Below are 72,089 nucleotides of genomic sequence, written 5' to 3' on the forward strand. Positions count from 1 at the left end.
ACTCTTTAGGCTTCTCACCTTCTTCCCTCGATTTTAGGGGTTTTTCTCGATTTTTCTTCAGTTTCATTTCCGATCTTCGGGTTTCTTCTTTTATTGGAAGTTCTTTCTTCCTCTTCTTGCTTGTTTTTCTATCAATTCTTCATTATGGTAAACAGAATTGATGAATCTAGCCCCTTCTTCATTCACTCAAGTGAAAATCCCTCTCTTATTCTTGTCAATCCACCACTATCTGGAACCAACGACTACCATTCATGGAGCCAGAATATGAAGATGGCGTTACTATCCAAAAACAAGCTGGACTTTGTCGACGGCACGATTGAGGCGTCGGCGAGCAGCTCGTCTCAATTCATCAGCTGGAAAAGGTGCAACAATCTGGTTCTTTCATGGATCGTTAGGTCATTATCTGCTTCAATTGCTCAAAGCGTGTTATGGATGGGAGATGCAAAAAGAGTCTGGGTCAATCTCAAAGAAATATTTGCACAGTCAGACATCTTTCGTCTAGCGGCACTTCAAGGAGAGATCTATACATTAAAGCAGGGCAATAAATCGGTTTCAGATTATTTCACGCGATTACAGATGCTTTGGGATGAGTATATCTCAATTAGAGATATTCCGGATTGTGTTTGTGAAGGATGCGTGTGTAATGCACTAAATACGGTTAGGAGTAATAGAGATGCAGATCAAGTGGTTTGTTTCTTGAAGGGGCTCAACGACACTTTCGCTACTGTCCGATCTCAAATAATGGTCACCGATCCCATTCCTAACATCAACAAGGTGTTCTCCCTGATAATTCAACATGAATGTCAAAACCAAACTCTCGATGCGGCCAATATTGGTCAAGATTTGCTCGCTCTAGTTCAGAACCCCAAAGGTCAGACTCAAGATCTTCAAGAACTCATAGCTCTTATACAGAACTCCAAGGGAAACAAGAAATTCGGGTCGAATGGTAAAAAATGCACTCATTGTGGCTTCAAGAATCACACCGTGGATAGTTGCTATAAGAAACACGGTTATCCAACGGGGTACAAATTCAAGAACAGAACTAACAGAGTTAATTTTGTCAGTGCGAAAGATCAAACAGAAATCAATGAGAGTGGTATTTTGGGAGCAGCTCCAGTTAGTGCAACCGCACATCAGCTTTCAAATGAACAAGTTCAACAGCTGTTGAAGCTCCTTCCATCGACAAGCAATACATCACACATTAACTGCGCCACCGCGTCCATTTTCCCCGTGACTAATGTCACTGAAGGTATGTCACATACATCTTGTTGGTCCCTTATTTAGTTGCAAGTATAGTTCCAAGGGGGGGTTAGGAACTATTTAAACTTTTTCGCAATTTTGGCAGACTTCTTTTACTAAAGAAAAGGTTTGAACAGCGGCGCTGAGTAAACAGCAAGATACTGGCTTAGTCAACAGGTGACTAGGTCAGTTTCTTAGCTTGAGTCAGGAGATAGCACTTAGAGTCTATTCCTGAGCTCTTACGTTTTAATGCGCACAACTCAACTTGACCTCTTGACTTGGTCAGTTTTGATTGTTTAAGAAAGCAATATAAATAAGGAGTCAAAGGTTTAGAAATACTTCACTCGGCAGATTTATCCAGGTACGGCTTCTTCTAAGCCTACGTCCTGTCCCCAGAACACGTCCAAGATTTCGAATCCTCTACTAAGCTCTTTAAAGGTAGAGCCTCAAACCTTTTACAATATCAGCAATTGAGTATGACAAGATTACCTTCCTCTATACTTCTACTCAATCCTAATCTCTCCGCTGAGTACTTAAAACCGAGTACTCAGCCTCTCCTTTCTATCTCTAGAAATGATAAGTGTTTTTGTCCTAATACAAAGATGTGCTAAGACACTTTAGACGTTTTACAATCACTCTAGACTTTTACACAGATATGAAAATGTAGTGTAAGAATTTTGCTTTGCTTCTTGCTTGTAGAACTTGTAGAGATTTGGTCAGCGTAATGGCTTGATCAAGTTCTGTGTCTTGTGAAGCTTGTGATGACACTATTTATAGAGACGTCTGGTCATTCGATCATTTCGAATTTCGAAATAACCGTTGGAGGGAAACAACTATGTGTCGTTGTCATCCTGACTTGCATAGAGCTCTCGGCCAATCACAATCGTGTATCTTCTGTCCTCGGTCAGCACAGCAGATGGTCTCTCCTTTTATGGTAAAGTCAACTGGACAGCATACTGTGTCGTCTGAACTTTGCCAAAAGAGGAAACACTTTGTCTGGAAGTTTTCCTTTGCCAGCTGCTGTCTTGTACGCTTTGTCGAGACTACTCAGCAGCTTCATTGTGAAGTTGTTCCTGAAGGTCTTCTAGATCCTTCCGATTGCTGAGTTGCGTTTTTGTTCAAAATGGAAACGTCTTGACATACGCGGGCCGAGTGTACTGAGTTGTTTGACTTGGGCCTTGGCTTCCGTATTGGGCTTGGGCCTTCCAATCCTTATGACTTATAACATTTATACTCAACATTGAACAAACACATTAGTAGAATAAATCAAAGCATTTAAACTTAGTGTGTTTAGAATATGTATTTTAATTTATACTTAAACAATTTTGTCAAATCAAAATTATGTAGAAAGGTGTTTCAACAAACTCCCCCATTTTGATGTTGGCAAAACTGTTCAGCAAGGAACTCAGTATGAGCTCCCCCATGATAGTTGACCTAGTATAATTAAGCAAACTCCCCCGTAAGGTCAGTTTTCAGATATAGGTCAGCTATATCACATATTCTATTTACTCAGTGTTAGGCGGAAGTTTTTAGACATATAGAGCGCGCTGAGTAATTTGTTGTTCAATGAGTTCTTATCAGAATATTTCATAAGTGTATAGGTTCATGTCAAACATGTTATCAGCATATCATTTAGTCAAATATTATAAGTGTTAAACAAAGCTGATATAAATGAAGATACATAATAACTCAGTACTTATTAGCATATATCATAACTCAGTATTTGAATAAGAAAAGTAAGTATGATATATAAGTTGAAAGAAGTCAGCAGTTACACATCAAAAGAAATAAACATAGCACATAGATTACAAATGTTAAGACCTAGCCTATCTATTTCTTTTTCTTGCCCTGTGACTGACTTCGCTCGTACTGACATCACTCATGCTGAGCTCTGGTAGCTTGCGCTTTCTCCCCTGTTTTGTCAACTTCAGGGAGCTTGAACGCATCGGTTAAGACAACACGAGAAAGTTCTTGTGAAAGCTCTTTTAGTTTGTCAGCACTTTCGTTTACGCCATAAAAAATGGCAACTCCATCAGCTGATACTTCTACTGGTATATGAAGATCAGCAGCACTGAGCATATTGACACTGAAAGCTTGAGCTTTGGCTTGCCAGATGAGAGCTTCAGAGAGGCCAGCAAAGACTTGGTGGAAAGTTTTCAAGAGAGCTGAGTCATAATGATAGCAACTCATTCTGTTTCAATGCGTCAGTATCCATCTCTTGTTTGTTGAGGTTAAGTAGCCTGATGGCCTCACCGATTTGCTCAACTGAGCACTGACTATAGGACACCATTTTCTCATTTGTCTTAAGTTGCTCAGTATGAAGCTGAGCAAAAAGCATCTTGAGTTCTGAGGAAGTGGCGTAGTCAGTGTTCACAGCAGATAACTTCTGAACTTGCTGATGGAGAGAGTTCAGATGTTGAATTGTTGACAGCTGTATCTCTGCCAACTTGGCAAGTGAATCCTGCTTAGCTTGCTGGGCTTGGAATGACAAGACTACATTCAGCAGATCCTTGAGTCCCCTGACTTCGTTGAGAAGTAGAGTGACCTGGGAGAGCTGAGTTGTCTCAGGAATTGAAGATCCAGTAGCAGGCGAAGTGGAGTGTTGAAAATCGTGGATGAGTGCTTGTACTGAGTCAATGAGCTTTTTGCCGGACTCAGTGGCATCCCGATGTACATCAGTATGACCAGAAGAAAGTGGAGTGAAAGGAGTACCCTGGTCAGTGACTGGATGACTTGGCTCAATCTGCACTTGAGTTGAAGGTAAGGTTGATTGATCAGCAGAGAGGTTGGTGATGGAAGTCATAACCCGAACACTGTCTGTGCTGACGGCAGAAGGATGAGGAGTCAGCACCATGCTTGAGGAAACAGCATGGACAGTGCTTGGTTCAACCTGACTTGTTGAAGTGGTGGAAGTGGTATGCTCGGCATGTTCCTGTTGAGAAGAAACAGAGGCTTGTTTTTCCAACGGCATTGTAGTAGAGGAAGTTGAGGGCCGTTTGAAAAATTTTAATTTTACGGTAGAAGGATCCTTTGTTGTCTTGGAGAGGACAAGTTCAGGAATAGATGGTGATTGCACAGGAGGTTCACTGACCATTTTCTCACTGGCCTTAACCAGCTTTCGCCTTCTACGCGGTGGAGTGGTATGATGAGCAGGTTCTTCTGAGTGAGTAGGAGAAGGTTCCTTATGCTCAGTATGGGTCTGGTCAGCATGCTCAACTTGCTCAACTTGCTCAACTCCAGCAGCTAACTCGGTGTCAGTTTGCACAGCTCCACATTCTAACCCAGTGTTAGCATTTTCAACCTCGATTTCGCTGTCATACTCTTCAGACTCCTCAGCGTCATCCTGACCGCTGGCTTCAGCTTCTTCTTCAGCAGTGCTGTCTCCATCAAGTTTTTCCTCAACTTGGGAGATGAAGTGGTCATCTAACTGGACCTCAGTTTCCTCAGCATCAGTACCCTGGCATTGAGTGAAATGAGAATCACTCGGTACAATAAAGTCGGTTGGTATAACATCCAGAGGTGCCAGTGTTGAAGTCTTTTGCTTTTTCTGAGGTAGTTCAGCAGCTTCCTCAGTTCCAGGCTCATCTTGCCTGGTTCTCTTTTCAGCTGACTTTCCAGCTGACCTCTGCCTCTTTGCAGGAGACTCAACATTTGGTGAAGGAGTCTCAGCAGACTTTCTCTTGCGAGAAGCTGGGGCCTTAGATCGTCGCCCTTTCTGAGGCACAGCAGTGGATTCCTCAGCTTGGTCAGTTTGACCAGCAGCAGCAACTTTTCCCTTCTTCAAGGGTTGTCCAAATTTAAGTGCCCTCAGCGAGGCAGCTGTGATTTCGGTTCCTCTGAAAGATTCCTCACCTTCGAGGTCAATCTTGTGGTCGATGAGGATCCTGGTGATGATTGATCCCAACCTCATTGTACCCGTGCTGCGTAGGAACCCAGCAACTAAGAAAACCGGCATGTTGATGGGGGTGTACGTCAGCATGTGCCATATGAAGCACTATTCAAAGTTGGTTGCTGATGTAGTGCAGTTGATCTTTGGGTAAATGAAGTAGCTCAGCAGGTAGTCAGCCATCTTCTGATGCTGTCCCATTGAAGATGCTGAGATCTCTCCTGAGTGACCCTCAGGTTTGCAGAAGGTATGGACGTAGTCGATTTTGTCCTGATCTCCTGACTTCCTCAGCCTTACTCCCTCAGTTTTGAGCTGGAGGAGATTTCCTATGTACAGAGGGTTGATGAAGATGGTTTTCCCTTTTACTTCAGTGCTTAGGTAGTCGGCGGAGTCACTGGCAACCTTGAGGTTGTGGTAAAATTCTCTTACTAGGTCAGGATAGGTCTCATCCCTGACCGAGAACAGCCCAGTCCATTCGTTCTTTGCTATCCATTCGGCAAATGGCTGTTCGTTCTGTACAAAGTGCTCCGAAACCCATCTGGAGGGTTCTACCTTCCATTCAGATATATTGTCGAAGACCTTGGAGTAGGTCCTGATCTTAACAGCTTTCTCTTTGCCAGAAGTTTGGCCAGTTTTACCCTTGCTCGGTGTAGAAGGGTTTTGTGAAGGTTCATCGGAGTTGGACTTTTGGTGGCCGGCACCGGAGACTTTGAAAGATAACTTAGTCATTCTTCGAAGATGGAGGAATTAGAGGAATTTGAGAGAAAATAAGTTCTAAGTGATTTCTTTGCCTTAAGAATTGATTAAGCGTAAAGAGTAAAAGATGGGGAAATACCCATAATTTATAGACGAATTGAACGGTGTGGATCTTAATCGAATCCATGTGTCAGTTTTACCTTGGGATCATGTACCGACAACGATCCTGGCATTTATGACACATTACGGCGAATACGTCATCCTAGGCTATACGCGTGCTTTGCATTTATGCTAACGGATTAATCACTCAGGATTTAGAATGTCAAGCGTTTGATATTCTGAGTGGTCAATGCAGTATTTAAGGATGATTTTAAGTTCAAGTTCTAAACTAATTTACTCAGTATGCAAGTTTTACTCAGTTATTGTATATTCAGACAGTTCCGATGAGTAACTCAGCAAACAATAAATCATTCAGTATGTAATTCACTCAGCATTCATATTCATTTAGCATAGGAATTCACTAAAGAGGATTAAACATACCAATTGCTTCTCTCAGTATGCTGAACTGCTCACGAGCCAGTGGCTTCGTGAAGATATCCGCAAGCTGTTCGTCCGTTGGGACAAAGGTCAGCTTGATCTCACCCTTGAGTACATGGTCTCTAATGAAGTGATGTCTGATGCTGACATGCTTCATTCTGCTGTGTTGAATTGGGTTCTTGGACAGATCAATTGCACTTTTGTTGTCACATTTGACCTCAATTGTCTTCGTTTGAACACCATAATCTTCAAGTTGTTGCTTGATCCATAGGACTTGAGCAACACAATGACCAGCAGCAATGTACTCAGCTTCAGTGGTGGACAAGGCTACTGACGCCTGCTTTTTGCTGAACCAGGATACAAGACAGCTTCCTAAGAAGTGGCATCCTCTAGAGGTGCTTTTACGTTCCAGCTTATCTCGTCCATAGTCAGCGTTAGTGTATCCGATAAGTGTAAAATCATGAGTATTTGGATACCACAAACCTGCGTTCACTGAGCTTTGCAAATATCTAAGGATTCTTTTTACAGCAATGTAATGAGATTCCTTAGGGTTAGATTGATATCTAGCACAGTAGCATACTGAAAACTGAATGTCCGGTCTACTGGCTGTTAAGTAAAGTAGAGAGCCTATCATACCTCGATATAACTTGCTGTCTACTGACTTACCATTCTCATCAGCGCAGAGGACAGTGTCAGTGCCCATAGGAGTGGATATTGGCTTGCAATTTTCCAAGTCATATTTCTTTAAGATCTCCTTGGCATATTTGGCTTGACTGATGAAGATCCCATTCTTTCCTTGTTTAATTTGAAGACCGAGGAAGAAGTTGAGTTCTCCCATCATAGACATTTCAAACTCAGTCTGCATTTGTTTGCTAAACTCCTTGCACATTGATTCGTTAGTTGCACCAAATATTATATCATCAACATAAATTTGGGCCACTAGGGTATCTTTACCCTTTTTCTTAATGAATAAGGTTGTATCAGCTTTGCCCCTGACGTAATTTCTAGTCAGCAGGAAACTGGTTAGCCTCTCATACCAAGCACGTGGTGCTTGTTTGAGGCCGTACAGAGCCTTTTTGAGTTTGTAAACATGGTTTGGGAACTTAGGGTCCTCAAAACCTGGAGGTTGATTTACATAAACCTCCTCATTTATAACTCCATTAAGAAATGCACTTTTGACATCCATTTGGAATAATTTAAAATTCATGTAAGATGCATATGCACATAATATTCTAATTGCTTCTAGCCTTGCCACTGGGGCAAAGGTCTCACCGTAGTCTATACCTTCTTGCTGACTGTAGCCCTGAGCTACAAGCCTTGCTTTGTTCCTGACTACGTTTCCTTGTTCGTCCATCTTGTTCCTGAAGACCCATCTTGTTCCGATGGTCTTTTGACTCTTTGGATGAGGCACTAACTCCCATACATCATTTCTTCGAAATTGATCGAGCTCCTCTTGCATTGCGTTCATCCAGAATTCATCGTACTCAGCTTCAGCGAAATTCTTCGGTTCTTGTACTGAGACGAAAGCAACATTGCTGAGGTACTTCCTGAGTTGATCCCTCGTCATCAGGGTATTCCCAGCAGAATCAAGGATTGCACTTTCGGAGTGCCCTCTTGGAATCCTTATTTCTTTGGATAAATTCATGTCTTGTGCTGTTCCTGTTTCAACAATCTCTGCAGAAGTAGATGGGTCAGTAAAAGTAATCTTAGGTTCACACTTACTCTTGGTCAGCCTTTTCGTGAATGACTCAGTAGCTGGTTCTGAGTCAGCGATGGTTACTGAGTTTGGATCATCTTCGGTCAGCGGCTGGTATCTACCTGCAGGGTCAGTTTCATCGAACTCTACATGTATTGACTCTTCTAAAACTTGAGTTCGCTTATTAAAGACTCTGTATGCTTTGCTGTTTGTTGAGTAGCCCAGAAAGATAGCTTCATCAGCTTTTGAATCAAACTTTGCTAAGCTATCTTTGGTATTTAAAATAAAACATCTACAGCCAAAGGCACGAAAGTATCCAATATTGGGCTTTCGTCCTTTCCAAAGTTCATAGGGGGTTTTCTTGAGTATAGGTCTAACTAGAGCCCTATTAAGAATGTAGCATGCTGTGTTAACAGCCTCTCCCCAAAAATACTTTGGAAGCCTATGCTCATCCAGTATTGTCCTGGCTATTTCAACTAGAGTTCTGTTCTTCCTTTCTACAACCCCATTTTGCTGAGGTGTTCTAGGAGCAGAAAAATTGTGGTCAATGCCGCTGGCTTCACAGAATTCAACAAACTTTTGGTTTTTGAATTCTCCACCGTTATCACTACGGATATGAGCTAATTTTAGGTCTTTTTCATTTTCAATTTTTCTAACCAAATTTGAAAATGTCTCAAAGGTCTCATCCTTGCTGGTCAGCAAGATAACCCACGTATACCGAGAGAAATCATCTACAATGACCAAGGAAAATCTTCTTCCACCCAGACTCAGCGGCTGGACTGGACCAAAGAGATCCAAGTGTAGTAATTCTAACGGACGTTTAGTTGAGACAGTGTTTTTACTGTGAAAAGATTGTTTGGTTTGTTTTCCAGCTTGGCAAGCGTGGCATAATTGATCTTTTTGAAATTTAAGTTCAGGCAGTCCCTCAACCAATTGCTTTCTTGCTAGTTTGGCCAGGAGGTCCATGCTTACATGGCCAAGTCTCCTGTGCCATAGCCAGGAATTTTCTTCCTTTGTTACTAAGCACACAGTTTTTGAAAACTTTTTCTCTAAGTCTAGCATGAAGACATTATCTATCCAAGGGGCAGTTAAAATTAACTCATTAGTTTTACCCTCGTATATTTTACATCCAGTAGCATCAAATATAACTTTTCTCCCATTGTCACATAGCTGAGCTACGCTGAGTAAGTTATATTTGAGTCCGCTGACTAGGGAGACAGATTCAATAGTAGGATTACCTCCGATGGTTCCTGAGCCTACTATCTTACCCTTCTTGTTGTCTCCAAAACTTACACTCCCTCCTCGTTTACTTTTAAACGTGATGAACTGAGTTTCATCACCCGTCATATGCCTTGAGCATGCGCTGTCAATATACCACATCTTTGACTTCTCGGCACATCTCAGGCTTACCTGCATTGTAACTAGTTACTTTTAGGTACCCAATTCTTTTTAGGTCCTGACTTGTTAGGTGCAACAGGTATAACATCATATTTTATTTTACGGCGACATACATGGATAGTATGGCCATTCTTTCCACAGAAGTCACAACTGACCTTCTGTTTAGGATTTTTTACTGACTTGTCAGCACCCCAGTGCTGAGCGTGCCAGCACACTTTAGTAGTGTGTCCTAACTTCCCACAAAAGTCACACTGGACTTTTCACTGGGGATTCCATCTCTGCTGAGTACCTTGGTACTGAGTTCTCAAAGGAATGTTATTTTTCTTAGGAACCTTTAGTTGGTTCTGGATGGTTGTGACGTCCTTCCTCAGTTCTTTGAAACTGACTGGACTTCAGACACATACTCATGCATGATCTTCATGTTATCATGCAGAGTCGAATTGTCCTGAAGAAGGTATCTGAGGTCACTCAGTTTGACCTCTTCCACTTCATCACAGCGCCTGCTGAGTGCTCTAACCTTTTTATTACACTTCTTAACAAGTGTATAGAGATCACTCAGGGCATTAACCATATCGTTTCTGAGCTGGGGAAGAGAAATTACCTCATTTGATTGCTCTTCATCATCTGATGCGATGGATGGGTCAGCATGCTCAGAGACGCATGGCTCAGCAAGTTCGTCAGCCATAAAGCATATCTTCGCTGACTCGGTGGCCTCAGTTTCTGTTGATGAAGATTCATCACTGTCACTCCAAGTAGCCACCATTGCCTTCTTCCCACTCTTCTTGTCTTTCCTCAGCGTGGGGCAGTTTGACTTAATATGGCCAGCTTGATGGCACTCAAAGCATATAATGGGCTTTGAGCTGTCCTTTCTGTATTTGCTGTCGCTTGAGTCAGCCTTATACTTATCAAACTTTTTGTAAGGCTTTTTAGAATATTTATCGTTCTTCCTGAACAGCCTCTTCATCTTTCTTGTGAACATGGCCATCTCCTCATCATCAGTTGAACTCCCGTCAGTGGAGTCAGCCTTCATGACAAGTGACTTCTGCTTCTTGTCTTCAGATTTTTCCTTCACCTCAAAGTTTTTCATGGATATCTCATGGGTCAGCAATGAACCGATGAGTTCGTCATATTTGTAGGTGGTTAAATCCTGAGCTTCCTCAACTGTTGTCTTCTTTGCTTGCCAGTCTTTTGGAAGACTCCTAAGTATCTTTTTGACTTGTTCTTCCTCGGTGAAGATTTTCCCAAGTCTCTTGAGCTCATTAATGATGTTGGTGAACCTTGCGTTCATGTCTGAAATTCCCTCATCATTGTTCATCTCGAACAGCTCGTATAGTCTCATTTGCTGATTCACCTTGGATTCTTTTACTTTGTTTGTTCCCTCGTAGGTAACTTCCAGCTTCTTCCAGATCTCTTGTGCCGACTCACAACCTGAGATTTTGTTATATTCTACAGCATCGAGCGCACAGTGAAGCATATTGATAGCCGAAGCATGGTTTTGAAGCTTCTTAAGATCATCCTCTGTCCATTTGGCCTCAGCTTTTATAACTGTTTGACCAGCCACAACCTCAACAGGTACAAACGGCCCTTGGACTATAGATAGCCAGGCACTCATGTTTGTAGCCTGAATGAAGTTTTTCATCCTATTCTTCCAGAAGGTATAGTTTGACCCGAAGAATAGGGGATGCCTAGTAATGGACAGCCCCTCAGGCAATATTTGAGTTGTTTGGTTTCCAGGGAGAAACCGAGTGCTGTTTTCGCCCATGGTAGGGATCAGCTCAAGGTTGTTAGACCTTTTACAGTGAGCTTTTAAGCTCTGATACCACTTGTTGGTCCCTTATTTAGTTGCAAGTATAGTTCCAAGGGGGGGGTTAGGAACTATTTAAACTTTTTCGCAATTTAGGCAGACTTCTTTTACTAAAGAAAAGGTTTGAACAGCGGCGCTGAGTAAACAACAAGATACTGGCTTAGTCAACAGGTGACTAGGTCAGTTTCTTAGCTTGAGTCAGGAGATAGCACTTAGAGTCTATTCCTGAGCTCTTACGTTTTAATGCGCACAACTCAACTTGACCTCTTGACTTGGTCAGTTTTGATTGTTTAAGCAAGCAATATAAATAAGGAGTCAAAGGTTTAGAAATACTTCACTCAGCAGATTTATCCAGGTTCGGCTTCTTCTAAGCCTACATCCTGTCCCCGGAACACGTCCGAGATTTTGAATCCTCTACTGAGCTCTTTAAAGGTAGAGCCTCAAACCTTTTACAATATCAACAATTGAGTATGACAAGAGTACCTTCCTCTATACTTCTACTCAATCCTAATCTCTCCGCTGAGTACTTAAAACCGAGTACTCAGCCTCTCCTTTCTATCTCTAGAAATGATAAGTGTTTTTGTCCTAATACAAAGATGTGCTAAGACACTTTAGACGATTTACAATCACTCTAGACTTTTACACAGATATGAAAATGTAGTGTAAGAATTTTGCTTTGCTTTTTGATTGCAGAACTTGTAGAGATTTGGTCAGCGTAATGGCTTGATCAAGTTCTGTGTCTTGTGAAGCTTGTGATGGCACTATTTATAGAGACGTCTGGTCATTCGGTCATTTTGAATTTCGAAATAACCGTTGGAGGGAAACGGCTATGTGTCGTTGTCATCCTTACTTGCACAGAGCTCTCGGCCAATCACCGTCGTGTATCTTCTGTCCTCGGTCAGCACAGCAGATGGTCTCTCCTTTTATGGTAAAGTCAACTGGACAGCATACTGTGTCGTCTGAACTTTGCCAAAAGAGGAAACACTTTGTCTGGAAGTTTTCCTTTGCCAGCTGCTGTCTTGTACGCTTTGTCGAGACTACTCAGCAGCTTCATTGTGAAGTTGTTCCTGAAGGTCTTCTAGATCCTTCCGATTGCTGAGTTGCGTTTTTGTTCAAAATGGAAACGTCTTGACATACGCGGGCCGAGTGTACTGAGTTGTTTGACTTGGGCCTTGGCTTCCGTATTGGGCTTGGGCCTTCCAATCCTTATGACTTATAACATTTATACTCAACATTGAACAAACACATTAGTAGAATAAATCAAAGCATTTAAACTTAGTGTGTTTAGAATATGTATTTTAATTTATACTTAAACAATTTTGTCAAATCAAAATTATGTAGAAAGGTGTTTCAACACATCTCTTATTGCAAGAACTCAGAAAATCTCTTGGATAGTTGATACGGGGGCGAGTTGCCACATATCAAGTATTAAAGAGATGTTTTCTGAACTAAGACCTGTAAATAATTGGAAGGTTCTTTTGCCTAATAAAACTGAAATTTATGCATCACACATAGGCACAATTAGATTCACTAAAGACTTCATTCTACATGACACTCTGTTTGTTCCTAATTTTGCCTATAATCTCATTTCAGTTTCTAAACTTACAAGCACCTTGAATTGTGAAGTTAAATTCACTGATAGTGACTGCTTTATATAGCATACACAGACGAGGAAGACGATTGGTATAGCTAAATCCAATGATGGGCTTTATCAATTGCACCGACCATGCCTGAATGCTGATATTTTCTTTAATAAGCATGTTATAAATAATGTGAGTGTTGTGAACAATGGTTCTGTTGATCAATTGTATGATGGTTCCTTGAGTAGTTGTGATAATAATAGCAATACTTTGATGTGGCATAATCGTCTTGGACATATAGGACAATCTAGTTTTGCACACATTAACAAGCATATTGGAAATTTGAGCATTGCGAATTTTGTTTGTGATGTATGTCATCTAGCTAGACAAAAGAAGCCTGCATTTCCTGTCAGTAATTCCAAAACTAGCAGTTGTTTTGATATGGTTCATATGGATATATGGGGTCCGACTAATACCAGTGTTAATAGAAATAAATACTTCCTTACTGTGGTAGATGATTACTCTAGGCACACTTGGGTTTTCTTTGTTCAGGTTAAGTCTGTTATATCCGTTTTGGTTCAACGGTTTATATCCATGGTAGAAACTCAGTTTAGCAAGACAGTAAAAATTGTTAGGACTGACAATGGCCCTGAATTCAGACTAGATAGTTTTTATGCCGACAAAGGCATTATACATCAGACCAGTTGCGTTGAAACTCCGCAACAAAACGGTCTTGTACAAAGAAAACACCAGCACATTCTAAATGTTGCCAGAGCGTTGCAATTTCAGAGTAAATTACCCATCACTTATTGGACCTATTTTATATCTCATGCTGTATTCATAATTAATAGGCTGCCGTCCAAGGTTATTAACTTTGCTTCGCCTTATGAGCTGTTTAACAACTCTATTCTTGATTATAATGATCTAAGATCATTTGGCTGTCTTTGTTACACTTCCACTCTGCATAGAGATAGGAAAAAGTTCGATGCCAGGGCTGAGAAATGTGTGTTCCTAGGATATCACTCAGGCACCAAGCGATACAGAGTCCTCAATTTAGAGTCTTACAAGATCTCTGTCACTAGAAATGTATTTTTTTATGAAAATATCTTTCTGTACCAAGAATTGACTGATAGAGATACTGATAACTATGTTGTCCCCATCTCTCAAGAGACTCTCAATAGGGATGTTGAGGTTTCCCCTGCCAATGTCTCCCTTAATCCTAGAACTAGGAGGTCGAACATGACTTTTAAGTAGCCTGAATACTTAAGGGATTACCATTGTGCTGTTGCTCAGGGTCATTCTACCACGCCTATTGAGAGTGCTATTTACCATCCGTTGTCCAAAGTTATTTCATATGATAAACTCTCTCGATCGCAAAAGAACTACTCCGTAGCTCTTATGATTGACCAGGAACCTAAGACTTACAAGCAGGCTGCTGGTCATCCTGAATGGCAGCAAGCTATGCAGGAAGAACTAGACGCCTTAAGTAACAATAAGACTTGGGTGATATGTTCTAAAACTGAGGATAAAAGGGAGGTGGATTGTAAGTGGACTTTTAGAATAAAAAGGAGTGATGGGACAATAGATAGCTATAAAGCTAGGTTAGTAGCCAAGGGCTTTACTCAGCAGGAGGGAGTGGATTTTCTTGATACATTTTCCCCTGTTGCGAAGTTAACCACTGTAAGAGTTCTTGTTGCTTGTGCTTCCATCAAAGGGTGGCACTTAGAACAACTTGATGTTAACAACGTGTTTTTGCACATGGACTTTGAGGAGGAAATTTATATGAAATTACCCCCTGGTGTAAGTACTGATGTCCCCAATCCTAGTTGTAGGCTGACCAGGTCCTTATATGGGCTTAAACAAGCCAGTAGGCAATGGAACATTAAACTTGCCACTGCTTTGCAATCCATAGGTTTTACCAAATCCTTAGCTGATCATTCTCTTTTTATTAGAAAGAAAAATAATAGGTTCATTGCTATCACTGTCTATGTAGATGATTTAATCCTTGCTAGTGATAGTCATGATGACATAAAAGAGGTGAAAGCATTCTTAAACAGGAAATTTACTATTAAAGACCTAGGAAAGCTCAAGTACATTTTAGGAATTGAGGTATCTAGGAATTCTAATGGGATACATTTGTGTCAAAGGAAGTATGTTCTTGACATGCTTGCAGAGTTTGGATTTTTAGAATGCAAATCATGTTCTACGCCCATGTCAATGACTAGAATTGATTATACTAGTTCAGATTTACTAGAGGACATTACTTCGTACAGGAGATTAGTAGGCAAGTTATTGTATCTCACTAATACCAGACCTGATCTTAGTTATGCTGTCCAACAGCTTTCTCAAAATCTGGATAAACCAACTGAGTTACATCTTGCCGCTGCACATAAAGTTCTTAGATACTTAAAAGGCAACCCTGCATAAGGCATTATGCTTTATGCCAATTCTGATATTCATATCAAAGCATATACTGATTTTGACTGGGCCAATTGCACGGAAACCAGGAAATCAATCACGGGTTTCTGCACGTTTATAGGACAGTCACTTATATCCCGAAAATCCAAAAAGCAACAAACTATTAGCAAGTCTTCTTCGGAAGCCGAATACAGGGCTATGTCCCTCACTTGTGGCGAAGTCCAATGGCTTCAATACTTACTTAACGACCTGCATATGATAGAATCGCATCCTCCGACTCTATACTGTGACAATATTTCTGCTATTCACATTGCTAAAAATAGCGTGTTCCATGAGAGAACGAAACACATTGAACTGGACTGCCACTACGTTAGACAACAGGTTCAAGCTGGAAAGGTTCACTTGCTTCCAGTTAGATCTAATGAACAACTAGCTGACTTCTTTACCAAACCGCTTCATACACCTGCTTTTAAATTTCAGTTACAAAGGTTAGGGGTTATTAATGTTTACCTTCCAGCTTGAGGGGGGATGTTAACATACATGATTAATTGTTGATTAATTATAGTCTTGTGATAATTTTCTCCCATGTACTTACTATATATATTTTGGTTTAATTGGTTGTAACTGATTCTACATTTGTGTTTATGAGTACAATAGTGTAGGGACTTTATTGTAAAAAGCTATGTACACAGCCCACTTGCAATGTAAGGGCTCTTAGTATAAATAGGTAAGTATAGGTTAGTTTTAATTACTTTTTCTCTTCTCTCTGTATTCGAGAAACTAGATGAAGAACTCAAGAGTCTTAATCTCTTTCCTTTTCTTCCTCTAACACTTCTTCAAGATTTATATCAATGAAATGATTCATTTTCCTTTCATATAAGTGTTAAGAACTTACCCCTCAAACTTGTCCAATTATAAAACATAGCCCCTCAAATTTGTCCAATTGTAAAACATAATCCAAAATTGGGATTTTTTTACCCCGTACTTAAAGCAACTGTAAAAACGTTTCCCCGGATTCGTATCACGCTATGAAATCTTCAATTGAGCTATTTCTCCACATAAACACCTTTTCACCCCGTAATATCCCAAAACTCTGAATCAAGAAATCACTAAAAAACAAATAGGAATAACAAAAAGAAGAAGAAGAAGAATGGAGGATTTCTGATTTACCGTTAGGTTGAAGAATAAGTTGAAGAATCAGGGATTTGGTTACTTAAATACTGATTTTTTGGGTCCAAAGATCTGATTATCACATTCCACGAGCGTTGCAGCTTTTGTATTTCACGTGTTTCTTCAATTGCAGTCCATGTTAGCAATTTGAGGTTCTGTTTTACAATTGGACAAGTTTGAGGGGTTATGTTTTACAATATGACAAGTTTGAGGGGTAAGTTATTACAATTGATAGTTGAGGGAGGCAGTTGCAACATCTGGACAAGTTCTGGGGGTTATTTGTGTATTAGACCTTTTTTAATTGGATTAATTATAAAATTGGCAAGATGGATAAATTTATTTACATTTTAAGACTCATTGCAACACATACTACTAAATTAGACATTTTCATTGTCTATTTTTTCGAAATACCTTTAGTATATTATCACTTAACATCACTTATAATAGTGAGATAGTGACCTTACACCATTCAGGGACCTCCATTCATGACACTCACTTTATCCACATTCAAATCAAAACCCACCAGGTAAAACCCAAACCCAAGGCACGTTAGAGCCATTGAACCCATAGGTCTCCATAATTCAGTAATCTTTGTCTCCAAGGCAATAAACCCAACATTACGTCTTAAAATTTTGATAATCAAAGCATCTTTCCACGACACATGAAGTTTATTAATATAATCCGGAGTAAAAGAGAGTTTAGGGTACAAGGAATTACCATTTGAGAATCCAACCTTTGCTAGACCTAGAGCAATATGAGATCATTTGAAGCGGCATCACGATAAGAGTTGGGGGGGAAGGGGGGGATGGGTGTGAGATCTGATTATCCGGCGGCTCAGGCGATCGAAAAGAGGACGACGACATTAGAAATCAGAAGTCAGACCTAATCATTAAAATCACATGTTATTGTTGTTTGCTGTTACGATTTACTGTTGGAAAAATCTGTTTTTTTCAAAATTGGTATATAATTTATAAATATTTTAATAACACAGTAAATATTTTAGGTCTTTTACGTTATCAACTTATACCTAACAGACTTAAAAATTAACGCTTTGATAAATTATTTATAACTATATTAAAACGGAATAAATATTTTAGATATAAGTGATATTTGGAAGATTTAATGTGAAAGTTAAATAATAAAATCACATAACGCTACATATATTTTTTTTTTAAATTTTGTATTCAGTAAAAATAAAATAATCTTTTTAAAAACATTTGGAGTAAATCTGTAATTTTGTTCGATTGTGGCAAATTTAACTTATCCCATATAAATATGGAAAACGACAATAAACAAAATTGAAATTCGATGAAATCGTTACAACAGTTTATATCTTAAAATTGTAAAACAATATTAACAATCCCCTTTTTTTCTACATTAAATTTGTTTTGTTGTCACATAACAAATTTTTTCGTTTGTCTGCTCTTCAACAAAAAATCAAATGGGAAAAAAACAGTTCAACCTCCAAACTTTGACCCCTCTCTCTGTTTCTGTTCTTTGTTACGCAGCCGCCCCTCCCAAACCCCAACCCCGGCCAACATCAAAAGTCAAACTAATGCATCTTTTTTTTATTCAAAATTAAAACATGAAGAGGAGGAGGAGGAGATAAGCAGCAGAAGCAGCGACGTCGTTTCCACGATTATATTATTATTATTATGAATATATTCCATTGTGGTCATCGGACGAAGCATTCAAATGATAGAAACTTCAACGCGGACATCTCCAATTATTATTATTTCTCGACAGTGATAGCCATAGCCCCCCAATGGCCTCTCCCAGATTTTTCCTACAAATTCCTCTAACTTCCTCCTCCATTTTTTACAATTTCAATCCCTAACCAAAACTATGAAATTCTTTCATCTTCTTTCATTCTTTCTTCTACTAATTTCTATTTCAATTCCTTCAACATCAGCTCGATTTTTCCCCAATATATCGTCAATTCCGCCGGGTTTTATCCCCAATGGTACCCAATCTGCTTGGGACGGTTTCAAGAAATTTGCCGGCTGCCAGACCGGTCAAAAGCAAGACGGTTTATCCAAGCTCAAGCAGTATTTCAATCACTTCGGCTACATTCCCTCTTCTCTTTCTAATTTCACCGATGATTTTGACGATGTGCTTGAAACAGCTCTCAAGACCTATCAACGGAACTTCAATCTTAATGTCACGGGTGAGCTTGATCAACAAACGCTTGACCAGCTCGTACGGCCTAGATGCGGTAACGCCGATATAGTTAACGGAACCACCACGATGAACTCCGGCAAGTGGACTACCTCCCCGCACTTCCATTCTGTTGGTCATTATACTTTCTTTCCTGGGAATCCCAAGTGGCCGGAGGATCAAAGAGATTTGACTTACGCGTTTTGGCCTGGTAACGGATTGACCGCTGAGGACAAAAGCGTGTTTTCACGCGCCTTTGCTCGGTGGGCAGCTGTCATACCCATGACTTTCACGGAGACGAATTCTTACATCGGCGCGGATATTAAGATCGGATTTTTCAGCGGCGACCATGGCGACGGAGAGTCTTTTGACGGCGTGTTGGGGACTTTGGCACACGCATTCTCGCCGCCGAGTGGACGATTCCATTTGGACGCAGATGAGAATTGGATAGTGTCCGGAGATATAAGCACCTCGAGTTTACCGTCGGCGGTAGATCTAGAGTCGGTGACGGTGCATGAAATAGGGCATTTGCTGGGATTAGGGCATTCGTCGGTGGAGGATGCCATTATGTATCCGACGATATCTTCAAGGACTAAAAAGGTAGAATTAGCCTCCGACGATGTTGATGGGATTCAGGAGTTGTACGGAAGAAACCCCAACTATAACGGGACAACAATATCAACGCCGTCCGTTCAGGAAAGAGAGACCAGTGGGTCCTCTCATGTAAACTCAAGGTCGGCCCCACTTGCTTTGATGACCGTCGGATTGGCTTTTCTTCCTTTTCTATAAATTATTTTCCAGTTTTTCTTAGTTTTATTTTTATTTTTATTTTTTTTAATGTTATCATGAGATTTAATTGATAGATTAGAGCTTGGTACATAAAAATATAAGATGCTTAGTTTCAGGATTACACATTTTTCTTTTTATGTAAATTAGTACTACAGTACTTATTATTTATTTATCTTTATATTTGTTTATGTTTATGTTTATTTTATAATTTATTTTTTGGTTGGTCGATACAAGTAATATTCATGTTCCAGTGTTGTTTTTATTTGAATCGTGCAAGTAATACACTAAAGACTTTCTTGGCTGTCCATGATGAAAAAGTCAAGCTAGAATAGAAATATAGTTTTCATCTAGATGGAATTTGTAGTTAGTTTTTATTGAATTATGTCAAATTCATTGTTTTAATTAGTCCAGAAATTTCAAAAAGGACGAAAAATATGTTAACTAATTAGGATACGCGGAACAGTGATCCGAGCTCTCTTCGAGGGGGTGCTCGTGTTCCTCGAGGGTCGTCTCTGTGCGGGGAGCGGTCCCTGGGAACACTCCGACGATCAAGATAGTTAGTTGCTCGAGAGTATTGATAATCTATTCAAAATGAGTTAGAGAGTATGTTACCCGATCTCTCTTTCTTGGTTGCCTCCTCTTTATTTATAGTGAGTCCCCTTGGGCCTTTGAGGTCTTTCGCCCCTTAGCCTTTGGGCCCGCTGGGCCTATGGGCCTCAGATTACATTCCGAATCAGGTAGTCCCCCCCGGTCACGCATACCGAGTATTACATGCGAGGTGTAGTTTGGAAACTGGTAGCCTTTTGTTCGCCTAGTGAGCGGGGGGTAATCTTTGAAAACGCTGCTCGCCTTGCTAGATAAAAAGACCCTTCCAATTTCAGCATGCGCTTCTAGTTTTTAACGCAAAATTAACTGCTTCTACATTAATGCTTCTGCACGCGCCGTAAAGTATCGTTGGATACCGTGTTCTGCCGGCGCCCCCGTTTGAGATATAAATATAGGAAAGAAGGTATTATTTCCATTTGCAAAGTCTCACTTGGTGTGTATTCTTCGTCTACTTCTTTCTTTGGATTCCTTGTTTCCTTACCGGTATTGTGGTCTGCGTTCCGTTCCTTGTCAGAATCTGCTGAGCGCCGGGTTTGTCTGCTCGTGGCGGTCGTTTGAGGGCAGTTTCTCCTTGTTGTCATGACGTCGTTTGAGGTCAGTCGTGCCTCTTTTTCATCTTTTCCCTTTCGTTGTTTATTTCGTTTGTTTATCTTGGGAGGGAGAGTATGTCAGAGGGTTCTTCGCGGGGAGCCTTAAAACGACTGCCGCCAGTGACACCGGGTGACTTTACGCTTCGTGACGCCTCTCGAACGCGATCTGCGAAACGAAAAAGGTGAGTAGGGACGGAAGGGGAGAGTGGTGTTGCTGTTGGAAAGAAAAGGAAAACCGCCGTGGTGCATGCGCTACCCAGTGTGGAGCGGCCGTTAGGAGGAGTTGCCGCCGGCGTTCTTGAAGTGACTGTGGTTGTACCGGAGGGTGTGATTACCGAAGATCGACCCTTAGCCTTGATTTACGAAGAGATGCGTGAGAGAGTGTGGACGCGATCGTCGGGTGTGACTAGTGTTGATGGTAAACGCTATGAGGGGAGGCAACGCCCGAAGAGACCAGAGTCCTTTTCGGTGGATGATGCGTATAGTATCATAGTGTCTGCGGACTTAGCCGCCATCTCTGCAGTAGGGCAGCCATACGAGTTGGTTGCGCTTGAAGAAGATGATCGTGCTTATCATACGGGTGGGGAAAATGAGCTAGTTGTGTACGAGGAGCAGTTGGAGTCAGGGATGCGTCTACCTCTTCTTCCCTTTTTTGTGGAGGTATTGAAGGAGTATGACTTGTGTCCTGGTCAGATTCATCCAAACGGGTGGAGGATGATGGTGGCGTTCTACTCGCTATGCCGGTCGACTGGATATCGAGCTACCGGGCTAGTGTTTCGTGAGTTCTTTCGCCCGAGTAAGGGACCTCGATCACAACATGTGACCTTCTCGCACCAAAAGTTCAAGGTTCTTGGTGGGTTGAAGGATAAGGTTCCCGAGTATAGGCATCGCTACTTCCTAGTGCAGAAGGTGGATGGCGATTTCCCTTTCCGGGTGTCATGGAATGGGGATCCCATGGATTCTAGTCGGTGGCTAAAACCGCGCTAGATGTTGCCATCGGAAGAGCATCTCGTGAAGTACCTAAAGGGGTTGCCGACGGATAAAGAACGTAAGAAGGATGTGGATGAGCTCGTTGGTCATTTTCTTGCCGCAGGGTATTACATCTGGAACCAGTGGCGAATGGCTCAGTTATCTGGGTGGTCGCTGGAGGATTTCGAGAAGTGGAAATGTGGGTACAACTTTTCAGCCGGAGAGCTAGCGGAGTTGGAGGCGATAACCGTGAATGTTGTTATCGTAGGTGAGGGGTCCGGGTTGTGGATTTTACTTTGCATGTGTTACGTGTGTTTGTTTGAAATATACTGATCGTGTTGCTACTTATGCAGGTCCAGGTGATCCTCGCGTGAGTATGGACTTTGACCCGAATGAGTTTGGTGTTGGCCTGGAGACTGCGGAGGAAGCATTTACCGGTGCATCAAGTTCCTTGGCCTCCTTCTCTTCGCTTGAGGATGCGAACCAAGTGGTTCAGAGCATGGGCGGGGTGCTTGCTACGCACGAGGATACTGATGTGACTGGTAACATACCGCAAGGTATGCCCGTGCTAGAAAGTGAGGCGAAGGAAGCTGCGGAGGTGATAGCTGCTGAACCGGAACAGGTCGAGAACCAGATTCAGGGAGTGCTTACTCGGAAGCGTAAGAAAGAGAAAGGCAAGTCAGTTGCTGGACTTGAAGGTGAAAAAGTATGCGCTAGTGATGATACTGTTGGGGCAAGCGATGGCTCTAAGCGAGCGTGTACTGATGGCGGGGCCGATCTTTCAGCGGAGATGATGGACCGGGTAGGTGATCACCCAGAGATGGTGAAAAGAATGGACACAAAGATTGCCAAGTTTCTGGAATATGTTATGGGTTTGTCGGTGCACTCTGACATGGCAACGTCGGACCTTGCGCGGGCGATGGCTCGTGTTGCTAAGGTGCCCGGAGAAGTTCACCGAATGGACGGTGTGTCCAAAATGAACCTTGGTGTGGAAACTTTGTCGGCGCTTGGTGTGGTAAGTTCTCTTGATATGCTCATTCAGGTTTGTTTCTAATGACCGTGTCCTTAGTTGTGCAACTTTATGTAGGCCATTCAAAATGCTAACACGGTATTTGACATGTGTGTGAATGATGAGAATTTGTTTCGGGATATGGAGCAAGGTTTGCGGAATGCTGTGAAGGAGCTGGAAGCGGCGAATGGGAAGTTAGCCACCGCCGGAGAGTTGTTGGAGCGCCGTGAGGGCGAGATCGCAGTGCTGACCGAGCAGCTTAAAGTGGAGACATGAGGCCGAGTGGAGCTGTCGAAGAGGTTGGAACATGATGCTGAGGAGCTCCGTTCCTACAAGGTTTTGCTTAAGGTGGCCATCTTATGGACTCGTCGAGTGAAGGAGAAGGTCGACGAGAGAGTTAGGTGAGCAGTTTCGTTGTCCGATGAGAATGAGAGACTCAAGCGAGAACTTGAGGTGGCTCGGAAAGAGGCTAACAATTTGCGTGCCTTCGCGGGACAGCGCGAGGAGAAGCTGATCAAAATGGATCGCATGATGCTTATTGCTGCTGCTCACTCTGCCGGGTATGAGGTTCCTCCGGAGGTCATATTCTCTCCGAATGTGTATGATAAAGCTGCCCAGGCGAAAGCCGTAGAGTTTTGTGGCCGTTTTAAGAAGAAATAGTTGTAGATGGAGATAGCCTGCTCCTTTTATTTCTTTGATTCAAAGATGTAATAATTTTTTTTGTACGGTTTGAATCTTTGGTGATCTTTTGGCAGCTAAGTTTGAACATCATTTGGCATGTTGATTTGATTTGAGGTTTTGTGATGTGTTTATCATGTCTTGTCTACTCTTGCTATAAATAGGAGTTGGTTTTTGTTTGTGTTCTTCGTTCATGGGATGTCCTTGCTTCGTTCGTTTGTATTTCTTAGGCGTTTGTTTATCCCTATTTTCGTGTGATGTCGCTTCGGGATATCGTGGATTCCGCTAAGGTACTTGAGGTGCAAAAAGCGATCTCGGCGATGCCTCACCCTTATGTGTATTGTCCGCCAAGGGAGGATCATGATCTTGACAGAAAGGTGCGATATGCCTCCCCGGTGTGGATGAATCGGGGTGCTTCGCGAAGAAGCCGAAACGGGGAGAGCGAGAGTTCCACTCCCTATACTGGGTCTGCGACAGATTCGTGCGACGTGGTTGTCAGCGCCTTATCTTCAACTGAGAAGAAGGCTTGGTCGCAGGATGGGATTGGTTTTCTGAACCCTGACGAGACGGTCGTGCCCGTAACGAATCCACATCCTGCATGGTTGAGGAGGCTTCTTACCGATGAGCTCGATAGAGTGATGAATCTTCCTCTTGAAACGGAAAACCGACGTGTTGGACGCCATGCTTCGCCGACTCGTCCCTATGGACCGACGTTCGTTGATCCTTTGAAGCCCCGTAGTGTGGTCTTTCTTGAATTTTCTAGGCAGGGCTTTCTGGGGCCTATTCCGGCGGATCCGGCGCATCGAGTGATGCACGTTGGGAAAGCCTATCTGTATCATAGGCAGAATGGGCACAATACTAATGAATGTACTGATTGGCGGACAGTGCACCAGGCTTTAATGGATGCTGAGGCCATTCCCAATCCTGATCGTGCCAATGTATCGTTGTAGGAGATTAGACTTTTTTTTGCATTTTGTTTCTGTGCTTTTGCGTAATCTTTTAAGTTGCGTTGTACTAGCGATTTCCTTTTAATTTATTTCCAATCTTATGTACTTTTGCTGTCTTCAATGAAAAACTGCAAATTCGGTTTCCTTTGTTATTACTGCGACCAAAGCCGCCAAAGGGTTCATATCGAGTCCTTTTGGCCTGCCCAGCTGATTTTCGGGGCGCGTGAGAAATTTTGACATGTTTCTGGATTTTGTCCAGAAAATCCGATTGAGGATTGTATTTGATAGCTCATTGCTTCCTTACGGATACGTAGCAAACTCGCTAAAGTGTGTGAGATGTTGTTTTAGTTGTGCGATTGCTGAGGCTTTCGAGATGCTCGAGAAGCCTTAGTATAACATTCGATGTGTTTTGAGCGTAGACCGCATATGGTATCGCGCTTCGTAGTTAATCGGTAACAATATGGGTTTGTTTGCGCGATTTGCTAAGAGGAGTTTTGAGATGATCGAGAAGCCTGGGAATAAAGTTTTGAGTTATTCAGTGCGAGGACCGTTTCGGGTAGATCGCTTCTTGGTTAATCGATAACAACATGGGGTTGTTTGCGCGATTTAAGAGGCGTTTCGAGATGATCGTGAAGCCTGGGAATAATGTTTTGAGTTATGCAGTGCGAGGACCGTATCGGGTAGCTCACTTCTTGGTTAATCGGTAACAACATGGGGTTGTTTGCGCGATTTAAGAGGCGTTTCGAGATGATCGAGAAGCCTGAGAATAACATTTTGAGTCATTCAGTGCGAGGACCGTATCGGGTAGCTCGCTTCTTGGTTAATCGGTAACAACATGGGGTTGTTTGCGCGATTTAAGAGACGTTTTGAGATGATCGAGAAGCCTGGGAATAACATTTTAAGTTATTTGTAAACATGTATTCTTATTCATGATTCAGATTACAGGAGCTTATTGATAATACTTCTTCAGTGTTTGGATGTTCCAGCTATTGTCAAAGACCACCCCGTCCAAGGAGGCGATTTTGTAGGCTCCGTTGTGGAGGACAGTATCGATCTTGTATGGCCCTTCCCATGATTGTCTGAGCTTGCCTTTAGCTAGCGGAGATTGAGCGGCAACGACATCTCAGAGCACAAGGTCCCCGACTTGGAAAGTGCGGGGCCGGACCCGTCTATTGTGGTATCGAGCTATGCTTTGTTTATGGGCCGTGATGTGAAGTATGTTGGGGTTTAGTGTCCTATAGACAATTGTTCTAGGATATAAACCTAATGTAAATGAATTGTTCTTTATAATATTTGTTTTAATAAGATATGGTTTCATAACTGTATAAAGGCAACCTCTTTTAAAGAACTAAATAAGTCTAATAAAAGGAAATCCCTAAGTTTATTTAAAGTGATTATAAAGTGTTTATACAAGCATGAAGTGAGATGAAACATTATAATAAACTAATAAACTTAAAACCACCCCAAGTCAAGTAATATGTTTTGAATAAGGGATTGACATATCACTGTTGAGACTTGCATGTAACAATGTCTTCTGTCGAGACAGAGAGCTGATCTCACAAGCTTCAGATATGCAGATATCTGGACAGTTACATGGATCCAATGAAAGGGGTTCATTAGGATTGGGGACCCGACTTGAGACAATAGGATGGGTAGATTTATCCTTGTCACCTGTTCATCTCATTGGTATTAATAGGTATAAGTAATCCTAAGACTCAAAGGAATGTTAATTAGTGATTATGGATTATGGAATGTGATGCTTTGATCCTATTGTAACACGATCCATAACAGAGATGACTCTGGGGTGTGAACGGCAAACGTTGGGTATCACAGGAAGTAATTACAGGATAGTTATACATTGGATTGAGCATTTGTCACTCCTGATAACTGGGAGATACGTCCAAGGATCACTTGTGGAAGACTTAACTCTAAATCCTTGCAAGGTGATAGCTTAAGACTTAAAATGCAGATTTCACTTAACCTATCTAATTGGAGTTAACTCGGTCTGTACAAGTAAAACGGACGTCTCGCTATATATGACTTGACATTGCCCATAGTCATAAGATTCTGTTCAAGGATGTCGTTGATGAAGGATCGAATTATACTGTAACTAATACGGAAAGGTCAACGACGGAATCAACCTGTCTTCTTATAGCTCTTTGGGAATGTTTCGGATCTGCCAATCACAGTTCGCGTACTCATTCCGTTATGCAAAGATTAAATATAATTCTAAGGAATTAATTTAATAGTTGTATATGGCTAGAAGCAATAAGAACCTAATGGGTCATACATAAGACTTGAAGCCCAAAAGAGAAACAAATATTAATTAATTGATGGAAGCCCAACTGAGTCCACCAAGGCACAGTAACACAAGGGGGGGGGGGGCGATTTTATATAGATAAAACATAAAGGAATTAATTTAATTTTGCAACAATTATAATTAGATTATGATTGCGAATTAAATTAATTATAGGATAAATAAGTTAGGAGGTTTAATGAGATTAAATTGCTTCTATTAATATCCTATCAATAAGTTATTATTATCTTTATATTTAGATATAATTATAGATAATAATAACAAGAGTATTATTCCAAATATAACTCTTATTAAGTAACGTAATTCTATCTAACTGGGGTTTAGATACAAGAGGTTATTTATACCCCTCCCATTAGCAAAATTTCGGCTAACCCTAGTCTCTCCCGCAGACTGAGAATTTCGACCACTATAGTAGAGGACGAAATTCCACCGATTGCTTCCGAATCAATTGATTTCATCTCTTTCTTTTTCTCCTTGATCTTGTGTTGATTAATTAGAGGCAATCTATCTTGATTGCTATTACTTGGTTGAATTCTAATCGTTTACTTATATGTCTTGTTATGTTCATGAATGTAGAAAAGACATACAAAAGGAGAAATTCGTTTTGCTTCTCCTACATCAGGTCAGTTCACGATTTCACGGATTCCTGGAGATTGAACCGTCAGATCGTCGCGATTTTTGGACAGGAGCTTCTAGACATATACTTCCACTTTTCCACCGTTGGGATTGTCATTCGGAGGTCTGAAAGATATTTTCGGATAGGGGCAGATTGGTAGACAGTTTCCATCTCTTTTGAAGTTGTGGGCACTTCGTTTGCAACAGTAGATTGATCGTCATAAAGGTATTTATGTTCAATCCCTCCTTACATGAAATAACAATTAACGGATCTTGGGAATAGAAAATAGGTAAAAATTTTATATTTCCGTTGCCAAACGTTTGTCTATTAACCTTCAGTGGTATCAGAGCCTGCGTTAAATCCGTTATTTCATATATGAAAATAAAAGGGTTTTCAATCAGATTGAATAGATTTATTGTTAGGTTAATTAATCAATTTGATTCGGTTAATTAATCTAAAGATAAATGGTTAAGATGAGATTAAGATATACGTGTTTTGTGGATTAAGGGTTTAACCGTTTGAATCGTGAAAAGAGTTAATTCGATTATTCTTTGAAAAATTTGATTTTATTAATGATTTAAACGAAACGGTTAGAATCGATTAATTAGATATATATTTGAAAAAGGTTATATAAATATAAACTGAGTTTTATATATATATATATATTCGAAATTAAAATTTAAGTTTTTAATTAAAAGAGTTTTGATTTAAAACAGAGTTTTAGTTTATATAAAACAGAATCTATCAAAAGTTTTGATATTTATTTGATTTAAAAATTAAATAAAGTTTTTTAAAAAAAATATGGATATATGTAATTCGCACATAGTGCGAATTACATATATCAGAGTTGGACTCCAACTCTTAATGGTTGGACGGCTATTGCTGCCCTTTTGGCAGCAATGCCGTCCAACGTTGCGGATATGATCCGCAACGGGGACGAACCAGTCTTCGTCCCCGTAATGTGTATTTTCTGTTTTAATTTTCTAATTGTTTTGGTTTTTCAGAAAACTAAAATTAAAATATATATAGAATTAATTGATCTACATGATTTAATCGTTGTCTATTTTAAATTGTATAGATTGAATTCAGTTGTCTAATTAAGATGTTTTAATACGGTTAATTAGATAAACTATTTCATTGATACAAAATTAAAATTTAGAAACAACGAATCAGCCCATATAAATTTGTTAATCGTTATAATTAATAAAAGGATATGGTAATGGTTTGTGTTTTAATTTGATTTTGCAAACCGTAAATATACTTGATATATTAGTTAATCACTTTAAACGGTTTTGGTAAAATGATTAAACACAATGATGTATAATCTCTCGTCTTAAAAGTTTTGTGTTTTGGAATTGATTTTACAAAGTTTAATCATTTGTATTTGATACGGTTGAATTAAACACGTTAAATAATCTTGGTAAAATAATTGAACACAACTAATTAATAAAGTTTTGTATAGTTGTATTAATCTAATAGGTTAATATAGAAGATACGAAACTGATAGAATTAAAATTGGATGAAAGTTAATTTGATGAGTTAATGTGATTAACCTAAATATTACATAAGTATTTTATGTAATCAACCAATTAAATTTATTTAATTGAGTCTATGTATGTTTGGAGTTGTGGACATATTTGGACCCTCTATTTAGTCTTTTGGTATTTTTGAAATAGGGCCTGCGAGTCCTGTCTATCTACTATCTATTGTAATTTCTCCTCTCATCTAATTCCCTTCAAGTTAATTGAAGTTTTCTTTAGTAGTATAGAAATTAATATGTAATTTCAAGGCGCCATGGAGAAGACGGAGGACCTAAAGAGAAATATGTCATAGTTAGTATTTCCCTAGGTTTGGCCTTTTATTCCGTCTCTGGCTCGACAGAATAATTTATATAATATGTCCATAACACCAATGTATGTGTCTGATGTATGCTAAAGCAAATCAAGACTAAGTTAGATTATGAGACTTAAAATAAAATCCCTCACTAATTAAAAGTTAAGTAAATAAGCAAGTTATTAAAATCGGTTGCCCCTCCCTAATATTATAATTCAGCCGACAGTACTGGGGGCCTTTAGGTTGTTGAGCAAACTCAAGCTCGGGGTCTTATGGTAACATCTGAATTATCGAAAATCGTTCTTTCATGAATATAGGGTAATACTTAAATTAGATTATGATAATTGGATAGGCAAACCCATGTTATCATAAACTAATGGGCAATATGGTTGGGATTAATATGAATAGCATATTAGTTACTAATGTGGTTAGTAACCCAATAATCTAGGAATCACATTAAAGATGTGATTGATTACATGAATCTACCTAACGAATGAGACTAGCTTGTTGAGCAAACTCAAGGTGAATATCTCAGGAGTTAGGATCCTAGCTCACTAAAGGATTTGTGAAATTCTTCGAATTAATATGGAGGGCTATTAATTTGGCAAAATAGTGGGAGCAATTTAAAATGAATTAAAAGACCTATAATTTTAAATTGATATACTTTAAAGCAAATGAATAAACATACGTCACTCTATCTCACTCTCAAGTTAAAGTAAATACTCTGAATCATCATATCTAAAATGGATCTTGATGGCGTGCCGTCTAGTATAGTGTTTTCTGAATGTATTGTGATATGAATATGCTATGGGTGTGGATGTGATCTTCTAAAGGTTCTATGTTTACTAGACGTCACTACTTAGGGGCAAGTGTACCCCGTCGTATCAAGTAATAATCCGGTTAAGACCGGGTATCGAATCCACGGGATTTATAATTGCAAGTATTAAACGACTCAGTTTTATACGTTATTTAAGCGGTGAATACTTTGAGTTGGTTCGGGGAACAACTACAAACTACTCCTAGCTACGGGTGAGGCAAATTTATATAACGAACCTCTTATGGAATGATACGGATGGCGATAAGTTATAAATATGACAAATAATGACTCCTAATGCATATACGGTTGATGTTTTGCTCTTGCAAAGATGACTACGTGTAGTGTAACCGACCCGTGAAGTACTTAGACTGCGTGGTTCCTAGTCAAGGCGTGTCTAATGCTTGGGACCAGAAATTAGGGCCAGTAAGTTCCGTGGATTTTTAATTCCTACAGTTTCCGGAGCGTCGCTTCCGGTAGGGCAACACCTATATGAATCCCTAAAGATAGCCCGAATGGCGTCGGAAATCACGTTCTCCTACACAATAATCAATTACGAGTATCAAAACAAGCAACAAACATCAACACATATATAGAAAAAGAGATTATGAATCATAAATTATAAATATGGAGAATGTAAATATGAATTACAACCAAGCCTAGTACATAGGATGAGTACAAGCTAATTAGCAAGTGTAAAGGGAAGAGTCCACCCTCGGAACTAGCTAACCGGACTAAAAGCCGTCTCTTAGGACTTGGAGGTGGAGCTTTCGAGCTTGGTGAACGGAGGAAGAACGGAACTTTGACGGGATGCCGGAATCAACGAACAAGCTCTCAAGATGAAAGAGTCTAGCTACACAAAGCCTAAAACAAAATCTAAAATGACAAGAGTTTGCCTATGCTATAAGTAATATATAAAGTGTGTGTTCAAATGAGTGCTAGTCACTCTTATTTATACATATCAAGCTAAGGGTAAATTTGTAATTTTACAAGGTGCAAGCATGCAGGAACATGATTTTGTGCAGAAATCCCATGATACGCCTCACGTATGGTGGTATACGCCCTGCGTGTTTGCCCATTCCGTCAGAAATCTCCTGCATGTGGACCAAATCCAGATCTTGTTGTCTCAACCACGCCCCGCGTAGACTGGGATGCGCCTCGCGTGGTTGAGTCTCTGACTTTTTATTGCTTGAATTGGTCCTTTTACGCCGCGCGTAGCTGAAGCACGCCTCGCGTAAATGAGTCTCTGATTCTTTTAGGTTGAAGAATTCCCTCACACGCCCCGCGTGTAAGGTGGGACGCCCCGCGTATGGATAGTTGACTCAGGGAGACCATGCAGTCTGACTTTCAAGATTAGGCTAATCATTTATGACATATGTCGTACGCCTCGCGTAGGGTGGTATATGCCTCGCGTATGCTGAGTAGATCCCACGTGGTGTCTGTGGATAGGACAATTATTTCTGACTTGGTGTTTCACGCCCCGCGTAAGGAATGAGACGCCCCGCGTATTATCGTGGATTTTCACTCCTTGTTTGTACCTAAAATACAATTCTCGAGAGTCGAATTAGCTTGACGTTTTATTTCCTAAATTAATCAAAAACAAGGGAAAATTAACCGAAAGTATGGAATTTATTTTTATTTTGTTATTTTATTAAAACACTCTATTTTTGTAATTAAACTTATTTATTTCATCCAAAATTAACCCGTAAATCACGCTAAAAGATAGGGGTAAAATACCCCTATCAAACCTCCTCGGACTTTAAAGTTTTACTTGTCCTCAAGTAAAAGAAATCGAAAAACAAGGGATTGAGATTATTAAGAAACAAACCGACGGTTGGTTTTACCAAGTGCGTGATTTCAAAGTTAAAGTTTTATGCAAAGTTTTCGGTAAGTACCTACGCAAACAAACGAGTGACCAAAACTTGCTTGAAACCTCCATGATCAAAATTAATAGGCAATATTAACGGGGTCGATTATCTTTTGAGAACCCGATAGTACCTCACCAAGGGATTTCACTCTTATGCTCAAACTTTGGTGGGTCGGTGTTTGAGCACTCTTCTTTGCACTTACTCGAGATCACTTTGAGTTTGCATTTTCATCCGGGTGGTTCCTCCTATGTTATGGTTTAGGCAATATGAAAAATGAACCCGGAGGGGGGTTGTAATGTGGGTGGCTTTTTAGCGGTTAGTTTTTAGAAACTCGAGTTTAAATAACATTTTGGTGATCGCACCGTATTTTTATTTTGGCCTCGGCGAGTTCATAAGATATAACTCGAAATTGCTCGGGGACGAGCTTGAGAATGCCTTTCTGCTCTTTATTGTATTTTTCTTTTTCACTTTAGAGCGGCACAAAAACGATTTCGAAGGTTTATGATGATTACTTATCAAGGCCTTGGCTTATTTCGTGTGCGATTTGATTTTGTTGGTATTTAATCAAGAGGAAAAAAAGGGTTAAATGTTAAAAGGGTATTAACAAAGAAGTTGGTTAATAGGCTCAAGGGGGGATTCCTAGAGGTTAATGAAAACGAGAAAAATAAGTTAAGAAAAGAATTAGACTAATTGAGTTCGTTTTATCATCTATTGCCAATTTAACCAAAATAAGTGTACTAAGCCTGGTATTAGGTGCAAACTCTATGAGTCAAGTGAAGTCAAAGCTCTCAAAAAATTGTGAAAGAAATAGAGTTCTCGTACGAACTCTTTTAAGCTCAAAAGTACCTCACAAAAATTCGGGTTTAAATTGTGTACTATCGAGTCTTCGCTAAACTCTCAAACATCCCGTTTTTATTGCCTTTTTAAATTTCATTATGGAGATGACATGTGGGTTAGGACTCGATGCTTTTGTTTAGTATAAACCTAGGCTTTGCATAAATTCTAGAACTTCAAAATTAAGACTAAAATTTCTTACTAAAACCGATCCTTCGTGTTTCGTCTTTTTATTTTAAGGACAAATAACAGAACTGTTAATTTATTTCCGAGGGGGGGTAGTGTGTCGGAAAAAATTTTAAGAATCGATAAATTAGTTCAATTATTTTGTTGTTTATTTGATTTTTATTTTTGTTTTTGTTAGTGCAAAACAAACTGAAAGTGCGGGGTTGCACGGCCCTCCGTGTTATTAAAATGACGTCTATTCCAAGGACGTTGCAAAAGAGAAGAAAAACAAAAACAAAAATAGACATGAAATTAAAAATAGACCCTTTGAAGGTTTGGTCCTACGCGAGGCGTGCCCAAGGGGGCGCCCCGCGTAGGAGGTGCATGTTATTCTGTTTTTGGGCAGACTCTCAAATACGCAGGGCGCACGAAGAGGGGCGCCCCGCGTGTTTGAGTTTCGAGGCTTTTTATACAAGAAAAATGAAGAGCACGCGGGGCGTACAAGGGGGTACGTCCGGCGTGAATGTTATTAATGGTTTCGAAACAACGAAAAATAAACACGAAAAGAGAACGAAACATAAACGGAAATTAAAAATATATTGAAACGGAAAAGAAAGTACAACAAAAACATAAAAAGATAACAAAAAATAACAACGGAAACATCGAAAACAAAATAAAAACGAAAAAGCAAAGAAAATACAAAACAAAGGAAAACAGAAAAAGAAATGGAAACTATGGTTGAGGCGGAGGAGGATTGCCGTGGATGTTGAAGTAGGAGGCGAAGGAGTTGGTGAGGGCGTCAAAGCGAGCATCGAGGTGAGCCCGATCCTCACGTTGTTGCGCCTCGATGGAGTTGAACCGGGTGATGAAGGTGGAGTGGTCCATGAGGCGATTAGCCTCAAGGGTGTCAAAACGAGTGTTGAGGGTGGCGAATTAGGAGTTGTAATGGGCGCGATCGGCACGTTGGTGGCCCTCCAAATCGTCCAACCGAGCATATATGGAATTGAAGTCGTGGTTGGGCGGAGGACTAAAATTTAGGCCCATATCCGAATCCGAACCCTCCTCCTCGTGTGAGTGGGCCGCCCCCGAGGTTTCACCCGGGCCCGAGGTGGAGCGCCTAAGGGATTTGAAGGCATTTTTCTCCAAGGGCCGAGGCTCAAGACTTGGGAGGCGATCAAGGGCAGCCTCGCCAAGAGCGGAGGTGGTGAAGAGAGTGATGAGATGTCCTAACCCGATCTTGCCACGTTTTCAGGTGGAAATGTGGTGGAGTTGGACGGCCATGAGATAGGAAAGGTCATAGGCGCGGTTGTTGGCACAACAATAGAGCGCCAAAAGTTCGTCCTTATTGACCTTGGTGGACTCCGACTTCCCCAAAAAGTAGAAAGAGATGAAGCGATGGAGAAGTTGGAGGATTGGATCACGGATGAGAGATAGGCGAAGGTTGGAGACATCATAATCCTCGGACCCAGTGATGGAGGTCCAAAAATCACGAGCGGAAACATCCTCGGGCCAATGGGAGATGCCACCCTCCGCTTGATGGGTGAAATGGTTGCGGAGCCATTGGGTGTCGATGGAAAAGGGGTGGTTGTGAAGGCGGAAGTTGAAGAGGGCAGCACCGGGGACGTTGTTAGAGGTGAGGGTGGTGTAGAACTCCAAAACCAAGGAGGGGTAAATGTGTGGCTGTGCATGAAAGTGATCGAGCCAAGAGAGGGCACGGAGGCGCTCCACGAAAGCCTTGCCAAGGTCGAAGCGGTCAAGAGTGCTCCGCTCAATGTATGGGAGCTCCATAAAGTGGGCGGCGGAAAGTGTTTGGTAGTTTTGGGCTTCCTCTTCGGTGAAGAGATGGAAAGGAGTCCGGTATTGTCGGGTGAGTGGTGGTGTCTCCTCCCGTTCGGGTGGTGGTGGTTGTTGTTGATTTTGGGTGCGGGAGGTACGGGCCCGAGTGGACCGTGGGGGACGCATGTCGGCGGTTTGTTTTCGCCTAACCATGGTGTGAGTGAAGAATTGAGAGAACGTGTAGGAAGGTTGGGGGGAGTGAGGATGAGTTGTGAGGAAGAAGAAAGAGAAAAGGAAGGATTTATATAGGGGAGGAGTGGGGAATCCAAGTAAAACTCGGATTCCCAGAGGGGTATGCGGGGCGTGAAGTGGCCAGGCCACGCGTATCCCACCTCCTGACCGTTATTAATTACAAAAGTGGTAAGGTACGCGGGGCGTGAAAGGGAACACACCTCGCGTATTTCACCTCCTGCCCTTTTTTGATGAAAAAAAGGGAAGGACGCGGGGCGTACATGGGGATACGCCCCGCGTAAAAGGAGGAAGTTAAAGATTTTTTTCGGTTTTTTTTAGCAGTTTTTGAATTTTTATGGGTTTCAATTAATGTGTTTATGATTTGTTAATTCTTTTTAATGTTTTTATGTTTTTTAAATTGTAATTAAGAGGGTAGTTAAGACAAAATTTATTTTGGAGGGAGGTTGAAGATATTTGAATTTGAAAAGGTGGGGTGTGATTGGAGAGAAGAAGAGGTGGAGTGTGGAAGTGGGAAAGATATATGGGGAAGAGAGAAGAGTAATGGGAAGAGCAGAGAAAGAAAAAGCTGCCATGGGGAGTTGTAATCCACAACTCCCCGAGGATACGCGAGGCGTGCCCTAGGGCACGTCCCGCGTGTCCTCCCACGTGGCATTTATTTAAGAGGGGGTCAGATGCCAAAGGTTACGCGGGGCGTGGTAGGAGGGACGCCCCGCGTAGTGTGTCTTTTATTGAGAAAAATGGGCAGACACACAGATGCGCGGGGCGTATCGGTGTGGACGTCCCGCGTGAATTTTTTTTTTTGGATTTTAAAAATGGGATTTGTTTTTCTTTTAATTTATGAAAAATGATAAAAATAAAAATAAAAATAAAAATGAAAATAAAATGAAAATAAAAGTGAAAATAAAAATAGAAATAAAAGTAAAAATAAAAATGAAAATAAAATTAAAATTAAAAATAACAATAACTTAAAGGGGAAAACTAAAACTACATAATAGAGTAAATAAATAAAAACAAGTCTATGATACATATAAACAAGGGGTTCGAGAAATTCAAACCAATGGTACGTTTAGAGTCGAAGTAGCTCGACTTTCTCATGCGGCGGCTTACAGTAAGTTGTCCGAGTTGGAACTCGACGGGTCCGAACTTCTACTATTTAGAAGCGTTATTGCCTGTCCGGATTCCCTATCTTTGCCCCGCGGGTTTTGTTCGGTGTTTGCTGGGAGGGTTCCTAGCGGCCTCTCTTGTTGTTGACGATTCAAGTGGGCTACTTGGCGGCTAAGGTCCCTGCAAAACACCTCACTATCAGCCAAACGAGTTAAAATATCCTTTAACAAGGACGTTACGGACTGGCCATGCACATTATCGGGGGGTGGCGTGTTCTGATTACCGGGCATCGCTTGTGATTGCCCTAACCCGTTTTCCCGATACTCTTGATCAAAGTCGGATGGGGGCCTCAACACATTATTATTATTGCCATATGATAAGTTTGGGTGTTAGTACCGAGGCCTCCATCCATTGTTATTATTATTGTGGTGGTGTGAATAGGAGTTCGGGTTAGGATTGTACCTTTGATTGCCTCCTATATAACTCACATTTTCGGTGTCTCCGGCGAAAGGGCTACCGGTTTGGCAATTGAGTCCGTCATGGTCTCCACCACAGTGATTGCACATCAGGACCTGTGCACTTTTGTTGAGGCTCAACTGGGCTATTAACGCGTCAAGTTTCTTATTCATTTCCTCCATGGAACTTTTCGGAGCCTCTTTCTCCACAGCGAACGTTTGATGTCGCAACGGCCCGACAAGCCGATCCTCTTGCCACTGCACGCTTTTTCTCACGAGCTCGTGAATGAGCTCGTAGGCCTCACTTGCTGACTTCCGAAATAGATCCCCACCTGCAGCGGAATCAACAGTCGCACGATTAGTGGGGGTTAAACCGTGGTAAAAGGTTCTTACCAAGTCGTGCTTTGGGATGTCATGGTGGGGGCAGTTTCGGAGCAACTTCCGAAACCTAGCCCAAGCTGCATGAAGGGCCTCGCATTCCAGTTGCCTAAAAGACGTGATATCAGTCCGTAACTTGACCGTTTTGGACGGCGGGAAATAGTAGGAAAGGAACTCCTTCTCGAGCTCCTCCCATGACATGATGGATTCCGCCTCCAACGAGTGTAGCCACTCCAACGCCTGTCCTGTTAAAGAAAAAGGAAACAACTTTAGTCTAACAGCCTCAACAGGAACACCATTTTGCCGAGAGGTGTCGGCACACATAAGAAATTTATCGAGATGTTCGTTAGGGTTCTCATGGAGTTCCCCTCCGAATTGACCGCATTGCTGTATCAGCTGGATCATGCAGGTCTTTATCTCGTACGTGTTGGCTGGTATTGTGGGGGCGACAATTCCGTTACGATTTTGGGGACGATGCGGAGCAAGGATCTCCATCATCGAACGTGTGTCGTTGCCCCCACAGATGTTGTTCACGTGCGGCCTTTGGTTTCCTTCGGACTGGTTGACCTCGACGTTGGGGTTTGCCATTTTCTCTCTCCGAATCCTACAAAGAGTACGTTCAATTTTGAGATCAATAGGAATGAGAGAATCACTCCGAGATCGGGTGTGCATAAAAAGAATAAAATACAATATCAACAAGAAAGAATGATGTTAGTAAAAGTGTATATAAACAATTTATACAAAAAAGAATGCTTAAACTAACAATAAAACGTTTTTGTCTAATATTGCAAGATATTATAAATCCCCGGCAACGGCGCCAAAAACTTGATGGCGTGCCGTCTAGTGTAGTGTTTTCTGAATGTATTGTGATATGAATGTGCTATGGGTGTGGATGTGATCTTCTAAAGGTTCTATGTTTGCTAGACGTCACTACTTAGGGGCAAGTGTACCCCGTCATATCAAGTAATAATCCGGTTAAGACCGGGTATCGAATCCACGGGATTTATAATTGCAAGTATTAAACGACTCAATTTTATACGTTATTTAAGCGGTGAAACTTTGAGTTGGTTTGGGGAACAACTACAAACTACTCCTAGCTACGGGTGAGGCAAATTTATATAACGAAACTCTTATGGAATGATACGGATGGCGATAAGTTATAAATATGACAAATAATGACTCCTAATGCATATACGGTTGATGTTTTGCTCTTGCAAAGATGACTACGTGTAGTGTAACCGACCCATGAAGTACTTAGACTACGTGGTTCCTAGTCAAGGCGTGTCTAATGCTTGGGACCAAAAATTAGGGCCCATAAGTTCCGTGGCCTGTCAATTCCTACGGTTTCCGGAGCGTCGCTTCCGGTAGGGCAACACCTATATGAATCCCTAAAGATAGCCCGAATGGCGTCGGAAATCGCGTTCTCCTACACAATAATCAATTACGAGTATCAAAACAAGCAACGAACATCAACACATATATAGAAAAAGAGATTATGAATCATAAATTATAAATATGGAGAATGTAAATATGAATTACAACCAAGCCTAGTACATAGGATGAGTACAAGCTAATTAGCAAGTGTAAAGGGAAGAGTCCACCCTCGGAACTAGCTAACCGGACTCAAAGCCGTCTCTTAGGACTTGGAGGTGGAGCTTTCGAGCTTGGTGAACGGAGGAAGAACGGAACTTTGACGGGATGCCGGAATCAACGAACAAGCTCTCAAGATGAAAGAGTCTAGCTACACAAAGCCTAAAACAAAATCTAAAATGACAAGAGTTTGCCTATGCTATAAGTAATATATCAAGTGTGTGTTCAAATGAGTGCTAGTCACTCTTATTTATACATATCAAACTAAGGGTAAATTTATAATTTCACAAGGTGCAAGCATGGAGGAACATGATTTTGTGCAGAAATCCCATGATACGCCTCGCATATGGTGGTATATGCCCTGCGTGTTTGCCCATTCCGTCAGAAATCTCCTGCATGTGGACCAAATCCAGATCTTGTTGTCTCAACCACGCCCCGCTTAGACTGGGATGCGCCTCGCGTGGTTGAGTCTCTGACTTTTTATTGCTTGAATTGGTCCTTTTACGCCGCGCGTAGCTGAAGCACGCCTCGCGTAAATGAGTCTCTGATTCTTTTAGGTTGAAGAATTCCCTCACACGCCCCGTGTGTAAGGTGGTACGCCCCGCGTATGGATAGTTGACTTAGGGAGACCATGCAGTCTGACTTTTAAGATTAGGCTAATCATTTCTGACATATGTCGTACGCCTCGCGTATGCTGAGTAAATCCCACGTGGTGTCTGTGGATAGGGCAATTATTTCTGACTTGGTGTTTCAGCCCCGCGTAAGGAATGAGACGCCCCGCGTATTATGGTGGATTTTCACTCCTTGTTCGTACCTAAAATACAATTCTCGAGAGTCGAATTAGCTTGACGTTTTATTTCCTAAATTAATAAAAACAAGGAAAAATTAACCGAAAGTATGGAATTTATTTTTATTTTGTTATTTTATTAAAACACTCTATTTTTGTAATTAAACTTATTTATTTCATCCAAAATTAACCCGTAAATCACGCTAAAAGATAGGGGTAAAATACCCCTATTAGATCTACATAATATTTTAACCGATAACAAATTGAATAGTTCAAAATTCACCGACTACTTCGACAAACTCAAAATTGTTTTGAAGTTCGAAAAGATTGGACATGCCGATGCCCAATGCCCTAGTAGATGATGCTCCTGCCAAAAGGATTGATGTTTGCTGGAAGTGTTGGGGTTTAGTGTCCTATAGACAATTGTTCTTTATATCATTTGTTTAATGAGATATATGTTTTATAACTATATAAATGCAATCCCTTTTAAGCACTAAATAAAGTCTAATAAAAGGAAATCCGTAAGTTTATTTAAAGTGATTATAAAGTGTTCATACAAGCATGAAGTGAGACAAAACTTTATAGTAAACTGATAAACTTAAAACCACCCCAAGTCAAGTGATATGTTTGGGATTGACATATCACTGTTGAGACTTGTATGTAACAATGTCTTCTGTCCGACAGAAAGCTGATCTCACAAGCTTCATATATACAGATATCTGCACAATTACATAGATATGATGAAACGTTTTTCATTAGGATTGGGGATCCGATTTGAGATAACATGATGGGTAGATTCATCCTTGTCACCTGTTCATCTCATTGGTATTAATAGGTATAACTAATCCTCAGACTCAAAGGAATATTAATTGGTATTCTGGATTACGGAATGTGATGCTTTGACTCTGGTGTAACACGATCCTTAACAGAGATGACTCTGGGGTGTGAACAGCAGACGTTGGGTATCACAGGAAGTAATTGCGGAGTCGTTATATATTGGATTGAGCATTCATCACTCCCGATAAATGGGAGATACATCCATGGATCGCTTGTGGAAGACTCGACTCTAAATCCTTGCAAGGTGATAGCTTAAGAGTAAGAAATACAAATTTCACTTAACCTATCTTTTTGAGTTGACTCGGCTGTACAAGTAAAATGAACGTCTCGCTATATGTGACTTGACATCACCCATAGTCATAAGATTCAGTTCAAGGATGTAGTTGATAAAGGATCGAATTATACTGTAACTAATACGGAAAGGTTAACGACAGAATCAACCTGTCTTCTTATAGCTCTGGGGGAATGATTATGGACTTGCTAATCACATACTCTGTACATCATTCCGTTATGCAAAGATTAAATATAAGTCTTTGAAAATTAATTTAATAACGTTGCATACGGCTAGAAGCAATAAGAACCTAATGGATCACACATAAGACTTGGAACCTAAAAGAGAGATAGATGTTAATTAATTGATAGAAGCCCAATTGAGCCCAATAAGGCCCATGGACATAAGGGGGTCGAAATTCATGTAGTGATATACATGAATAATTAATTTGATTTTGTTAATCCTAATTAGATTAGGAATATGAATTAAATTAATTAAGAGATAATTAAGTTAGGAGTTTTAATTAGATTAATATACTCCTATTATTATCCAATAAGGTTATTATTATTATCCTTAATATATTAGATATATAGTGAGATAATAATTAGGAATTCTATTCCGAATGAAATTCCTATTCAGTAACCTAATTCTATCTAACTAGGGATTAGATACAAGAGATTATAAATACTCCTTCCCTTGAGATTTTCAAAATCCAAGCAAGCCATACCCTACTTGTGATTTTCGAAATTCACCTAGTCCAAGAGAGAGAAAATTCGACACCCCTAGTTCGAGGACGAGATTTCTCTACGGCTTCGTTTGATCAATTAATTTTCATCTATTTCTTTTATCCTTGATCTTGTGTTGATTAATTAGAGGCAATCTACTTTGGTTTCTATTCAACGGTTGATACTAAATTAATCTTCCCGTGTTTTATTTCGTGTTTGGGAACTCGAAGAAGAAAAACAAACAAAAGGGAGAAATTCGTTTTACTACTCCTACATCAGGTCAGTTCACGATTTCGCGGATTCCTGGAGATTGAACCGTCGGATCGTCGCGATTTTTGGACAGGAGCTTCTAGACATATTATTCCACGTTTCCACCTAAGGGATTGTCGTTCGGTGGTCTGGAAGGTCTGTTTCGGATAGGGGCAGATTGGTAGACAGTTTCTATCTCTTTTGAAGTTGTGGGCACTTCGTTTGCAACGGTAGATAGAACTTCTAAAAGGTATTTCTTCTTATCCTTCTTTATATGAAATAACGGTTAACGGATCTTGTGGTTAAATGGAAATAGGTTTAAATTTTTATATTTCCGCTGCTATACCTTAGCCTAATTTCCAACAGTGGTATCAGAGCCATCGTTAAATCCGTTATTTCATATATGAAAATTTAGAAGTTTTTCAATAGGATTGAATAAATATTTATAGTTAGGATTAATTAACAAACTGTTTTGATTAATTGATTCTAAAGATAAATAAGTTTTAATTAATTGTTAATTAAAATAGATTATGCATATGTTCCTAATTATTTTGGTTGATAATCATTATAACGAAATCTATTAGTTTTATAGTTAGATTGATAAAATCAGTTTTATTAATTCTAAAGATAAAACGGAAATCTATAGTAGTTTTTCCTATTTTCTGAAAATCGTTTTAAAACCGTTTTACAACTGATATATATATATATTTAAAATCGTTTTTATATTTAAATATATATGTTTCAGAAATTGATAGTTTTCTGTTTTGATTATCGAATGAAAATTTGTTTAAAAGTTTGTTTTACCAATTTGTAAATCAAAATGTTAAATGAATTAAAATCAAATAATTGGGACGTGCATAATTAAAGTTTTGTATAGTTATATTAATCTAAAAATTAATATAAAAGATACGAAACTATTAGAAGTAAAATTGGATGAAAGTTAATTTAATATGTTAATGTGATTAACATAAATATTACATAAGATAGTTATGTAATCAACCAATTAAATTTATTTAATTGAGTCTATGCATGTTTGGAGTTATGGACATATTTGAACTCTCTTTAGTCTTTTGGTATTTTTGAAATAGGGCATGCGAGTCCTGCCTTTCTACTATCTATTGTAATTTCTCCTCTCATCTGATTCCCTTCAATTAAATTGAAGTTTTCTTTAGTAGTATAGAAATTAATATGTAATTTCAAGGCGCCATGGAGAAGACGGAGGACCTAAAGAGAAATATGTAATAGTTAGTATTTCCTTAGGTTTGCCCTTTTATTCCGTCTCTGGCTCGACGGAATAATTTAGATGATATGTCCATAACGCCAATGTATGTGAATGTATGTGTCTGATGTATGCTAAAGCAAATCAAGACTAAGTTAGATTATGAGACCTAAAATAAAATCCCTCATTAAAAAGTTAAGTAAATAAACAAGTTATTAAAATCGGTTGCCCCCTCCCTAATATTATAATTCAGCCGGCAGTGCTGAGGGCCTTTGGGTTGTTGAGTAAACTCAAGCTCGGGGTCCTTTCGGTAACACCTGAATTATTGAAAATCATTTTTCATGAATATAGGGTAATACTTAAATTAGATTATGATAATTGGATGAGTAAACTCATGTTGTCATAAACTAATGGGCAAGACGGTTGGGATTAATATGAATAGCATATTAGTTACTAATGTGGTTAGTAACCCGATAACCTAGGTATCACATTAAAGATGTGATTGATTACATGAATCTACCTAATAATGAGACTAGCTTGTTGAGTAAACTCAAGGCGAAATCTCAGGAGTTAGGATCCTAGCTCACTAAAGGATTTGTGAAATTCTTCGAATTAATATGGAGGGCTATTAATTTGGCAAAATAGTGGGAGCAATCTAAAATAAACTAAAAGGCCTATAATTTTAGATTGATATACTTTAAGCAAATGAATGACATACGTTTACTCTTTCTCACTCTCAGGTTTAATTAAACCCACTCTTATAATCATGACTAAAACCAATCTGCAAAACATTCTTACCGATAACAAATTGAATGGTTCAAACTTCACCGACTGGTTTCGTAACCTCAAAATTGTTTTGAAGTTCGATAAAATAGGGTATGTACTTGATACATCGATACCCCCTCTCCCTGCTGATGATGCTCCCATTGAGGAAATTGATACTTACTAGAAGCATAAGGCTGATGATGATCATGCCGGATGCATCATACTTGCATCGATGACACCGGAATTACAAAGGCAACATGAGGAAATGGATGCCTATTCCATCATCATGCACCTAAAGGAATTGTTTGGGAAACAGACCAGGTGCGAACGCTACGAGATATCCAAGTTGCTATATCGTTGCAGGATGCAAGAGGGCACATCTGTCATGACACATTGTGTCAAGATGATTGGCTACATTACCAAACTTTCTAGTATTGGATTTGCGATGGATAACGAATTAAGTATAGACTTAATTCTTCAATCCCTCCCAGAAAGTTATTCACAGTTCATTATGAACTATCAGATGAATGACTTGAAAACCTCTCTTGAAGAGCTTGCAAATATGCTCAAGTCAGTTGAGCCCAATATGAAGAAAGACAAAGCCATACCGGCTCTTGTCATTGAGGGATCAAAGAAAAGGAAAGGGAGCTATCCCAATCCTAATTATCCCAAGAAAGGTAAGAAAGCCGTGCCCTACAAAGCTAAGGAAAAGGAAGTGAAGAAGCCCAAAGGAGAGTGCCACTTCTATGGTAAAGACGGGCATTGGAAGAGGAACTGCAAGGAGTACCTAGCCTCCCTCAAGAAGGGAAATGGCGGTGCTTCAACATCTGGTATGTTTTATATTGAAATAAATACAGTTTCACTGTCTGAACCTTGGGTATTAGATACCGGATGTGGATCTCATATTTGTACAAATATGCAGGAGCTAAATCATACTAGGGAACTAAAGAAAGAAAGCATAAACTTGCGAGTAGGAAATGGAGCAAGAGTTGCCGCCCTCGCAATTGGAGATTATGTTTTAAATTTGCCCTCTGGGCTTGTAATAGAATTAAGGAATTGTTTATACGTTCCTCAAATGTCTCACAACATTATTTCTATTAGCCGTCTTGTTGACGACGGCTTTCATATTTCAATAAAAGACAAGAGTTGCAAATTTTATAAAGATTCGATCTTTTACTTTTCAGGAATATCACAAAATGGGATTTATGTGTTAGATGACAAAATTCCTGTTTTTGCAATTGATACCAAAAGACATAAGCTAGATAATTCAACTTACTTGTGGCATTGTCGTTTAGGCCACATAAACAAGAGACGCATGCTAAAGCTACATTCAGATGGGCTTATAGATCCAATCGATCCCGAATCATTGGAAACATGCGAATCATGTTTAAAAGGTAAAATGACAAAGACACCCTTTAGCAATAAAGGTGAGCGTGTATCAGACACTCTAGGACTCATTCATTCAGATGTATGCGGTCCTATGTCAGTCCAAGCAAGAGGAGGATTCAGATTCTTCATAAGCTTCATAAATGACCATACCCGATATGGTTACATCTACTTGATGAAGCACAAATCAGAAGCTTTTGAGAAATTCAAATGCTTCAAGAATGAAGTAGAAAATCAATTAGGAAAGAAAATAAAGACGCTTCGATCTGATCGAGGTGGCAAATATCTTTCAGATGATTTTCTGAATTATCTAACTGAATGTGGGATATGCTCACAATGGACACCTCCCTATACACCACAACACAATGGTGTGTCCGAGAGGAGAAATCGTACCCTATTAGATATGGTACGATCCATGATGAGCATGGCCTTACTTCCAAAGACGTTCTGGGGCTATGCCTTAGAAACTGCCCTCTTCACCCTAAATCGAGTACCAACTAAATCCGCTATTTCCACACCATATGAATTGTTCGTTGGTAGGAAACCCGTGTTTTCATTTATGAGAGTATGGGATTGTTCAGCCTTTGTCAAACGCATTGCGTCCGACAAACTAGATTCGAAATCTGATAAATGTTTCTTCATTGGATACCCTAAGGAAACTATGGGATATTACTTCTATCATCCAGATGATCAGAAAGTAATCGTATCCAAGCACGCAACCTTCTTAGAGAAAGAGTTTCTCGAAGAAACACAAAAGGGAAGCATGATTGAACTTGACGAAGTTCAAGAAGAAGAAACACCGACTGAAACAACAGAGGCGGTTGAGGTACCCGAAGGAGTCCCATTAGATGAGACTCTAGTTCCACCTATTCGTAGATCACAAAGAGTTCGTGAACTCCCAGTTAGATATGGTTTTCTAGTGGGAGATGATAATGAGGTTCCCGTGTTAGACGACGAACCCGAAAACTACGAAGAGGCTCTTACTAGTCCAGATTCTAAAGCATGGCTTGAGGCCATGGATTCTGAAATGGATTCCATGTATACTAACCAAGTGTGGACTTTGGTTGATCCACCCGAAGGGATAATACCCATTGGGTGCAGGTGGATCTTCAAAAAGAAGACAGACATGGCTGGAAAGGTTAGCACTTACAAAGCTAGGTTAGTAGCGAAAGGATATCGTCAGAAGCAAGGAATTGATTATGACGAAACTTTCTCTCCTGTGGCTATGTCCAAATCAATCAGAATCATGCTTGCAATTGCTGCTCACTACGATTATGAGATTTGGCAAATGGATGTGAAAACATCTTTCCTAAACGGAAACCTGCTTGAGGATGTATATATGATGCAGCCTGAAGGTTTCATATCGAAGGATGCAAATAAAGTTTGCAAACTTCAGAGATCCATTTATGGACTCAAGCAAGCATCTAGAAGCTGGAATAAGCGTTTTGACGAAACCATAAAACAATTTGGTTTTGAACAAAATTGCGAAGGAGCTTGCATTTACAAGAAAGCAAGTGGGAGCTCTATAGCATTTCTCATACTATATGTGGACGATATATTATTAATGGGAAATTACGTTGCTCTCTTACAGTCAGTGAAAGTATGGTTATCTGGTAACTTCTCAATGAAAGACTTTGGTGAAGCAGCTTATGTACTTGGTATAAAGATCTATAGAGATAGATCGAGAAGACTGCTTGGTCTTTCACAGGCTACATACATTGAAAAGGTGCTAAATCGGTTTAGCATGCTTGAATCGAAACGAGGTAACTTACCCATGTTACATGGAGTAAAGTTAAACAATCATCAATGTCCTAAAACCGATGATGATAAACGACGCATGGCTGTAGTCCCGTACACTAGCGCAATCGATTCGATTATGTATGCTATGCTATGCACTAGACCTGACGTAGCGTTCGCATTTTCTGTAACGAGTCGTTACCAAGGGAATCCGAGAGACGAGCATTGGATGGCCGTCAAGAACATTCTTAAGTATTTGAGAAGAACTAAAGATATGTTCCTAGTGTACGGAGAAGGTGATCTGAAAATAGAAGGATTTTCAGACTCAAGTCATCTCACAGATGAGAATAATTATAAATCCCAGTCAGGATACCTGTTTATCTTGAATGGGGGCGCGGTCAGTTGAAAGAGTTCCAAAGCAGGGAAGTGTAGCTTTCTCTACGACCGAGTCAGAGTATATCGCAGCTGCGGAAGCAACAAAGGAAGCGGTTTGGATTAGAAAGTTCATTACAGAACTAGGTGTGGTGCCTGACATTGTCAATCCCATTACATTGTACTGTGATAACAATGGAGCCATTGCATAAGCAAAGGAACCACGGTCTCATAATGCATCCAAGCATTACCTTAAGCGATACCACATCATTAGAGAGATTGTGGCTAGAGGATATGTGAGAATAGAAAGAGTACCTACAGAGTTGACAAAGCCTTTAACCCAGATAATACATGATCGTCATTTAACTTCTACTGGGATAAGTTTTAGAAACAATTGGCTTTAGTCCAAGTGGGAGTATGTTGGGGTTTAGTGTCCTATAGACAATTGTTCTAGGATACAAACTTAATGTAAATGAATTGTTCTTTATATCATTTGTTTAATGAGATATATGTTTTATAACTATATAAAGGCAATCCCTTTTAAGCACTAAATAAAGTCTAATAAAAGGAAATCCGTAAGTTTATTTAAAGTGATTATAAAGTGTTCATACAAGCATGAAGTGAGACAAAACTTTATAGTAAACTGATAAACTTAAAATCACCCCAAGTCAAGTGATATGTTTGGGATTGACATATCACTGTTGAGACTTGTATGTAACAATGTCTTCTGTCCGACAGAAAGCTGATCTCACAAGCTTCATATATACAGATATCTGGACAATTACATAGATATGATGAAACGTTGTTCATTAGGATTGGGGATCCGATTTGAGATAACATGATTGGTAGATTCATCCTTGTCATCTGTTCATCTCATTGGTATTAATAGGTATAACTAATCCTCAGACTCAAAGGAATATTAATTGGTATTCTGGATTACGGAATGTGATTCTTTGACTCTGGTGTAACACGATCCTTAACAGAGATGACTCTAGGGTGTGAACAGTAGACGTTGGGTATCACAGGAAGTAATTGCGGAGTCGTTATATATTGGATTGAGCATTTATCACTCCCAATAAATGGGAGATACATCCATGGATCGCTTGTGGAAGACTCGACTCTAAATCCTTGCAAGGTGATAGCTTAAGAGTAAGAAATACAAATTTCACTTAACCTATCTTTTTGAGTTGACTCGGCCTGTACAAGTAAAACGAACGTCTCGCTATATGTGACTTGACATCACCCATAGTCATAAGATTCAGTTCAAGGATGTAGTTGATAAAGGATCGAATTATACTGTAACTAATACGGAAAGGTTAACGACAGAATCAACCTGTCTTCTTATAGCTCTGGGGGAATGATTACGGACTTGCTAATCACATACTCTGTACATCATTCCGTTATGCAAAGATTAAATATAAGTCTTTGAAAATTAATTTAATAACGTTGCATACGGCTAGAAGCAATAAGAACCTAATGGATCACACATAAGACTTGGAACCTAAAAGAGAGATAGATGTTAATTAATTGATAGAAGCCCAATTGAGCCCAATAAGGCCCATGGACATAAGGGGGTCGAAATTCATGTAGTGATATACATGAATAATTAATTTGATTTTGTTAATCTTAATTAGATTAGGAATATGAATTAAATTAATTAAGAGATAATTAAGTTAGGAGTTTTAATTAGATTAATATACTCCTATTATTATCCAATAAGGTTATTATTATTATCCTTAATATATTAGATATATAGTGAGATAATAATTAGGAATTCTATTCCGAATGAAATTCCTATTCAGTAACCTAATTCTATCTAACTAGGGATTAGATACAAGAGATTATAAATACCCATTCCCTTGAGATTTTCGAAATCCAAGCAAGCCATACCCTACTTGTGATTTTCGAAATTCACCTAGTCCAAGAGAGAGAAAATTCGACACCCCTAGTTCGAGGACGAGATTTCTCTACGGCTTCGTTTGATCAATTAATTTTCATCTATTTCTTTTATCCTTGATCTTGTGTTGATTAATTAGAGGGAATCTACTTTGGTTGCTATTCAATGGTTGATACTAAATTAATCTTCTCGTGTTTTATTTCGTGTTTGGGAACTCGAAGAAGAAAAACAAACAAAAGGGAGAAATTCGTTTACTACTCCTACATCAGGTCAGTTCACGATTTCGCGGATTCCCGGAGATTGAACCGTCGGATCGTCGCGATTTTTGGACAGAAGCTTCTAGACATATTATTCCACGTTTCAACCGAAGGGATTGTCGTTCGGAGGTCTGGAAGGTCTGTTTCGGATAGGGGCAGATTGGTAGACAGTTTCTATCTCTTTTGAAGTTGTGGGCACTTCGTTTGCAACGGTAGATAGAACTTCTAAAAGGTATTTCTTCTTATCCTTCTTTATATGAAATAACGGTTAACGGATCTTGTGGTTAAATGGAAATAGGTTAAAATTTTTATATTTCCGCTGCTATACCTTAGCTTAATTTCCAACAGGAAGCACCAATCAGATGACGAACGTATAGGATGTATCACACTTGCAGCTATGGCACTTTGTGTCAAGACGATTGACTACATCACTGAAACTTTCTAGTATTAGATTTGAATTAAGTGTTGACTTAGTTCTGCAGATTTATTCATATGCTCATTATGAATAAACTCAAAGACCTCTATAGAAGAGCTCTTGAATATGCTCAAGTCAGTTGAGCCCAAATCTTAAAAAAGTGATGTCAGCACTTGGTATTGAGGGATCTCACGAGAGAAAAGGGAAGTTTCCTAATTCTAAAGAACCCAAGTCAATAAAAGCAAGTAGGGAATGCCACCAACATGGTAAGGAAATGGAAGAAGAACTGGAAGAAGAACTGTAAAAAGTACTTAGACTCTCTCTAGAAGACGGGCCAGGATGGTGCTTTTACATTTGGAATTAAAAGATAGATAATTCAACCTACTTGTGGGAATGTCACCTAGGCCATATAAACGAAAAACACATGTTCAAGCTTCATCAAGAATTAGCTTATAAACTCAGTTGATTTTTGAATCAATGGATACATATACGTCTTGTTTAAAGGCAAAGATGACAAAGACACCCTTTAGCAATAAAGGAGAATGTGTATCAGACACTCTAGGACTAGTACATTCAGATGTAGTTAGTCATATGTCAACACAAGCAAAGAGAAAGGTTCAGTCACTTCATTAGTTTCATAAGATGATCATACCAGATATTGATACATCTTCTTGATGAAGCATAAATCAGAAGCTTTTGAGAAAGTTCAAATGATTCAAACAAGAAAGACTATTTCGATTAGATCAAGGCAAAGAATATTTTTCAAATGTTTTCCTGAATTATCTAAATGAATATGGATTCATTAACAATATGGACTCCTCCGTATACACCACGATGTATCTGAAAGGAGAAATTGTACTCTTTTAGATATACTACAATCCATGATGAGCATAACCTCTCTTCCAAAGATGTTCTAGGGCTACACCTTGGAAACCGCCTTATGTACCTTAAACCGAGTATCCACAAAATCCGACAGTTCTATTCCATTTGAATTGTTCATGGAAAAAGAAACCCAGTTTCTCTTTTATGAGAGTTTAGGGGTGGTCAGCATATGTTAAACACATAACATCAGATAAGTTAGATTCTAAATCTAATAAATACTTCTTAATTGGATATCCGAAACAAAAGTAGGATATTACTTCTATCATCCAGATGATCGAAAGTAACAGTATCCAAAGACGCTATACTTCTAGAGAAAGAGTTTCTTCTAGAAACACAAATAGAACCCGTAATTGAACTTGATAAAGTTCAAAAGGAAGGATAGGCTGAAATAGCGGAAGCGATGGTGGAACACGAATCTGTCTCACAAGATGAGACACTGGTGACATTACTAACTCATAGGTCTGGTCAAGTTCATCAAAATCCCTAAGAGATTTTGGATTTCTAGTGGGAGCCGATGAAATCCCAAAGAGATTTGGATTTCTAGTGGGAGACAACGAAGAGGTTCAAGTATTAGACGATGAACCTACAGCTTATGAGGACACTCTTGCAAACCTATACATGTAAACTAGTGGGAGCTCATATGAGCCTTTACATGTAAACTAGTGGGAGCTTGGTCGTTTACTTAGTATGACATTTCGATGATATTCTACTAATGGGAACGACATAGCTACACTGCAATTGGTGAAAATTTTGGTTATCAGATAAAATTCTCCATAATAGACTTAGGAGAAGCAGCTTACATCTTAAAGATTAAAGATCTAAGATTAAAAGGCTGCTTGACCCCTCCCAGTCTAAATGCATTGACAAAGTGCTCAAAGGGTTTTCGCACTAGACCTAACATCATTGTTACTTTAGCATGACAAAGTCGATTATAGGTCAATCAAAGTGATGATCACTGGATTGTTGTCAAGGACAAACTTAAGTACTTAAGATAAACTATGGACATATTCCAAGTATATATGGAGATGATAAATTGAAAGTTGGAGACTTTCGGATATAAGTCATCAAACAGATGAAGATGATTTCACAGAATACTGTTATCTTGCATTTTCATATAGTTTTTAATATATTTTAATTGTAGTAATCATACATTTTAAGATAGTTTTTAATATTTTATAATTGTTTTATGTTTAGTTTTGTGTTTTAAGAAATAATGCTTGTTCCATACGTTTTTAGGTATTATTTGAGGCAAAAATGCAATTATGGAATCATTACTGAAGTAAATAAAGTTGCCCAGTCAAAACTCCCTCCAGTCATGACCTCGTAGCAGTTCAAGAATGAAGAATCCATGATTCTTTAAATAAGTCTTTATTGTCATAAATTCCTCAATAACCATCCAAGGAATGTTATGACTATTTGAAGAGTCTTTTGAATGCTTAAGAAGGAGTTACACTAATTAATGCTCTCTTTAATTCTATGAAAGTTAAAAAGTTACAAAGAAGAATTCAACTCTCCATTAATCTTCTTTTTAACTACATCAAAGTTAGGAAGTTAGAGCAAAGAATTCAATCATCCATTCATCTTCTCTTTAATAGCATTAAAGTTGGAGGTTACAATGAATGCATGAAGGCATGTGCAACTATAAATACCTACATTTGGAAGCATGAAGTCAGACCTGGAACAAACATGGAACATGCCTCACCACATCTTTTTAGCTCTCTTTTAGACTTTTTGTAGTTTTCTTTTTGTTCATTTTCGTTCTACCTTTGTAACTGATTCTAGTTCTATTTCAAAGTTTATTCTCCTTCATCTTTTCTTTTCTTTTATTTAATTATGTTTTCTAGTTTGTTTTCTATTAAATTTCTTGTTTTCTTTCCATCTACCATGAGCTAAGTCCTCCATAGCTAGAGCTATGGCGGATCCTAATCGAAGTAGATGATTTACTTGCAATCCAATTTCAAGTTCATAATTTATTAAATAGAGAATTAAACTATGGAGCTTAATTTCCTAGTTAGATATCTGATCAATATTTAGCTAAATTACAATTAATGATTTTGGTTGACTGACACTAAGATAATTAATGGAACTACATAGTTTAGACCTGTGTCTATGCGGTGCGGTTTTTCAGGGTTTAGTTTCACGACTTAACTTTGAAGTTATTTCAGAGAACTTAATGCTTTCATTATAACTTTATTCTTGACTGGGCCAAAGCTAGGATAATTGTATGTGAAATAGGATTAATCTTGACTAGACCAAAGCTTGGTTAATTACTTTAGGAAATAATCACCGTCTCTAGATTAAAACTTAAGAACTTGGATAGGATTGAGTGTGGATTATATACATTAGGTTAGGTGAAGCCTTGCTCTAGTGATTTACATCATATTTAAATTCATTTTATTTCCCTTCTTTGTTTACTTTATTTAATTGTTTTAAATTTATTAGTTTAATATCACAACCAATTCAAGTTTTGATTGCTTAGATAATAGAAATTCACAAAAATCAATAGATACAAACACAATCCTCGAGGGAACGATACTCTACTTATTCTTTATTACTTGATCACGATGGGGTGCACTTGCCCTTAGTTTTGCACGATATATATTTTGAGCATCAAGTTTTTGGCGCCGTTGCTGGGGATTGTTTGTTTTATAATTTTGATTTAGTTGAAGTTCTATTAATTTAAGCGTTTTTTTTTATATTTTGTTCCTTTTTATTTATTTTTTCTTTTATGTTTATTTTGCAAGGTGATGGACCAAAATAGTTATCCATGGTGGTTGAATGCTCCAACATTCAACAATCACTTAGAGATGCAAGCTCAAGCCAATGAGGATAAATTTTTGATGTTTATGAAGGATAACTTTCCAGATGTCTCTCTTCGCGATGCGGCATGTATACATTGCGGGGGTTTACATTTTGAACTGGATTGTCAATATCAAAATTTAAATATTTATACTAATTCTTGCTATATGGATGATCAATATGAGCTGCCTAGAGAAGAAATTTCAAGCATGTTTTCCCCATATTGGGAGAATGGTTATGATTATCATCAAGATTCTCAAGCCTTATCACCAAATTTTGAGTATGAGGAATGGAAAGAAATAATCGATATTATTAAGCAGATAAATAATAAATTCTCTTCATTGGAGACTTTTACCAAAAATATCGATGCTTCTCAGAGAAATATAATGAAAACTTTAGAAGATGTGATTGCAATTACGTCAACTGATGAACCATATTCAGATTTTTCGAGTGAAGCATATAACTTGATTGAACCTCAACATGAAGAAGTCCTTGAGGAATGTTCAGATATATGTTTGGTGATAAGTTGTGAAGATAAATCAATAGGAGAAAAGGGCTGGAAATTTCAAATCAAGTGGAAAGTTCCATCACCCGAATAGATGAGATCACCACACCTGAACTTGTGGTGCAGAAATCCATGATTGAAGAGTTTGAAACAATCCCGACTGAAGAATTTTACGTGTTATATGACTTACCAAAAGAGTCAAAAAGGGAGACATCTAAACTCTTTCATAACTTTTATAAATTTATGTCATGGATTTTGTTGATTTATTTTGAAGCTAAAAATCCAATTTGCATTCATAGAATATTTATTAAAGAATTTGGATTCCTCATAATGCTTCATTCATTTACATAAAAGGGAGATTTGTAGTCAAGCTAAACGACTATAATCTTAGCGCTTTCGGGAGGCAACCCGAGTTTTTTTTTTATTTTAAATTTCTCTTTTATTTACAATATTTCTTTAAGTAAGTTTTATTTTTATTTATTTTATTTTTTGCAGGTAAACTAAAAAAAACAAAAAGAAAAAAAAGAAAAACAGAAACAAATTGGCCCAACAGTTAAAGTGAACGATCTCTACCACCTTTGGTTTAAGGGAGTTTTTCTTTAACCCTTTTACTTTTTCACTTTACTTTTTATCGCATTTTTTGGAGTAAATGCATGCTCTAAAGTGTGAGGAAGGGTAAAAAGGGTTTTATCTATCTTAGTTTAAGTTTTTATTATTTATTGTTTATGTTTGTGTTATTGTTTTTTTTTAGGTAATTTCATTTAGTTGCATGCCTCCTTACATGTTAAAATCATTGTCTTTGCTTTTCAAGGATTTGAGATGGACTTAGGAAAAAAACTCGTAAACAATTGACCATTAATAGGATGAAACTTCACCATGGCAGTCATAAATTTTGAAATTACATTTTTTTTAGAATTACGAAACTGAGGAACTTTAGATTAAAATGGGAGTTCCGGAGACTACATTTTGTGGACTGAAAATAAGCATTGAACTTGTCATTTGGTTAAACTTTTTGGTACAAATATTAACCCGAACATATGTGAGATTTTGAGACCAAATATTTGAGCATTTTATTACACATTGTTCGGTTTATTTTTTTCTTGAGTGTGCTCATACTTGCTATTGTCTATAGAATTTGCATCAAATGCTAGTCGAAACCTTGTGCATCCAGTTGGAACTTGGCGTGATCAAGGCAATTAAGTGTAGCCCTTTGTTAATGTTAGAACTTGTTTTTCCTTGTTTAAACCCAAAACCCTTTTACATCATGTTTAGTTAAGCCCCGTTGAAGCCTACATATACCATTTTCTTTGTTTCACCACATTACAAACCCCTAACGTCTTAAATACCCTTTTCTCACCCGTGAATTTACAATTATTGTGCACAAATAGGAATGATTTAGGGAGCTCAAAATTTGTGGAAAATAGGAAGCCGAGAATTATTTTTGCTACTTTATGTGCTATTGCTCAAAAAAAAAAAAAAAGAAAAAGACTCAAAAGAAAAAAAATTAAATTAAAAAAAAGAAGAAAAAAAAGCATTGGTTGAGTCATTTAGTTCAAGGTGGAGATTCATGCATGTACGATCAATCTTAGAAAATTCATTTGAAGCAAGGAACTGTAATATGTAATCATAAGATAAGAACAAGGATAAACGAGTGAATACTCAACATTATTGGTTGCAGTCTTGGAGATAGAAGTGAGTAAGAAGAAAAAAAAGCGATTCTCATATGCTTGCTTATGAAAACTCTTGCTTCTGGCCTTGTTCTGGAATTAATACCTAATAAAGAAGAAAAAAAAGGGAAAATTGTTTTCTCATCAGTAGCACATCTTATGTTTCTCGGTTGATCTTTGAAGAGCTCTGAGGCTTATTGTATTTATTTTGCACAACTAGTTGTTTATTCACTTTCCACATATTTTTCTTATCCAAACCTGTCCCTAAACCAACATTACAACCCGTAAAAGACCTTGGGATCTTGTTTCTGACTAGATAAGCATAATGGTAACGACTGGATGACAATGCAAATTCAACATAGTCAAAGCTAGTATAGAGCTTGAGAGACAAAATTTACACCTAAACACTTGAGTGAAATGAGTGACCACTAGTGAGGTACCAAAATAGTTTGCCTTTTGATTTTGTGATATGATTGAAGATATGTTTACTTGTGTTGGTTTGCGGAGAAACGATTAGAATCTTTTAGCGTCCAAACCTTTTGTTTTTCATCCAAACTTGTGAAATTGAGATCTATGAATGCCAAGTGAAGTAAATCGTGTTATTGTGTGAATTATTTATAGTGAGTATTCTAATTGTAGTAATCATACATTTTAAGATAGTTTTTAATATTTTATAATTGTTTTATGTTTAGTTTTGTGTTTTAAGAAATAATGCTTGTTCCATACGTTTTTAGGTATTATTTGAGGCAAAAATGCAATTATGGAATCATTACTGAAGTAAATAAAGTTGCCCAGTCAAAACTCCCTCTAGTCACGACCTCGTAGCAGTTCAAGAATGAAGAATCCATGATTCTTTAAATAAGTCTTTATTGTCATAAATTCCTCAATAACTATCCAAGGAATGTTATGACTATTTGAAGAGTCTTTTGAATGCTCAAGAAGGAGTTACACTAATTAATGCTCTCTTTAATTCTATGAAAGTTAAAAAGTTACAAAGAAGAATTCAACTCTCCATTAATCTTCTTTTTAACTACATCAAAGTTAGGAAGTTAGAGCAAAGAATTCAATCCTCCATTAATCTTCTCTTTAATAGCATTAAAGTTGGAGGTTACAATGAATGCATGAAGGCATGTGCAACTATAAATACCTACATTTGGAAGCATGAAGTCAGACATGGAACAAACATGGAACAGGCCTCACCACATCTTTTTAGCTCTCTTTTAGACTTTTTGTAGTTTTCTTCTTGTTCATTTTCGTTCTACCTTTGTAACTGATTTTAGTTCTATTTCAAAGTTTATTCTCCTTCATCTTTTCTTTTCTTTTATTTAATTATGTTTTCTAGTTTGTTTTCTATTAAATTTCTTGTTTTCTTTCCATCTACCATGAGCTAAGTCCTCCATAGCTAGAGCTATGGCGGATCCTAATCGAAGTAGATGATTTACTTGCAATCCAATTTCAAGTTCATAATTTATTAAATAGAGAATTAAACTATGGAGCATAATTTCCTAGTTAGATATCTGATCAATATTTAACTAAATTACAATTAATGATTTTGGTTGACCGACACTAAGATAATTAATGGAACTACATAGTTTAGACCTGTGTCTATGCGGTGCGGTTTTTCAGGGTTTAGTTTCACGACTTAACTTTGAGGTTATTTCAGAGAACTTAATGCTTTCATTATACCTTTATTCTTGACTGGGCCAAAGCTAGGATAATTGTATGTGAAATAGGATTAATCTTGACTAGACCAAAGCTTGGTTAATTACTTTAGGAAATAATCACCGTCTCTAGATTAAAACTTAAGAACTTGGATAGGATTGAGTGTGGATTATATACATTAGGTTAGGTGAAGCCTTGCTCTAGTGATTTACATCATATTTAAATTCATTTTATTTCCCTTCTTTGTTTACTTTATTTAATTGTTTTAAATTTATTAGTTTAATATCACAACCAATTCAAGTTTTGATTGCTTAGATAATAGAAATTCACAAAAATCAATAGATATAAACACAATCCTCGAGGGAACGATACTCTACTTATTCTTTATTACTTGATCACGATGGGGTGCACTTGCCCTTAGTTTTGCACGATATACATTTCGAGCATCAAATACAAGTTTATTCTAAAAGAGGTATGGTTAGCTGGAATAGTTCCAAGCAGAAAACCGTAGCTGAGCCAAAGGTCAAAATCAGAGTATGTAGCAGCTTTGGAAGCAGCTGATAAGAAGTTTGGAAAGGTAGTTCATTAATAAACTAGGTGGGGTACCTAACATTGTTAATGAGATTAACAATAGAGCTGTTGCTCTTGCCAAGGACCCACAGTCTCATAATACATCCAAAAACTACCTCAGTCGTTACTATCTCTACCGAGAGATAACAACAAGAGTAGATGTGAGAATCAAAACGGATTGCCCATAAAAGGACAAACTTATAGATCCATTTAAAGAATGCCTTACCCCAAAAGGTTCACGGTGGTCATGCGAACGCTTTTGGGAATGTTTTTGGAAACAATTGGCTTTAGTCCAAGTGGGAGTATGTTTGGGTTTAGTGTCCTATAGACAATTGTTCTAGGATATAAACCTAATGTAAATGAATTGTTCTTTATAACATTTGTTTTAATAAGATATGGTTTCATAACTGTATAAAGGCAACCTCTTTTAAAGAACTAAATAAGTCTAATAAAAGGAAATCCCTAAGTTTATTTAAAGTGATTATAAAGTGTTCATACAAGCATGAAGTGAGACGAAACATTATAATAAACTAATAAACTTAAAACCACCCCAAGTCAAGTAATATGTTTTGAATAAGGGATTGACATATCACTGTTGAGACTTGCATGTAACAATGTCTTCTGTCGAGACAGAGAGCTGATCTCACAAGCTTCAGATATGCAGATATCTGGACAGTTACATGGATCCAATGAAAGGGGTTCATTAGGATTGGGGACCCGACTTGAGACAACATGATGGGTAGATTTATCCTTGTCACATGTTCATCTCATTGGTATTAATAGGTATAAGTAATCCTAAGACTCAAAGGAATGTTAATTAGTGATTCTGGATTATGGAATGTGATGCTTTGATCCTGTTGTAACACGATCCATAACAGAGATGACTTTGGGGTGTGAACGGCAGACGTTGGGTATCACAGGAAGTAATTGCAGGATAGTTATACATTGGATTGAGCATTTGTCACTCCTGATAAATGGGAGATACGTCCAAGGATCGCTTGTGGAAGACTTAACTCTAAATCCTTGCAAGGTGATAGCTTAAGACTTGAAATGCAGATTTCACTTAACCTATCTAATTGGAGTTAACTCGGCATGTACAAGTAAAACGAACGTCTCGCTATATATGACTTGACATTGCCCATAGTCATAAGATTCTATTCAAGGATGTAGTTGATGAAGGATCAAATTATACTGTAACTAATACGGAAAGGTCAACGACGGAATCGACCTGTCTTCTTATAGCTCTGGGGGAATGTTTCGGATCTGCCAATCACAGTTCGCGTACTCATTCCGTTATGCAAAAATTAAATATAATTCTAAGGAATTAATTTAATAGTTGTATACGGCTAGAAGCAATAAGAACCTAATGGGTCACACATAAGACTTGGAGCTCAAAAGATAAACATATATTAGTTAATTGATGGAAGTTCAACTGAGTCCACCATGGCCCAGTAACATAAGGGGGTCGATTTTATGTAGATAAAACATAAAGGAATTAATTTAATTTTGCAACAATTATAATTAGATTATGATTGCGAATTAAATTAATTATAGGATAAATAAGTTAGGAGGTTTAATGAGATTAAATTGCTTCTATTATTATCCTATCAATAAGTTATTATTATCTTTATATTTAGATATAATCATAGATAATAATAACAAGAGTATTATTCCAAATATAACTCTTATTAAGTAACCTAATCCTATCTAACTAGGGTTTAGATACAAGAGGTTATTTATACCCCTCCCATTAGCAAAATTTCGGCTAACCCTAGTCTCTCCCGCAGACTGAGAATTTCGACCACTATAGTAGAGGACGGAATTCCACCGATTGCTTCCGAATCAATTGATTTCATCTCTCTCTTTTTCTCCTTGATCTTGTGTTGATTAATTAGAGGCAATCTATTTTGATTGCTATTACTTGGTTGAATTCTAATCGTTTACTTATATGTCTTGTTATGTTCATGAATGTAGAAAAGACATAGAAAAGGAGAAATTCGTTTTGCTTCTCCTACATCAGGTCAGTTCACGATTTCACGGATTCTCGGAGATTGAACCGTCAGATCGTCGCGATTTTTGGACAGGAGCTTCTAGACATATACTTCCACGTTTCCATTGTTGGGATTGTCGTTCGGAGGTCTGGAAGGTATTTTCGGATAGGGGCAGATTGGTAGAAAGTTTCCATCTCTTTTGAAGTTGTGGGCACTTCGTTTGCAACGGTAGATTGATCGTCATAAAGGTATTTATGTTCAATCCCTCCTTACATGAAATAACGATTAACGGATCTTGGGAATAGGAAATAGGTAAAAATTTTATATTTCCGCTGCCAAACGTTTGCCTATTAACCTTCAAAGCAAGGCATTAAGGCGCTCTTCCTCTAGTCGCTCGCTTGCTTCGGCAAGTTCCGCGTTGTTGCCGGCTTCCTCGAAGGTGATCTGTCAAGGAGAACGAAGGGTGACCTCGGATGGTGCCATGGCCTCTGCCCCATAGGTAAGGAAGAAAGGAGTGCGCCCGGTGCCAGATTGTGGGGTTGTGCGGTATGACCATAATACTGCTGGGATATGGTCAGGCCATGCTTGCCCCTGGTCAAAAAGGCGCGCTTTTATGCCTCGCAGGATTGTTTGGTTGCTTACTTCAGTGAGCCCGTTGCTCTAAGGATGCGCTACCGAGGTGTAACATCCTTTGATACCCCATTCCGCGTAGAACTCGCGGAATTGACTGTAGTCGAATTGCCTCCCGTTATCTGTGATGAAAGAGTGAGGGACTCCGAACCGGTATATGACTGTTCGCTTAAGAAAACCGATTACGTTGTCGGCGGTTATTTTGGCGATTGCTTCTGCCTCGATCCATTTGGTAAAGTGATCGACTGCTACCACTACAAAACGCTTCTGTGCTAAGGCCATCGGAAATGGGCTGAGCAGATCAATGCCCCATACGGCAAACGGCCAGGGTGTGATGATGCCTTTGAGCGGAGCCACTGGCGCGTGATGAGTATTGGCGTGCAGTTGACACACCTGACAGCTACGAACCAGTCGCATTGCGTTGGAGTCCATGGTTTGCCAATAAAGTCCCTATAGATGGGCTTTCTTCGCAATTGATCGAGCGCTCTGATGCGAGCTGCATACGCCCTAGTGTATCTCCTTTAAATAGTGATCCCCTTCCTCCTCAGATATGCAATGCAGCCACGGGTGATTGGAGGACTTCCGATAGAGGAGGCCGTCGTGCATTGCATACCGCCAGGAACGCCGAACCACGAGGGATGCCTGCGTCTGATCCTCCGGTAGTGTCCCATCTTCTAGATACCTGATTATCGGACTCCTCCAACCGCTTGCTGCTGCGTCTGCTGTGTCGATCTGTAATGAGCACTCTGTGTTAATGGCTGGGTTCGCAGCAGTTTCTATAAGGGTATGCGGGTCACGGGACTGCTCGCCTGCTGCGAGAGCGGCAATGGCATCTGCCTCTTCATTCTCTTCTCGTGGTACAAGCCTAAGGCTAAAGGTTACTCCTTTGTCCTTGAGGTCCTCGAGCAGAGATTTGGCGAGCGCCAAATATTGACACATTGTTGGGTCTTTTGCTCTGTAAGTACCGCTGACGTGGCTAACGACAAGTTTGGAGTCCGAGTATACTGTCAGGTGCCCGGTTACCATTGTTTTGGCTAACCGAAGAGCTGCGATCAGGGCCTCATATTCTGCTTGATTGTTCGTCGTTGGAAAGTCGAGTCGAACGGCGTACCGTAGTTGGAGGTTATTTGGTCCCTGAATAGCAATGCCTGCGCCTGCCCACCCTGGGCCGCAAGACCCGTCCACACTCATGGTCCACATGTCGATGCTGTGAGCTTCTTTCAGTGTGAGGTTGCTAGTTGATGATCCGGTAAATTCTACAAGGAAGTCGGACAGCACTTGAGCTTTGATCGCCGTACGGGGCTCAAAACGTATGTCGAACTGCGATAGTCGCACCGACCAGTTGGTGATCCGCCTGGAGACTACTAGTTTCTTGACTGCCTTCTTGAGAGGATAATTGGTCTTGACCACAACCGTATGCGCTTGGAAATATGGCCTGAGATGCTCGGATGCTTGTGTGATGGCGAACAGAGCCTTCTCAACCTCGGAGTATCAGATTTCTGCACCATTCAGGACCTTGCTCAAAAAATAAATTGGGTAGAGCTCCGTCCCCTCCTCTTGAGTTAAGACGACTGCCACAGTTTCATCGGCGATGGTGAAGTACAGTTGGATGTCTCGTCCTTGCTTTGGTACCGACAGTAGTGGGGGCGTGGCAAGGAAAGTTTTAATGGCGTTGAATGCCGCCTGGCAGTCCGTAGACCGTTTGAAGGGATGCTCCTTCTTGACTACTTTGTAAAAAAGGCAAGCAACGCTGTGCCGAGCAGGAAATAAAGCTGCCCAAGGCGATAACCCTCCCGTTGAGCCTCTAAACTCCCTGTAAATTGTGCGGTGCTTCCACTTCTAAAATCGCCTCGATCTTTGCGAGATTAGGCTCGATACCTTTCTCTGAAACCACGCAACCAAGGAACTTGCCGTTACGAATACCGAAGAAACATTTCTCCGGGTTTAGCTTGAGGTTGTAATCCCCGAAAATTTTAAATACTCTACCAAGTCATGCGGGTGGTCACTCTCAACAGCGCTTAGGACGACCATGTCATCGATGTATACTTATACTGTTTTGCCGATGAGGTGAGTGAACATCTTATCTACTAGTCGCTGGTATGTGGCCCCCGCATTCTTCAAACCGAAAGGCATCACGTTGTAGCAATATGTGCCTTCATGCGTTATGAATGAGGTCTTCTCGGCATCGGTCGGGTCCAGAGGGATTTGCTGAAAACCAGTGATGGCATCAAACTGGGACAAGATTTTACGACCAGCTGTCTGGTCGAGAAGCTGATCTATGTTAGGCAGTGGGTAGGAATCCTTGGGGCATGCTTTATTAACATTGGTAAAATCTACACACATGCGGTACTTTCCGCTGGCCTTCTTTACAAGTACAACATTAGAAAGCTAATCCGGATAGTGGACCTCGCGAATAAATTTTACAGCTAGTAGCTTTTCGATCTCTGCCTTGACTGCAGCTTGCTTGTCCTTCGCCTGCACCCGCTTCTTCTGCTTTAGGGGTTCAACGGAGGGGTCGATGTTCAATCTGTGAGTTGCTTGTTCGGGTGAGACTTTTGTGATGTCTTCGGTGCACCATGCGAATACGTCTGAATGCTCCGTTAGTACGGCCTTTATTTCGTTGGCTAGAGGAGGCGGGAGCTTGGTCCCAATCTTCAGTATCTTGTTCTCCCCGATGGCACAGTCGCTGACCGGCTCAATCGGCGTGGGATTGTACCCCCTCATATCCATCAGACCGTCCTCCAGGTAGAGCGCTGTCCGAGGTTGAGTCGCCTCCCATTGTAGTTTCTTGGCCAGGATGCGATCTCCTTGGATGGTGATTTTGTCGTGTCGAAGCGGTAAAGTCAAGCATAAGTCGGAGATATCAATTGTAGCTTTGAGGCTAGCCAGCAGAGGTCTTCCGATAATGGCGTTGTAGGCCAAGGGGATATCCACTACCACCCATTCTGCGGTGTCCTCTACTTCTTGGTTGCCTTCGGCAAAGATTATCGACAGAGAGATGACTCCCTTTACGGGGACTTCAATTTCTGACAGGCCAACTAGGGGAAAGTTCCGGCATGGAGGGCCGTGTGAGTATTTTTCATAGCGCGGAGCGCTCTCCAGGTGAGCAAGTTCACCGAGCTTCCTATGTCCACCAGCACCCGATGCGTTTTAAAGCTGGCAATGTTGATGGTGACTACGAGGGCCTCCGAATGGGTGGTCCGGAGTGGTGGCTGTAACGTCAGGGTCTGATCAGCTGCTTTTCTCTTTCGGGAGCTCTCCGGATGCGGACAGAGTGCCGGCGCTCCCTCCCTTATGACATGGATTTCTCCGTGGTACCTTGGTCGCTTCGCTTCATCTGCTCGGCCGGTGTCTCATTGCTTTGGGCTCTGTTCCCTCTGTCTAATGGTCTTCGGTGGTGCACCTTACTCCGTGATCCGCTCAATTTCTTTCTACAGTTGATAGCAGTTCTCCGTGGAGTGTCTGGAGGATTTGTGGTACTTGCAGTACTCCTTCTCGACACGGGTTTTTCCTTTGTCTACCGGCGAAGTCAGGTGTGCGAATCGGCAGGGCTGGCTCTGAGCCGTATAATGTACCTCCTTTCCATGGGATCGGTCCCCCCTGCGCTCAAGGTTTGCTCGCTCGACCCTCGCTGGAAAGGGCATCGGGCCCTCCTTGCGTGCCCGGCCTTCGTCTCATGCTTCTGCGATTGGTCTGCTCTTTTCCTGTTTGTGCGCATCTCCTCTGGCCTTGTCCCTTTCTGGTTCCTCGTACCCTACCGGTCGGTCGTAGTCGTCATACCGGATGAAGGTCTGTGCCATGGTCATGAGCTCCTCGAAGGATCGCGACATCTTTCTGAAGCACTTCTGCTTTAGGGGCTCACACGAGGTTCCTTTTGCTAGGGCATCATGAGCTACCTCTAGGTTGAGGCCTTTGACCTGAGAGGCCATGTGGTGGAACCTGGAAAGAAAGTTGCGCAGTGGCTCGGTTGCTCGCTGCTTGAGCCCGTTGAGGTCTGAGCTGATCTTCCTCACCTTCGCTGCCACGGCGAAACGGGAGAGGAAAAGGTCCTTTAGTAGATCGAATGAGTCAATTGATTCAGAAGCTAGTCCTCGATACCACTCTTGGGCACTGGATGAGAGTGTGGTGGGAAAAACTTTGCACATGATGTCCTCGTCTTTTGAATATAAGTTGATAGTGCTCATGAAGGAGGCCACGTGGTCGTTTGGGTCTTCGGTTCCCGAATATTGCGATAGGCGAGGAGCCTTCTAGTCTCGCGGGAACCTTGTCTCGATGATTCTTTGAACCGGCGGCGTCTTACTAGAAGTGATACTTCCTCCCATGACGCCTTTGAGGGCTCTCTTGTCTAAAAAAATGCTGGATTTTCAGTTCCAATGTGTCTTCGCTGCTCGCGGCCGCCGTCTCTCCTCGTGGTGTATCGCTTCCTCCGGCCGTGACGGCACCGGTTCCTCTCCCTGCGGGTATCCCGGGTCCTAAGGGCGGCCCCGGGGACACGCCTTCTCTTTGTATCTCCGCTGCTGTAGACACCGAGTCGGAGGACCTGTGACGAAAACCTGAAACAAGACGGTTGAAGTGGTTGGTTTCGGGAGTTTTTAACGCAAAAATATATAATAAAAAAACGAGAGGTCAGTAGGAGTCGCTATCGCCAAGTGGACGGCTCGCGAGTGCTCAGTAACGTGGTGCGAACGCCTAGCGGCAGCCGACGCGTGTCCGACGACAGTTGGACGCGCGCCCGGCAGCGCGGGGCACAAGCTTGACGTCCGCTGGGCGCGCGCGCCCGACGGCCGTTGGACGCGCACGCCCGGCAGCCTCTAGGCGAGCGCCCAACGACGTTGGGCGGACGCCCAACGGGGTTGGGCGAATGCCCAACATAGTTGGGCGAACGCCCTACTTTTGTTGGGCGAACGCCCAACTTATGTTGGGCGAACGCCCAACTTTAGCCGGGCGTCGCCCAAAGTTTCCGGGGATCCATGCCTATATAAGGCACAGATCCCTATGCATTTAAAGAGGAGAAGAGGAGAAGGATTTTGGAGCTTTCTCACTCTAAACATTTTTAGAGAGAGAAAGTCAATTTTTTGGTGAAAAATATTTTTTTTCCCAAAAAAAATCCAAATTTTCAAAAGTTGAATATTTTATCGAAAACACAAAAAAACACCGGAAAATCACGGTTGGTGGAATCAACCGACTTCAACTGTCAATACCGAACTTGAGGTATTATCCGAGGACTAGACTCGTTTTATTTTATTTTATTTATTTCCTTTATTTATTTATTTTTATGTTATAATTTTATTTATTTAGTTATTTATCACGTTTTACTTAATTTTTCGTATTTATTTAATTTTCGTCTCGTATTAAATAAACGTTCGGTTTTGTTTTAAAATAAAAACCTCGTTTTAATATCCCAACACAAATCGTGATCCGATTCAAAGGTAGTTCGGGATTAATAAAAACGTTGTAATTATAAGTTTTGAAGATATTTCGAAATAACGTTTTAAAATAAAACATTGTTTTAGGATTCTCCATTATAGACTATGATCCCATTTGGGTAGTTCGGAGATCCAAAACAATAGAATAGATCTAATTTAAAGTGTTTGAACAAATCTGGAAACTGTTGGAGCAGTTCTGTAATTTTCCATTTTCTGTCACTAAAGGCTGTTTACCGACGGATTTTCCGTCGGTAAAGCTGCTGAAATGTAAAAAATGTTGTTTTGGTCCCTCTTTCTCAACTTTTAGGCTTTTGGTCCTTTATATATATATGTATATTTATGTAACATATACTTTCAAGCTATTTTTAAGTACTTTGTACATATATTTATTTAATGTGTTTATATATCATTTCTTTTCATCAATTTGATTTAGAGTTTATTCTCTATATATTATTATGTACCAAACTATTTTGATTTAGAGTTGATTTTCTTATTTATGAATTTTATTCTCTATCTTTACATTATTTCTTAAATAAAAGTAAAAGTGTATTTTAATTAGCCTTATCCTTATTTTCACTTATATATGTATTATTACTTTTCTTATCATATATTTGATCTACATATATTATTACTATTTTACCATTCTTACATATAAGTATAAATATGTATATTTATTCTCCATTTGGATTTCCTATAGGTATATATTCTTTAAATATATTTGGGTTGAGTGAGTTTGAGATTCAATTTATTATTTGTTGATTATTGTATTCAAGTAAGGTTCAATTGAGTGAAAAAGGGGAAAATAAATCACAAAAAGAGAGTTTAATTTGTTGGTTTAAATTAAAGCTTTTCTAGATATTCCTAAAGTGTAAATAACGTTTTCTTGACGTTTTTTTAAACCATTTCCTAAAAAAAATCACGTGTTAAAACCTTAATTCGTTCCAACGACGGATTAAGCGAACCTTGTAATTAAAATCGTTTTCGTTGTAAATAATAGAGCTTTTGAATTGTTTTCCTAATTAAATGGTTTTTGTACAAAATAAATTGACTTGTATGCTTAATCACGTTTTCTTGTTAAAGCTTTTATCTCAACATTTTCAAACGCTCGAGTCGTTCCAACGGCGGTTCGAGTGAACGTCATTAACGGGGTTTTAAAACGTTCCTAAATCGTTCCAATGGCGATTAAGGTACGAACCATGTAAACAAACTCATTTTTGGGAAGTGAGCTTAGTTTAGAGATAGTGTAAAGCATAAATCGCACTGTAAATAAATCAATTCTTTCTTCTCCCCCTCTCTCTCCTACATACTTTAAATTTATGCAAAATGGGTGATTCTTTACTAAAATAGCTTTCAAATAACATGCTCAAAACGGTTTTCAAAGCGAGAAAGAAAAGGTTTCAAATGAATTTTAAACTTAAAGAAATATGCGATTAGTCCGTTATCGCCTAACACGCTGAGTAGGAGGCCGGTGGTTCATAACCGGGCGATGTCGGGGTGCCTAGTAGCCTTTCTCCGGAAAGGAGCTAGCCTTCTCGGCTCGTACCTAAGTTTCCCGAACCCTCATCGGTCTCCCGCAAGGGATCAGTGTTCATTTTCCCATTCGTGGGTGGCGACTCTTCCATACTCCGAGCTCCGGTCCTGCCGAGCAGCTTGATTCCACGATTGGTTGCTTTCGGCGCCAATCATCGCTTACGTCGCCATGAGGTGCCCACCCCCCGGTCCGCCCGGGAGATTAGGCCGCGGCACCTCGTCTAACAAGTGGCGACTCTGCTGGGGAAGCGAGAAATTTGATTCCGGAAGGCGTGTATTAAGCCCTTAACGGGGACGGATCGTATTATTTCTTTTCGTATGCATTCATAAGCATTATTGCAAACCTTTTGGGTAATTTCCGCGAAACCTCTAGCGAGAGTCCATTCGTCGCTCGAAAGAGGCTAGTGTAAGTTCCCCCTTACAGTAAGGCGCCCAAGGGTCCCCATCCATTCGTTAGGGGCGAATTTGTGCGGTCCTGTGAGGTCCCGCGATCAGCCGTGTCAGCATATAGTAGCCTTAGAAGTTTCCATAGGATTACCCGTTACTATTTTTGATGTGATAAATGAATCAGTTCGTGTTTTCAAATTGCCATGATACGTGACTAATCCTAAAATATATAAAGAAAATGGAACGATACGTTAATATATACTCTTAAACCGATATACAAACTACCCCAAAACATCGAAACAATTCGAACTAAAGATGACTTAGTCATCTCGTATGAATGAACTTGTGCGACCCGCCTGGTCCCTTTCCGTGTCCCGAAGAAGGCACATGTTCAGGAAATGCGTTGTGACGTAAGCACGTATTAGTTCAAATTGGTTTGATATTAAGGATAGTTATATCTCGATTCAAAAGACTATATTAACAGTAGCCGTTATTCACATTCTTTAAATACGTTGGGATGAAACGAGATTATGACAAAACGAAAACAAAGAACATTTCTGTTTCGAACGACCCCATTGTAACGTAAAGAGTTTTGCAAATGTGGCCCGTCCATTCCGAATAAAAGACGAGCTCTTACGTTATGCCTTGTGTTGTTCTTAAGAGAAATGGACGTGTCCGCTAAAGTGACTAAGAAAATAAAATAAAAGCAAATAAATAAACGACCAAAGTCATTCTGTATCTACGATGTATATCCATCCCGAGGGTAGTTAAAGAAAATGAACCAATACCGTTGAATACGTGCCTCGAATGAGTGTATACGCCGTTTAAAATCACAAAGCCGAATTAAGCTAAACCGCATAATTGCGCCATATGGACGAGACTGTGGGTTTGACTAATGACTCGATCATTTCGACCGTTACCAAAACTACAAGAAATATGGCCCGGTATGCGCGTTTGCTTAACTCGTGCCTAACTGAAAAAGAACGGTGATATCCCTGCTTCGAATAAGCATGCGATTCAACAAAACGTTGATTTTCTATAACCACGCTAAGGTGATATATCCCGTAGATTGGAAGGAATAAAGAACTGTTGCTAGCCGAAAGATTACCGTGAGCTCAAATAAGACTCGCCGTCTTTTTACGTAGCCAAAACGAGCAAACGGATTCTTAACGCTAAAAACAAACACGTTACGCGATGAGTCCGTTCCTTAAAATAAAAAGTGCTTTCATCACTGAATGAACACGTGGTTATGTCTCTCGATAGATCCAAAAGATCCCGTCGTAATCCAAAAATCGAGACACGAACCCACGCGAATAAAGGGGAACGAGTCATTGTCAATAACGAATGATTGGACTGAAAGAACAACTCGTACCACGTCTAAAAAACCCGAGATGCGCTCAAAGGGAGTCAAAACCCGAACTAATGCGTCTCGCAAAATGACAAAAGACGAGTTATTCCGAAAGGACAATCCAATTTGGTCGATACCTTAGTCACTGGATGTTGATACGTTAAAACAAACTGTATTGTCTGATGGATGATTTACTTTTTCCTCAATAATCGACGGCATCACGCGTCCTCTGGACCTCGATGTGAGCCCATACCAAAATCCTAGGAAAGAGACTTAGGCCAACGAGTGTGTGGAGGAATAAGGATGGAAGAGAGATGATGTGATAATTGTGATTGATATCTAACATTTTCTTTCTCTTGTTACGATCTGATTACGCGTTATGTACGATTTTCGCTAACTAGTTTGTTTGTATAGATTTATATCTCGTTGTACATCAGTCGAGTCAGATTTAAGTTATAATGCATTCTATGCTTAACGAATCATGGTAGTCATGCCATATAGAGCGTTGCATGCTAACCAAATTGCGTGCAGCCATTCTAGGTTTCGTAGACTTAGGACGTGTTTATTAGGAATGTGAGAAAGAGTCGAGCCCATCATCGCGTGTCATTCAGGAGGCATACCAGTTATGTCGTGACGTATCCCATACGTCTTTGCCTTGTCGTACCTATGTGTTGGGACGCATCCTATGCGTCCTTGGCATGTCTCGTGTGTCTTCACCGTGTCGTTTGTATGCTAGCTAGGAGGCATGTCCATTATGTCGTGACGTATCCTATGCGTCTTCGCCTTAGCATACTATGCGTATAGTAGTGCACCTCGTACGTTTTTCCAGTATCGTATGCACTAGTCAGAAGGTATAACCATTATCTCATGGCGTATCTCCTACGCCTTGGTTTTGGCATACCCCGTATGTCGCGTCATCTCCTGTATATCCTTGCCCTATTAAGAGGCATACCGTTCTCTCATGACGAATCCCCTATGGCCTTGCTGCGTCGTGTCATCATGCGTCCACCCATCAGGAGTCCCACCTATCATGTGGTGACATATTCCTTGTATCTTCACTTTGTTGTACCCCGTAGGACGTAACGCGCCCCATGCATCTTCCATTAATCGTCCAGGCACCAATCAAGAGGCATACCCGTTATGCTATGACGTATACCACATGTCCTTTCCCTGTCGTGCCTCGTATATTATGATCCATTCCTTGTGTCTCTACCACGTCATTAAACACCGGTCAGAAGGGGTACCATGTGTGTCATAACGCATCATGTACATCTCCGCCTCATTCCTTGCGCCAAGCAAGGGGCATGAGTTGCATGCCCCATATGTCAGGGCATATCAGGTGCTTGTTCACCATGTTATGTACGTTAGACGAAAGGCATACCATTTGGGCTGTGACGTAGCCCATACGTCCTTACCCCGTCCCATCTTCCATACCGTGGAGTGTCCTATGCGTCTCCATCACGTCAGGTATACGCTAGTCAAGACATGTACTCGATGCGCCACCGTGCACCGCGTACATCCGGGTATTGTCAAAGTCGTACATCGCGATAAGTCGCATATGCGTTTTCCATGTCGGATACGCTAGTCTAGAGCCATACCCCGTATATCACGACTTGAGTTCTCGCCTTGCTAGGTGCCTAACAGAAGACATACCCCGTATATCGCAATGTATCTCGTGCGTCTTTACCATGTCTCGCATATCCGTCGAGAGGTCTACCCCGCATGTTATGATGTGTCTCATATATTAGTCCGGGGAGTACTTTTAGGCCCTAAGGTATTCCCTACGTCTTCGCCATGTTATACTTTGTGGGGGATACACCGCACATGTCTTTATCATCCTATTCATACCATTAGAGAGTGTACCTAGTGCATCGTGACATGTCACATGCGCCTTCACCGTAGTGTTTGCGTCATCCGGAGACATATCCCATATGTCGTAATGTATCCCGCATCCCTCTATCATGGTTAGGACTTGTTTGGTGGTCATACCCCGCTTATCTTGACATTCGCATCGTGGGGCAGGTCCCGTATACTGTCCGCACGGTCAACTCAAGACATACTAGGTGTGTCGCCATGTCACCGACAACATATCGGTTGTTCAGAAAAAAAAAATTATCACGACGTCGGTTCCCTCGAGACTCGAATTAACCATTCATCACATGCCTCATACACGTCCTACTTATGCCTCAAGACATACCATGTATGTCGCTACGCCTTAGCCAACACATCTCAAGATTATGACTGGCACCTTGATCTCAAATAGAACCATAATCTCACGGGTCGTCGTCACCTCCCTTTCGTATCTCAAGACATACCCACGGATGTCGCCACGCTATACACAATGCCCAGGTGATTCCAAATTATGTTGTTGTATTATCCATGCCCCTCACCTCGTAGGTTGCCATCATGACCTTCGCACGCTAAGACATGCCACGTGTGTCGGTGCGCCATGCACCTATACTCCAAAGTTACGTGTTTGTAAGATCGAAACCTTAGGGTCGAGTGAACTATTTCACACGAATCTCGTTTACCTGTCGTCATTCGCATCTGGGGAGGTAGTCCATACGTAGCACCTCCGTATTTCAGAATTATGGGCAATACCCTGAACTTCGAAACGAACCCTTGACTGGTGTGTTATCCACGCTTCCCACTTGTACCTTTAGGTGCGCCATGTGGGTCGTCATAGTGTCCCCTCGTATTTACATCATCCCACTGTCCGGACCCCAGGTTCACATTGACCCTCTGACGCACGCTTCACACGAAGTCATAGCGTCACATCCGCGCTTTAACTGGCGCCTTATATGTCGCCTCGTCACATCTAATGAATCTATGCGTCATTGTACTAACCTCTTGGCTAGTAGGTCATCGTCACACCCCATTGGTACCCTCGGTCGTACCTTGTATGTCAACATGTCATTGTACTAGGGTAACCCGCGCATCCTTGGTCTTCTTGAGACACCCCATCGCATCTTCAAAATAGCCAAATCTATATGAGGTTTACGAGGCGTGTCACCGTATATCGTAACACGTCAGTATTCCAAAACATGTGACACTACTGCTTCGAACACGTATCAGCTTTCGGTGCATATCCCGTATGTCACCGCTTGCGCTTTCGTCATACGTTGGGCCTTGTCAAAACGTGCCCCACATATCGCCTTGTCATCGGCAATATTTGCAGTCCACGAATATGTCATTAGGCTATCCAATTCTGGACCGACCTTTGACGCGCGTTCCGTATGTCATCCCTCGCACCTTACTCACATGTCAAAGACTGAGTCGTTTATACCATCCAGTTAGGGTTAAGCTTGTGGCACACACCCACATACGCGGTTCGATACGTCCTGTTCGCATGTCAAATGTCGAGTCACTCATGTCATCGAGTTCAAGTCGAATCTGGGGCAAGTTCATATATGTCATCACGTGCATCTTGCTTACACCTCCAATGTCGAGTCATTTGTATCGACAAGTTCAAGTTGAACTTTTGGCCCGTACCTGTCATATAGAGTGATTCATGTCATCGAGTCCAAGTCATACCCTTAGGCATGTACCCTATGGGCCGTCTCGAGCATCCCGCTCATACCTTGACACACTGAGTCGTTCATGT

The 72,089-nt window shown here is 40.1% G+C and overlaps 1 protein-coding gene across 1 annotated transcript; it reads left to right on the top strand.

Moving 5' to 3' along the window:
* Window positions 1–18,125: 18,125 nt before the first annotated feature.
* LOC136218129 (metalloendoproteinase 2-MMP-like) lies at window positions 18,126–19,558 on the top strand. The gene has a single exon (XM_066004884.1). It carries the CDS (start codon window positions 18,270–18,272, stop codon window positions 19,368–19,370), a length of 1,101 nt encoding a protein of 366 aa, XP_065860956.1. The 5' UTR covers window positions 18,126–18,269; the 3' UTR covers window positions 19,371–19,558.
* Window positions 19,559–72,089: the final 52,531 nt, after the last annotated feature.

The sequence above is a fragment of the Euphorbia lathyris genome, chromosome 2 (assembly GCF_963576675.1).
Source record: "Euphorbia lathyris chromosome 2, ddEupLath1.1, whole genome shotgun sequence".
Classification (NCBI taxonomy): Eukaryota; Viridiplantae; Streptophyta; class Magnoliopsida; order Malpighiales; family Euphorbiaceae; genus Euphorbia; species Euphorbia lathyris.

Coding starts and splice junctions, on each gene's coding strand:
- LOC136218129 (XM_066004884.1), top strand. CDS start 18,270: ATGAAATTCTTTCATCTTCTTTCATTCTTTCTTCTACTAATTTCTATT.